At 46.4% G+C, this 72089-nt stretch overlaps 4 protein-coding genes and 1 long non-coding RNA gene across 9 annotated transcripts; 3 read left to right on the forward strand and 2 right to left on the reverse strand.

Moving 5' to 3' along the window:
* Positions 1–5767: 5767 nt before the first annotated feature.
* LOC109753125 (uncharacterized) lies at positions 5768–6927 on the reverse strand. The gene has a single exon (XM_020312051.4). It carries the CDS (start codon positions 6766–6768, stop codon positions 6037–6039), a length of 732 nt encoding a protein of 243 aa, XP_020167640.1. The 5' UTR covers positions 6769–6927; the 3' UTR covers positions 5768–6036.
* A 13452-nt stretch (positions 6928–20379) lies between these two features.
* Positions 20380–21384, forward strand: LOC109753136 (BTB/POZ and MATH domain-containing protein 1-like). The gene has a single exon (XM_020312062.2). The coding sequence runs from the start codon at positions 20380–20382 to the stop codon at positions 21382–21384; it is 1005 nt and encodes a 334-aa protein (XP_020167651.2).
* A 17212-nt stretch (positions 21385–38596) lies between these two features.
* On the reverse strand, positions 38597–41449 carry LOC109753115 (uncharacterized). Of its 5 annotated transcripts, none has more exons than XR_012201872.1 (9): positions 41320–41449; positions 41061–41206; positions 40865–40977; positions 40696–40784; positions 40431–40529; positions 40159–40251; positions 39988–40063; positions 39844–39906; positions 38597–39660 (listed from the first exon to the last, which is right to left on the reverse strand). It is a non-coding gene; the product is annotated as an uncharacterized lncRNA (long non-coding RNA). The 5 variants fall into 5 exon arrangements; XR_012201870.1 differs by having other exon boundaries at positions 41056–41206; XR_012201873.1 differs by lacking the exon at positions 40696–40784.
* Positions 41450–45832: 4383 nt separating this feature from the next.
* LOC109753107 (uncharacterized) lies at positions 45833–47841 on the forward strand. Its single transcript, XM_040399293.1, has 3 exons — positions 45833–45841; positions 46747–46890; positions 47188–47841. Exons 1-3 carry the CDS (start codon positions 45833–45835, stop codon positions 47839–47841), a joined length of 807 nt encoding a protein of 268 aa, XP_040255227.1.
* Positions 47842–59459: 11618 nt separating this feature from the next.
* Positions 59460–61178, forward strand: LOC109753071 (aspartyl protease AED3). The gene has a single exon (XM_020312006.4). The coding sequence runs from the start codon at positions 59533–59535 to the stop codon at positions 60850–60852; it is 1320 nt and encodes a 439-aa protein (XP_020167595.1). The 5' UTR covers positions 59460–59532; the 3' UTR covers positions 60853–61178.
* Positions 61179–72089: the final 10911 nt, after the last annotated feature.

A 72089-nucleotide genomic window follows, 5' to 3' on the forward strand; every position in this document is an offset into this window, starting at 1 on the left:
GGATAACTTTTGGCTGGGCGCTCGAGGCCGTGTTCCTCGGCTGCCAGGACATTAGTCCATCTATCGTTGAGCAGATCTTGGTCAGCTTGAAGTTGCTGCTGCTTCTTTTTCAGGCTCCTTGCAGTGGCTATTAGCCGGCGCTTGAAGTGCTCCTGCTCGAGAGGTTCCTCAGGTACGATAAAATCCTCGTTGCCGAGGCTCACCTCATCCTCGGAGAGTGGAAGTTAATTATTGTCCTCCGAGTCTTCGTTTATGGCCTGTTCATCAGGGCTAACTTGCCCGTCTTCCTGTTCGTCCTGTTCGGTAGTTAGCTCAACGGGGTCTTCATTGTCTTCGGCATCGTCCGGAGTATTGTTTTTTCCTGTGCCGGTATTGCTGTCTTTTCCACAACATAACTTGGAGCGGCGCCGCTGACGTCGGCGCTTTGGCTGTATCTCAGGAGGTTTATCCTCGACCGGGTCTTCCTTGTCGTTGCCGCTATTCTCTTTGGGTGTATCCACCATGTACACGTCATACGAGGAAGTGGCCGTCTAGCGTCCGGTAAACGGCGGGTTTTGGGCCTCCTCTTTCCGGCATCGTTGTCCATACCGTCGATGTCTTCGGAGCCGTAATCGAGCATGTCGGTTAAGTCCTCGATAGTGGCTATGAAGTGGGAGGTGGGTGGGAAGCGAAATTCCCCGTCATCAACCCCTAGTTCGAACCGGATATAATTCGGCTGTGAGTCCCCTACTAAGGAGAGGGTTTTCAATGAGTTCAGCACATCGCCTAAAGGTGAGTGCCGGAAGATGTCCGCGACGCTGAATTCGACGACCGGCGCCTGATCGGGCTCGACGGACGCGGACGCGCGTGGTTCGGAACCTGTGGCCGGAGACGAATTCGAGGTTCCGGTGACATAGGTCATGCTCGAGGTTGGGTCTGTGTGCAGCTCCAGCGCCGCTGAGTCTATGGCTCCCGTGGCGGGGTTGAGCTTCCCGTCCTCGGATGGCGCAATCTGCCCCGGATCTAGGGCCGGAGCACTTACAGGTGCTATCTCCTGGGTATGGTCCGATGACGGATTTAGGTCATGCTCATCGCGGTGGCAGGGAGCATCTGCCGTGGGCTCGAATCCGTCGAAGATCAAGTCTCCGCGGGTATCGGCAACGTAGTTCAAGCTTCCAAACCTGACTTGATGGCCAGGGGCGTAGCTGTCGATCTGCTCTAGATGGCCAAGTGAGTTGGCCCGCAGTGCAAAGCCGCCGAATACGAAGATCTGGCCGGGGAGAAAAACTTCCCCCTGGATAACATTGTTGTAGATGATTGACGGGGCTATCGAACCTCTTGAAGACGATGCAGCGGAACTCTCAATGAAAGCACCATTGTCGGTGTCAAAACCGGCGGATCTCGGGTAGGGGGTCCCGAACTGTGCGTCTAAGGTCAATGGTAACAGGAGACAAGGGACACGATGTTTACCCAGGTTCGGGCCCTCTCTATGGAGGTAATACCCTACTTCCTGCTTGATTGATCTTGATAAATATGAGTATTACAAGAGTTGATCTACCACGAGATCGTGATGGCTAAAACCCTAGAAGTCTAGCCTATATGATTATGATTCCCCCTATGGACTAAACCCTCCGGTTTATATAGATACCGGTGGGGACTAGGATTGTACAAAGTCGGTTACAGAGAAATGAATCTTCATATCCGGACGCCAAGCTTGCCTTCCACGCCAAGGAGAGTCCCATCCGGACACGAGTGAGAGTCTTCGGTCTTGTATCTTCACGGCCCATCAGTCCGGCCCACGTCCAACAGGCCGGACGTCCGAGAACCCCTTAATCCAGGACTCCCTCAGCTACATATACACGGGAGAACAGAACGAGCAGCCATCCTGGCTTGGATCAGAATGAACCAGCGGCGGCTGTAGCGTGTATCTTTCCCCTCTGCACTTCTTCTCCTTCCTCGAGCTCTCCTGTAATCGCCACCATACTCGATTCCTCCATTGATCTATGAAAGAGTAGTGGTGGGTACCTAACACGTGGTATACAGAGCCAGTCCACCACCCTTCCAAAAAAATCATCGCTTCGACGAGACTGTCTTTCTCAGCCCCCATGGATCCAGAGCTCCGGGAGTACCTCGACAAGCTCAGCGAGAGCCTTGCCAAATTGTACGAAGAGACGCGCTCCGCACTCAAGACGCTGATTCAGGGCCAAACCAGGAAGCTTGACGAGCTCTCCGACCCCAAGTCCGGCATCAGCGAGCTCGAGGCCACCCACGACAACATCGCCTATGCACTCACACCGGCGGGGGATACATCCGGCATCATTCTCGAGCTCGCCGCTGCCTTGGCGGTGAGCGCCCAACCTCTCGAAATTGATGCTACGGGCATCGCTGCACCGACGCAGGCAAGCTGTTCGATGGATGGCTTCAACCACAACGTCAGCGGAGACGACCCCATGGTTGCGTGCCAGACCGCTTGGAGTACGCCGACGTCCCTCACTATGTCGCTAGGGGACTCACGAACCCTGTTGACTGAGCCAACTCTCGTGCTCGAGCCCGACGCACTGACGCTTACCAAGTGCTCGACGGTGAACATCAAGCATGGTGACAACACTACCGACAACATAAAGACTACTATGGTGTCCCTACTACCATCCAAGGCAGTCCTAGTGTGTGCTGATAGCAAGTTCTTCGCTGGAGTGTGCATGTTGTGGCCATCAGAATGGCAACCATGGCCTCCACCTTTGCGGGTGTGGATCACACACAAGGGACTCATGTTCAGGCCAAGACCATGGTCGTCGTTCGTGCGCAGTCAGGAAGACCGACAACTCAATGATGACCATTCATTAGAATCTTTGTTTGGATTCTTCATTACTGGAGCTTTGGTGAGCAAAATTTTGGGGCTCGCCCTTGGAGATGATACACCTAATGGTGCGAACAGGGCAGAATTCATGTTTGGCGTTCAACTGAACTGTTGTGACCCGATTAGTGGTTTCCTTCGTGAGAAGCAATGGGATCCTGAAGGTTTCTATCCTAGTGCTTGGCATTTCCAATGGTGTATGGTATTGGTTAAAAGCAAGGGCAGACTAGAGGGGCTGCATTCGGTGGAGCAGTGGTCACCACTCCAAGGTATGCATGGAATGCCATATATTGGGAAGCCACGTGAGATTGCTTACTGCTATCATATCTTCTCTTACGTGAATGCAACTAGCTCTAGTGTTGAGCGTTACTCTCCAGCTTTGCCTGAGGCGTGGTCTTTTTCATGTGAGCTAACTGCGGTTTGGAATCCTGGAAAGTGTTTGATATACATGCAGTTCATCCTTGCCATGGATTTGCTGGCCAGAAGTAGCCAAACTGGACCCTACATCAATGGGGTGTATATGCAGATATGTGGTGCCGATGGACGGCTATTACCTGAACTGAAATTCTTGATTACCAACAGCGACCTCTTCTCAGATGGAACAACTGATTTTCAGCCTTGGCCACTCCCTTCTTGTATGACATCTGTGATTCGGCCTTGCTTAAGTTTCCAACCACTGGGCACGCGTTTTGCATTCGGTCTCTTGTCGACAAATTTGTTGTACCCAATAATCGAGGAGGTATGTACAAGATTAACTGGGAAGATGCAACACTTGGTGGTGTTGGTGAAATTGCAGTCTAGTTTGTCCTGGGAGCTACAATTGTTCGTACTTGTGGCCAGCCGTAAAAAGGCAGTGATCTGGCTAGTTTTTCAGTATGCCCCACGTCACATGATCCTACTTCTGCCCTGGGATCCAGGGGCTCCTTTGCATACCAGGTGTATCACTTTTCAGGCTGAGAAGATGCAAAACTGGAAGTTGTCACCGGCAGAGCTGCAACCTTGGTCTTTTTTGGAGGCATCTCTATTGATTCTTATTCTTATAATGGTGAGAACTATATCAGGCATTGATTGTTTAGGTACATTTTTACATACTCTGCAAGGTATCGATGATCAATTGCGAGAAATTATGTTCGATGAGATTGAGCCACAAGTGGCAGTATATCTGAAGGAATTGTGTGTCCATGGCAAGGCTATGGCTGTATGCAACATCATCCAGCCTGCAATAGTAGCTATTCTTGTTAATCAGCTATATGGTGACAAAATTCTTCTCTTTCATGATCAAGACCTCTATGGTGCACTGAACAAAAATGAAAATTCGAGTTGGTTGCAACCTATTCCAAAGAGATTCAAGCCATCGGTTTGGAAGTTTCAGACGTCACAAGAAAGTGCAAAATCAATGGAATTTCTCTTGGTTTGTCAATATGGGAAACAATCCCTTGGTCCTTGGCGGCGTTCACAAATCTTGCTGCAGAAGCACCCGCCTAAGTGGCACACTACAACAAGAGGGGTGTATGATTGCGGTTCTCTTCATAGCAAATCCCAGCCAACATTCGGAGTGTCCATTTTGGCTCATTACAAGAATCCTTCCCAGATCAGTAAAGCGAGACGTCAGGTTGTGACTACAATATTTATCTTGGTGCCTGTGGTCTTTGTTGATGAAGCTGCTCAATACTGGATGATTCTTTGGGATCCTGGCGGCTACACGTCTGAACTGTGCAGCTCTAACAAATTGTGGAATAGTCCTCTGCTTTGTTCTGAGGGACTTCAGTGGCCACTAATGATCCCAGTATGTGCACCTCAGATTGGGGGTTTGGGGCATGGCCCAGGGATGACATGGAGTCCTCGACTCGCTAGGAACAAGTTTCTTTTCAAGAAGGGAGGAATGCCATGCTTCGAGTTGCCTTTTCTGACCCTGTTCATCTTGGCTACGGCTACTACTTTGATGAAGACTATTATGATCAAGACTGCATCGACCTCTGTGGCTACCATGAAGATTACCGCAATAATGTAAACAAGATCAAGGAACTTCACAATCAATGGGATCCAGGCGAGTCAGCCCTTCGATCTTGTTCAAACATTCAGCTTGGTGGCAAGCAGAGTTTCAAGGAGGGAAGATTGCTAGAATTTGCTCATAGCCAAGAAATGATGATATTTTTTCACGGGCGCTGCTGTGTCTTCGACCACGCCTACTATTACTCTGATCAAGTACATGCCGGCCACCAGTACTACCTTGACATCTTCCTCGAGCAAGTCCCCAACTACTATGACTACTACATACAAGACGTCTTCTCCTTTGATCTCATTCAAGTCGACCTCAGCCATGGTTACTACTGCAACGACTACCATGGTGATTTCGGAACTACGAGTGAGCTTCAAAGCCCTTGGGATCCTGGGAAGCTTTTCATGTCAATGGCTTGGGGACAAGCCGTGTTTCAAGAAGGGAGGGGTGTTAGCGACCCTTTCCATTGTGCGGCCCAGCGACAGATGAAGGCCCAACCCACCATGCTTCACTACATATACACGGGAGAACAGAACGAGCAGACATCCTGGCTTGGATCAGAACGAACCGGCGACGGCTGTAGCGTGTATCTTTCCCCTCTGTACTTCTTCTCCTTCCTCGAGCTCTCCTGTAATCGCCACCATACTCGATTCCTCCATTGATCTATGAAAGAGTAGCAGTGGGTACCTAACAGTTTGGCCCGGGGAGCGGATGAGGACGATTATATATGGGGTCGGGTGGGCCAGCGAGGGCCGGGTCTGACGTGGCGGACGCGCCCGGTCGCCCTTGGGCCTCCCTATGTCCACCCCATATTTGAGCCGGATATGAGGGGTGTCGGTCAGTCAGGACGTTTGAGGCCGGTTTGACGCGCCTGTCCGTGTCGCATTTTTTTGACCTGTGACTGTCTGGCCGTCCGATCGGACATATGAGGGGGGTTTGAGGCGCACAGCGGTAGATGTTTCTTATAGTCATATAAATATTTTGAACTGTACAAAATCCTCAAGGAAATTAAGCAAAATGTACAGATCGGAGGCGTCAGCCAAGGCAAGTGCACTCAGTAGATGGAGCCACATAGCATAGCAGTATATACATCGAAGGTCATTGTTGAGAAATGATATTCACGTGCACGGTCATTGTTGGTCTTGCAGGATGTAGGGGTCTGTAATTTGCATGCATGCATAATGCGTGCGCAAGGCCCGGCGTCCTACCTCGCTAGCTCATTGGATCCTTTGACCAACCCCAGCAGCTTCGCCGGCGACAGCCGCCGGGGGCTGATCACGACGTCCATCCCCCTCCGCGCCTTCCGCTCCTCGATCGTCTCCAGCCGCGGCGACCACGGCCTCCCCCTCGCCGCCCCCACCAGCAGCTCGTAGTGCTTCCTCAGCTCCGGCGTGCTGCAGATCGGCGACCCGTTCTCCTCCTCATCACCACGACCACCAGAGGCGCCAGCGGGCGGCCGCCTCCGTGTGACCGTCTTCACGATGAACTCCTCCGTGACGCTGATCACCGTCCGGCCGTCGCCATCCTTGACGTACTCGAACGGGCTCCTCCCGCCCCCGGCCAACGACGGCGCCGACGACGGGGCGCCGCCAGCGCGGCCGTTGTGGCTGTCGTAGGAGAGCGCCGCGAGCGACGCCGCGGTGACCGCGCCCTGGCCCTGAGCAGGGAGCCGGTCCACGGGGACGACGAGGTACGTGCGGCCGGCCTCGAGCCGGTCCTCGACGGCGAGCACAGGCGCGGGGCGGCCGATGCGGAACCCGTCTGCCCGGCAGACCACACGCCCACCGGCGCCGTGCTCCACCATGACCTCCCCGGCCGCGCTCCCGGGCTCGGCCGCCCGCGTCTCCCCGCCCCACAGCACCAGCCTCGCCGCGTGCCGCCGCCGCCGCGTCCGTCCGGGGACGACGCAGAGCCACCGCAGCACGCCATTTCCCATGGTATGCGCGCCCGCACGTTCGATCGCAGCGATGGAGCTAGCTAGCAAGCAAGCACGACGATCTGCACGTTACATTATGGCTTGTTGACGCGCGCGGCTGCTATATAATAACCACGGCGAGCGAGCCGTGGACACAAGTTGGCAGCGCATGTCTGACATAACCACTCGAGAAAATAAATGTTTGACATGTACGTGCGGGCGCTGTACAGAGTGATGGATGGGTCGTGAGTGGCGGTTGACACGGCGATCGATCGCGTCGGTGGTCAAAGTCCTCGGCGTTTTCGCGATTTCTCGGGGTGACGCTGCCAAGTTGCCGGCGAGCAAGTTGGGAGGGCGGCGAGCAAGCCGGTCGCGGCGTCAAATCGACGGATGCAGGCAGGGAGTGGTACGTGGTACGAGGTGGAAGGGCGGCGCGCGCGCGTGGTTGCATCTGCGTCCGAAGCTGCGTGCATGGCGGGTGGTCGGTACGTCGTCGTTGGTGGTTGCCGTGCCGACGAGGGTTCGCGAGCACATCTCTAGAGTGCTCCTTGGTAGCTTGTGGACGGTGGATGTGCTGCCAAAGTCACGGAAACCGTTGCCGGATAGGTGAGTTAGTGAACGGGATCGATTATCCAGAACGTTCCACGCGTACGGCCGCTTCCTAGCAGTGACTGGATCCGCGTCGATCCAAAAAGACGCTTTTTGGATTCGTAGCTTGCTTGGCGTGCAGGGTCAGATCGACCACCAAAATGGTTCGCTTCTTTGTCTGGGAGCAACTTGAGCAGAGCCGTCATATCGGGAATCGTCATAATGCATATGAAGTGTTTAAAGGCTGCACTACGAGAAATCCAGAGTCGCCATATCTTAGCCTTCACCAGCGGAAATGCCCGTGCGTTGCAACGGAAGAAGAAAAAACATACTTCCTGAACCCAATAGCTCAAGACTCTTCCTCCTCCTCCTCCCACGACTGAAAAAATGTGTTGTGCAAAAACATAACCATGAAAGGAATTCGTAGTACTGTAGGTGTGTGCAATTTAAATCACAGAAATATCTACATGGTCACGAGTATCTCTTCACGTATTTGTTGACGTTGCTTAGTGATCCCCCAAAATATCGCACTATAATAAAAATAGTAAAGTCTTAGTACAACATTCTAGCTTCACTACGGAGGCAACAAAGATTTCCATGAACCAGTGCTGGCTAGGTTTAGGACTGGGTAGCATAGCACTATTTGTGTCCAATGATATTAGAAGCATTTTTTGCGGGGCAATGATATTAGAAGCATTTTTTGCGGGGCAATGATATTAGAAGCATTGTACAAAGATCCTCCATTAGTGGCTAATATATATAACAAAGTAAAGTGCGGAGTTTGTGTTGCACACAACATGGAGTCCGACTGCTTGTGCTTTGGTGACCAAAATTATTTTTATTAGGAGCATTGGAATAGTTTGTGACGGGGGCTAGCGTGTCGAGCAGAAAAATAAGAGCAACGATTTGTTTTGTTTTCAGAAAAATATTGTACATGACCAATATAGAATGAGTCCTGTTTATTGTAATTTAGACATAGTATTTTTTGCGTCCAATGATATTAGAAGCATTTTTTGCGGGGCAATGATATTAGAAGCATTTTTTGCGGGGCAATGATATTATAAGCATTGTACAAAGATCCTCCATCAATGGCTAATATATATAACAAAGTAAAGTGCGGAGTTTGTGTCGCACACAACAGGGAGTCCGACTGCTTGTGCTTTGGTGACCAAAATTATTTTTATTAGGAGCATTGGAATAGTTTGTGACGGGGGCTAGCGTGTCGAGCAGAAAAATAAGAGCAACGATTTGTTTTGTTTTCAGAAAAATATTGTACATGACCAATATAGAATGAGTCCTGTTTATTGTAATTTAGACATAGTATTTTTTGCGTCCAATGATATTAGAAGCATTTTTTGCGGGGCAATGATATTAGAAGCATTTTTTGCGGGGCAATGATATTATAAGCATTGTACAAAGATCCTCCATCAATGGCTAATATATATAACAAAGTAAAGTGCGGAGTTTGTGTCGCACACAACAGGGAGTCCGACTGCTTGTGCTTTGGTGACCAAAATTATTTTTATTAGGAGCATTGGAATAGTTTGTGACGGGGGCTAGCGTGTCGAGCAGAAAAATAAGAGCAAAGATTTGTTTTGTTCTCAGAAAAATATTGTACATGACCAATATAGAATGAGTCCTGTTTATTGTAATTTAGACATAGTATTTTTTTGCGTCCAATGATATTAGAAGCATTTTTTGCGGGGCAATGATATTAGAAGCATTTTTTGCGGGGCAATGATATTAGAAGCATTGTACAAAGATCCTCCATCAATGGCTAATATATATAACAAAGTAAAGTACGGAGTTTGTGTCGCACACAACAGGGAGTCCGACTGCTTGTGCTTTGGTGACCAAAATTGTTTTTATTAGGAGCATTGGAATAGTTTGTGACGGGGGCTAGCGTGTCGAGCAGAAAAATAAGAGCAAAGATTTGTTTTGTTCTTAGAAAAATATTGTACATGACCAATATAGAATGAGTCCTGTTTATTGTAATTTAGACATAGTATTTTTTTGCGTCCAATGATATTAGAAGCATTTTTTGCGGGGCAATGATATTAGAAGCATTTTTTGCGGGGCAATGATATTAGAAGCATTGTACAAAGATCCTCCATCAATGGCTAATATATATAACAAAGTAAAGTACGGAGTTTGTGTCGCACACAACAGGGAGTCCGACTGCTTGTGCTTTGGTGACCAAAATTGTTTTTATTAGGAGCATTGGAATAGTTTGTGACGGGGGCTAGCGTGTCGAGCAGAAAAATAAGAGCAAAGATTTGTTTTGTTCTTAGAAAAATATTGTACATGACCAATATAGAATGAGTCCTGTTTATTGTAATTTAGACATAGTATTTTTTTGTGCGCGTGTTAAACAATTCCAACATAATTTGCTTTTGAGTATAGTTCGAGTAGTATCTACAAATATTACCGAAAACATTGTCAAAATACTTCTACGGGAGGGTTTTATTGAAAGTGTTCGGAAACATCAGGAACGTAACAGATATTTCTTGGTTTCAACTTTGCGACATCAAAAGAGAAAGACTAGAAAAGGAATATATAGAACGAGAACCTTTTTAAAGCGTATCAGCCGACCCGGCTTACGAATTTATACCAACTATCAAGGAATTCCTAAAGTTTTGGGTGGAATGGGAATTGCTATTCTTTCTACTTCTCGAGGAATAATGACAAATCGAGAAGCTCGACTAAACAGAATTGGGGGGAGAAGTCTTATGTTATATATGGTAATCGCCCCACCTATAGTGCTCAAATTCTATCTCGCCCTTCCTATTTTTAAAATAAAAATAGAAAAATAGGAGAAAAAAAATATGACATAATTTGACGTCAACAATTTAGATATAAAAAGTAGTTCAACTTGCCTGATCCCGTTGCTACTATTGGTATTCCAATGCACGGAGACGTTAGTGCCATTATATCCCATTTGGAGACCCTCTCTTTCCTTTTTTAGTTGGCGGGTGATAGGCGCCGGTCGACCGGCCCAAATTGGGTCGGTCAGGCCGCAGCCATCCGATTTAGATGATGCTAACCGTCAGATGCACTCTGTCTTCGTCAGAACGCACTCGCACGAAAGATTCCCCGCATCTCGCCGCCCCTTTCGTCTCGCTGGCCGCACAAGGTCTCCCGTCGCCGCCCTCATCGGCCGTCTCCCTCGCGGATGGTTGCCCTCGCCGGCCGGCCTTATCGTCGGATGCAACATTAAATGGCACGGCAGCGTCGCTCGCAGCCTAAAACGGGAGGTAGCAAAAACCTATGCTGGTTCCAGCAAAAGAAACACGCGGTGGAAGCAAAAAATTGGGACATCGGTTCTAGCAAAAAGCACAACATGTGAGAGCCAAAAAAATGAGACGCCAGTTCCAGCAAAAACACAACACGGTGGAAGCAAAATGAGACGCCAGTTCCAGCAAAACCAAGATGGTGGTAGAAAAAAATTGGGTAGTTCCAGCAAAATACGAAGACGGTAGTAGCAAAAATTAAGGTTGTTTGCAGCAAAAACGGAAACTGGCTCCAGCGTGTGGCCGTCGCGGATACAGCACCTCCGTCGGCCATGGTCAGCACCGCTGGGTCGTGGTCACCACCTCCATGGGATGGCCCCCGCTGGTTGCAGCTTCGCCATTGATGGTTGCAACTAATCGTAGCGAGGTTGCAACATCCCATGGCGCCGCAGTGGCTCAGATGCAAACGGCCGCAGCTCCACTCACCACCGGCTTGCAGCTCCCGCATCGCTAGCGCAGTAGAAGCAAAAAAAAGCACCGGTTCCAACACCGCCATGTGCCGGTTCCAGCTCCACTTCGCCGAAGTATTGTCGTAAAAGTACGAGCGAGCGATGGTTCCAGCACCAGAGGTTGCCGGTTCCAGCATCTCTGCGTGCGGTTCCAGCAATCGCGAGGGCTGGATGCAACAACGCTTGCCACAAGCGTTTAGATCCGGACACATAGGGAAGGGAGAGGACTCGCAGAAGCCGGGCAGCCGCCGTAGCAGAGATCAGCGACAGGACTGCAAGAACGACATGGGAGGAAAGAGAGTTGGGCATGCGGGGTAGCGCGAGGAAGAAAGGTTGTACGCCACGCGATTTCTCTGGAGAAGATAGAGGAGAGAGAGGGGATGACAAAAACGAGTGGTTGGGAGAGGAGATAGGAGACGCAAAGCGGTGGGGTGGGCCCATGCACAAATCGTGGCAACAAACAGGGGCGGTAGATCACGAGGCAAGCGCGACCGGCGAGTCATTCGGCCGGTCGGCCGGAAGCCAACGTTTGCCTTTTTAGTTTTCTGTATTTTCCTTCCTTACCTTCTTATGGGGGACAACTTCCACTTTCCATTTTTTTCCATTTTATTTTTGTCTCTTTTATTCCTTATTATTCTGTCAAGAGACATGAAATCCCTCATCTTTCCTTCTTTATTTTTCTCTCTTTCCTTCCTTATTATGGAAGGACTTATTTCCTTCTTTAATGGTTCCTGAGATAGCTCCTTGGTACCGAGAAAACTCTTAGATGTATATAAATTACAAAGATTGAGTTTAGGGGAACGGTATGGGACTATTTAAAAGGTGGATCAACTGTCTAAATATAACACACCGTGGTTCAGAATTCGATTCAGCCCACCATCGAATACTTTTTTGCAACAGGCTGTGGGCCAGCTTAGCCCCGTTCGGTTGTGTGTCCTTCCTTCGGCAGGGTGGGCCGGAATAATGTGGCCCGGCGGCCCGAAAATCCTCCTGGCATGATAGACTAAGAAGGTAATCCTTGTTCTTAGTTGATATAGGATTGGCTAGCTTAGTTGGTCGGTTGCTCTATGCACTTTTCTGGCAACCTGCGTTCGAATCCTCAAAATATCGACTTTTGCTGTGTGGCTGGTTTTGAAAGAAGCGCCCGTAAAAAAGAAGAGAACAACGGTGAATCAACGCTTTATTATCACCTCGCGTATATATTTTGAATTCAAACTGAAAGCGTAAATTCACGAAAAGAAAAGCGTATTGTGACGGTGAACCCAACAAAGTCAATCGTGCTTTATTATTAGGGAAAGGTAAACTTTTTCGTTTCCTTGTTCAAACATTCCAATTCTCTTCAGATTTCAATGTGTAGCACATGAAGCTAACATGTACATATTTTTTTTAAGAAGTTTCATGAACAAAAGCATTAGTAAATGTGTAGCACACTGCTCCGACGGAGATGTGCCTCCCTAAAAGGAGGGAACTTGGATAACACATCCTCGTCTTCATCGTCTCCACTTGCGATTACTTCTTCCTCCTGGGGGCATCATTTTGGAGCAAGTGTTGGCTGGAGGGGACAAGACAAGGAGCGGTGTGGTATCTGACACGTCGACAACGGCGGGTCTCAGCGGCATGGAGCACCGGAGTCTCGCCGGTGGGCGTGTGATGATGGACGAGCGCAGGATGGTGGCGTTGTCTAGCGTCATCGTGGCGTCGACGGCAGCTAGACCGGACAAGGTACATGCAGCAGTACAACATTAAAGATGGATTGGTGGCAGGTGGCTGCGGCGGCCTCATACCCGACAGGCGTCCAGGTTGAGGAGTGCGCCGACTGGTGGATGCCCCATGCCCGGCAGGCGTCCTGGTTGGGACCTCAGGTCTTAGATGTTAGGTTTGACTGCGAGGTCTGTTTGGTATTAGGCCCAGACTATCAGCATCCCTTCATCAACTGGATAGGAGTAGCGACAGATGTTGCCTAGACGGTGGCTTTAGTCTCACTTTTGTATGACTTTGTAAGGTCTTGTGTGAATAATTAATAAAGTGGCTGCATGCATCGTCCAGATGCAGAGGCCGGGGGTCCTCCTCCATTTCTAAAAAGAAAATCTGTGTGCAAGTTTTATTGTGTTTGTATCTTGTGCTTGCTTGTCTATGCTTGTTGTTGTGCTTGTCATATAGGTTGTTCAACTAGTTGGATATCTAAACAACCTATTTTCTTGTCAAGCCATAACTTGTTAAAGCGAGATAAAAATTGTTAGTCGCCTATTCAAACCCCCCTCCCCCCAAGTCGAACATATCGATCCTTTCAGCCACCATAGCTTCAGCGGCTAATAGGCCGACGATTATCAACCCGCCAAGCTTGGTTTCAGGCGGAGGGGAAGAGTGGTAGCCTTGCTGGGACCCGAGCGGCGGCGACCTACCATGCACTACTATTCCTTGCTGCTGGCGGCACCCGCGGAAGTGCCGACTTCATGGTCATGGCGGCGGGCGCGACCTTGGCGGAGCCGGCGATGTCCTCCTTGTCGTCGCTCTTGCCCCACACCTCGTCCGCCGCCTTGTCAAACTCCTTGTAGTCGGCCTTCAGTTCCGCCTTAGGCTAGCGGTACCTCCAGCAGTCGAGACGGATCTCGCGGACTGAGTGGTAGGACTCGAGCAGTACCGCCTGCTCCGCCATGTCCGCATCCAGCGTGATCACCCTGCCGGTAGCGAGCTTCTCCCCCGTCTGTCGGTGCTCCTCGAGGAGCTGGAGGTCGCGTCGGCCTGCGCCTCCCAGAACTGCTCTTCCCGCACCATGTCCATGTAATGGGCACGGGCGTCGCCGATGGTTATGGTGCAATGCACCGGTGAGTGTGGTGCCGGCTCGTCCTTGGACGTGTCCTCCATTGGGACGTCATCGGCCTCCGGCTGCCTGCCGACCTGCCAGCTGGCAGCAATGGCGGACATCTCCTTCTTCTGCTCCGGCAACAGTCCTTTCCAGAGAGTTTCGGAGCACGAGGAGGCCATTGTGGGAGTGGTGCGGAGAGGAGAAAGGGACCGGAGGAGGATGACTACGGCTATGGCCAGTGCTGCAGTCTATATGGCGGGGCAATTGGCAATGGTGGGCGGCAAACGGTCGGACGGGTGGCGCCGTAGTAGGTTCCTCGGCAACCGCGTATCACTAATATGGGCGGCAGATGGATGGACAGACAGTTGTGGTGTTGTTTGAACGCGGAGCAATCGCGTGCTCTCGTCCGGCGCGCCACTTCAATGCCGCCGCGAGTGAGTTGTGGCGTCCGCTCTTGCTGGGCATAAATGGCACTGACACTCCGGAGTGGCGCTGACCGTTTTAGGCGGGAAGCGCACGGGCAAGGGAGGGAATTTGAGTTGGCCAGGGTGGTCATATGTGGGCGTGACAGTGGTCCAAACGCCAACAAAGCCCCTTCCCTCCCCCTACCAAGATGTCCGGACCGTGCGGTCCGTACATATGCGGACGATTTGAGGGTCCGGGTTAGAGATGCCCTAATGTCGCGTAAATGGTTATCTCCCAACGTCGTAGGGTTGAGGCATTACAATCTATCTTTCTTAAAGATAATACGTACCTCATTCATAAAAATATTATTAAAGATACGAGCCATGTAGATGTCAAGCAAACAAAATTGTAAAGACAACAGAACAATAACAACTCCCAAAGCCTCTAGCCAAGAAAGAAAATCACAATTAAGGCTGAAGATCACCTGAGCTTAATGCGAACACCCGTCATCCGCCTCCAGCACAACTAGAGTGGACCAAAAGGAAAGAGGCAGAACACCTCTTTACCCAACTCAATTGTGGCTCCATCACTGATTCACAGCTTTTGGGCCAAAGTGGCTTGTCAAAGACAAAGTCATTTCCTAGAACATTTCTAGCACATCCCGCAACCGGGCGGCCCGCCAAACTCGTTTAAGGGCACCCGTAAAACTCTTTTATGGTGTTGCGAGAGCTCTCACGAAACAAATCCCATCAACACGCCCCGCATGTGTTTACGGGATCTGTTCCGCCGGAGCGCTCGCGACACCGCAAATTTTGCATAGCATCGAACAAATTACGGATTTCAATAATATGAACCGAATTGAATCACAATATAAATTCAACATAGAATATAAATGGTCCAAAAAGCAATTCACAATACAACAACAGTTTTCATTGCAACAAATGTTCAAATTTGAATAATTATTACAACACCAAATTGTTCAAATCACACACGAATAGAAATGATAAAAATGGGGATGTATCCCCCTTGATAGAGTTGCCACCAATGCTCAATAAGACCATGCTAGAGTTGGTTGTGTGTATCACGCTTCTCGATCTTCTGGTAGGTCTCAAGAAATGCAGTGATCTCATCTGTGTCCCTGGCAGGCTTCATACGGCTTCCAACATTGTCATACTTAAACTCTAAGTCCAAATCCCTCTCATCCTCGACGATCATGTTGTGTAAAATTACACAAGCAGTCATCATGTTTTTGAGGGATTTTTTTTTATCCCAGAAGCAAGCTGGACCTCGAACAGTAGCAAACCGAGCTTGCAACACGCCAAATGCCCTCTCAATATCCTTTCGGCAAGCTTCTTGTGCTTTAGCCAAAAAAACTGTGCTTCTTGATTTTGGGGACAAATGTTGATCATGAAGGATAAATACCGTCGGCAAGATAGTAACCCATGGTATAGTCATGGCCATTGACGGTATAGTTGCAAGCCAGAGCTTTGGCACTAGTTAGCTGAGCAAAAAGACGAGATCGTTGGAAAACATTGATATCATTGAGAGACCCCGGAAAACCAAAGAAGCAATTCCAAATCCATAGATCATGTGAAGCCACGGCTTCAAGCACGATGGTGGGCTTACGTGTGTGGCCGGTGTATTGCCCTTACCAAGCCACCTAGCAGTTCTTCCACCTCCGATGCCTGCAATCAATTCTACCTAGCATGCCCGGCCATCCCCTTGCTTCGTTCATTGCCATGAGTTTCGTTGTGCCTTCTTCATTTGGAGCTCGAAGGTACTCTGGACGAAAAACCCGGATCATTGTCTTTGCAAAGACAAACACATTTGATGGTGGTATATTCTCTGATGCGAAGATATTCATCCGCGTAGTTGGCGCAAACACGATAGGCAATCACTCTCGTCGCCGCCGATTTTTTTCATATGCACTAAAGCCAATCAAACCAGCGGCATTCCTACGCCGAGTGAAAAACGGTAATTTTGCTCGCAAGCCTCAACGATGCGTACGAAAAATGACCTACGCATTCAATATCGCCTACGAAAGAGGTGAGCCAGATATGTCGGTACCTCGGCGAAGTAGTCCTTCATGAGCATCTTGTCGCCGAGAGCTCAGTTGCGGAGAATACATAGCCGGTCGACAGTGGATCCGCGCCACTTTTTCTTCGGCCTCGCCTCAACTTCTTCCACGAGATACAACTGTTGGGGAACGCAGTAATTTCAAAAAAATTCCTATGATCACGCAAAATCTATCTAGGAGATGTATAACAACGAGCGGGGAGTGTGTGTCCACGTACCCTTGTAGACCGAAAGCGGAAGCGTTATATCAACGCGGTTGACGTAGTCGTACGTCTTCATGATCCGACTGATCCTAGCACCAAACCTATGCCACCTTCGTGTTCAGCACACGTTCAGCTCGATGACGTCCCTCGTACTCTTGATCCAGTTGAGGCCGAGGGAGAGTTCCGTCAGCATGATGGCATGGCTATGGTGATGATGAAGCTACCGGCGCAGGGCTTCGCCTAAGCACTACGACGATATGACCGAGGTGTGTAACTGTGGAGGGGGGCACCGCACACGGCTAAGAGATTGTATGTTGTGCTTTGGGGTGCCCCCTTGGCCACGTATATAAAGGAGGGAGGAGGAGGAGGCTGGCCTAGGAGGGGCGCGCCTATAGGGGGAGTCCAACTAGGATTCCCAATCCTAGTTGGAGTCCCCTTCCTTTTCCAAGAGGGGAGAGAGGGAAGGAGTAGGAGAGGGAGAGGGAAAGAGAGGGGGCGCCGCCCCCTTCCTAGTCCAATTCGGACTTGCCATGGGGGGGCATCTCTTGAGGTCCTTCTCTCCTTTCCCGTATGGCCCATTAAGGCCCACTACTTCCCCCGACAAATTCCCATAACTCTCCGGTACTCCGAAAATTGCCCGAATCACTCGGAACCTTTCCGATGTCCGAATATAGCCTTCCAATATATCGATCTTTACCTCTCGACCATTTCGAGACTCCTCGTCATGTCCGTGATCTCATCCCGGACTCCGAACAAACTTCGGTCATCAAATCACATAACTCATAATACAAATCGTCATCGAACGTTAAGCGTGCAGACCCTACGGGTTCGAGAACTATGTAGACATGACCGAGACACATCTCCGGTCAATAACCAATAGCGGAACCCGAATGCTCATATTGGCTCCTACATATTCTACAAAGATCTTTATCGGTCAAACCGCATAACAACATTCGTTGTTCCCTTTGTCATCGGTATGTTACTTGCCCGAGATTCGATCGTCGGTGTCATCATACCTAGTTCAATATCATTACCGGCAAGTCTCCTTACTCGTTCTGTAATGCATCATCCTACAACTAACTCATTAGTCACATTGCTTGCAGGGCTTATAGTGATGTGAATTACCGAGAGGGCCCAGAGATACCTCTCCGACAATCGGAGTGACAAATCCTAATCTCGATCTATGCCAACTCAACAAACACCATCGGAGACACCTGTAGAGCATCTTTATAATCACTCAGTTACGTTGTGACGTTTGATAGCACACTAAGTGTTCCTCCGGTATTCGGGAGTTGCATAATCTCATAGTCATAGGAACATGTATAAGTCATGAAGAAAGCAATAGCAATAAACTAAATGATCATAGTGCTAAGCTAACGGATGGGTCTTGTCAATCACATCACTCTCTAATGATGCGATCCCGTTCATCAAATGATAACTCATGTCTATGGCTAGGAAACTTAACCATCTTTGATTAACGAACTAGTCAAGTAGAGGTATACACACATGTATTCACAACGTAACCATCTGTTTGTCTATGTATTCACACATGTACTATGTTTCCGGTTAATACAATTCTAGCATGAATAATAAACATTTATCATGATATAAGGGAATATAAATAACAACTTTATTATTACCTCTAGGGCATATTTCCTTCAACAACAACACTAGGTTGTCGACATCCTCATCGAGGATCATCTCATCTATGTTCGAATCATCGGACGAAGACAACGAGGACGAACTCCAATCCATCTACAAAATGTACACAAAACACCCATAAATTTCACCCGAACCTACTCCGAGCCAAATTGAGCACAAACTGGCGGGTGTTGGACATACCTCGCTCGAAGCAAAACCGCGTTGCCCCTTTCTTCTCCCCGCCGGCCGAAGCAAAGCCACGCCGCCCCCTTCTTCCGACGCGCGCGGGCAAGACCCACCGATTCCGAGGCTCACCGACGCCGGAACCAACCGGATCCGCATGCTACAAGGCCGCGCGCCAAGGTCCGGAGCAGATCCATGGCGGAGCTTTCGGGCAGCATAAGGCAGCAAGAACGGGTGGGGATGTGCGGCGGCAGCGGGGAATGGAGGCGCGAACGGAAGCCGACGAAAATGCGTCCGCGCCAAAGGAAATGGGAGCCGCCAAAACCTGTCGAAATCTCGTAGATATGGAGGAAATGGTCTCGTGGATTCGGAGGATCTATCGGGCTAGTTTTACGGGCTTCGTCCTGCAAACCGGCGAATGGGCCGGTTTGCGAGATCCGTTAGAAATGCTCGAACAATGTGGCCGGAGCACCCGATCCCCATATCTTTGCACACGCGAACAAGTTGTTAAGACGCGCGCATCCTTTTCCTGGTCTGCCCTATGCATATCGAAAACCCTAGATCTACGAAGAGCTACGTACCGCTTTACGTAAACTTCCTAACAACTATGCATATAGTAGTGCAGGAGTCTTACATCAACGGGGGGATTTAATACGGATTTCACGGTGAATCCACTCCATCACTTGGATCTGTTCCTTGGTGTTTTCCTCTCGTCCCTGGCGGCTGGAACCCTAGCCGCCGCCAGGGGAGGCCGATATTCCAACGCCGCTCTCCGGCGGCTCCCCTCCGCCGGCGAGCTCGATCGTCGGTGGTGAGGGGGGTCGCCGGATCCACGCGTGTGGATCGCTTTTACTTTCTCGTAGTCTAGGTTTTTAGGTTGTTCATCGTTTTTGCTTCGGCGGCGACGATGACAATGCTGAATAAAGATTCTTCGGATCCTTCCCTGACGAGGCCATCGGTCCTATGGTTGGGGATGGATTTGGAAACCAGTCTGTTTAAGCAAGGATGGCGTGGCGGCGGCATCCTCGTGGTGGACCTGTGTCCTCGGGCTCCGCCGTTGCGACGATGTTTGCTCCAGCGTCGGCGCAGAGCTTGGGAGGTAGTCCAGGAGCGGATGCAGATTGTGGTCTGCATCGACGACATCTGGAAGACGGAGCATGTGCTGGGCTCGTGGTTCATGGATGGCAGATATGGTTTCCTCCTTCAGCGTTTTAGTCATGGTGGGGTGCCAGATCTGGAGTTCGATGGCGTGTCCAGGGTGTTGCCCCGGTCTGATTCGTTCAACGGTAAGGGCTTCACTTTTGGTGAGCCACCTTGAAGGTCCGCAAAGCTGCGTATCAGCGATGGAGCCGCATCTAGCTCGGTTGAGGTGGTGATTCGTCATTCTTTTCTTCGGTGGCTGCTGTGATGGTGCCGGAGGTAGGTGACGAGTATTGGTGTCAAGCTCAAAGATGTTCTGCTATCTTTTCAGTTCTGTCATGTCGGTCTTTACGTGACTTGTACTTTATTCTTTATGATATGAATGAGATACGTATTACTATGCAAAAAAAAAAAAACGGATTTCACGGATGAGTTGAGGTGGACCAATAGAATTGCGAATTAGGAGACGAAGGGCCCGCATCCCCTGAAAATCAGGGGGCAGAGAGATTTGTTAGAAGGAGGCCCCGTAAAACACCCGTGATTCTCCGTGGTCTACAAAAATGCTAAACCCAGGCACTGATTTTACAGGTTGATCTTACGGACTAACGAACTCCGCCGTGATTCCCCCGTGATCTCCGGCTAAACCCGACCTCCTCCTGCAAGCCACGATCGGCTCCTCCTTCATCGCGAGACCTGTCCCCGCCGCCACCGGCACCATGTCAATGTCCGCGGTTTTGTCCGCCCTCCGCAGCGCCGGCCGGCGGCAGCTCTCCGCTTCGACGGCCGGCGTGAGGCAGGCGACCGGGTCACACGTGTTCCGGATTGACACGTACGCTCAGGCCAGGAGGACGATGCCCAAGGGCTGGAAGATGAGTTCGAGCACGTTCAGCGTCGGCGGCCACGACTGGCGTGTCGAGTGCTATCCGAACGGCGACTGGCAGGAACATGACGGCTCCATCTCTCTCTACCTCAACCATGCCAGCCACAGCAAGACCGGCGACGCCATAGCGGAGTTCCGGTTTTGTATACTCAACCAGGTGGACTGGGAGGAGCCATCGTGGACTAGATTCTCGGGGGTGCGCCTCTTCTCGGATACCACCGATCGGTCCTGGGGCTGGGCCGACTTCGTAAAACATGAGAATCTGGAGGAGGAGAAGGATCTCTATGTCAAGGACGACTGCCTCGCCGTCCTGTGCGACGTCACCGTCACAGCTGGGATGCCCACCGACGACCACGCCGAGGCTGCCACGCCAAAACCTGAGGCCGTGGCGGCGGCGGCGGCGGCGGCGGCGGCACCACATTTCGACTTACACGCGGAACTCGTCTCGAACAACCAAAAACCGGACGTGCTGATTGAGGTCGGCGGCGAGACGTTGGCAGTCCACCGGCGGGTGCTCGAGGCCCGATCCCCCGTCTTCAAGGCGGATCTCTCGCTCGCCTCGGCCAGCGAGGGCGCTACCACTGTGCTACGCGTCGACGACATGGACGCCGACGTGTGCAAGGCTCTGCTCTGGTTCATCTACAGCGGCACGCCGGATATGAACCAGCTAGAGACGGCGGACACGATGGCTGAGCGGCTGCTCGTTGCGGCGGACAGGTATAAGCTGGAGGAGCTGAAGCAGATATGCGCGGATGCGCTACGCCGGCGAATCCGCATGAGCTCCGTGGGGACAACCCTTGCGCTGGCCGAGCGGCATAGTTGCCCCGAGCTGAGGGAAGCATGCATGCAGTACATATCTTTTCCCGGCAACTTGAAAGCACTCATGGCTACCGATGGTTTTGAGCAGATGAAAACAGATTGCTCCTCTGCTCTGTTGGAGCTCGTCCTGAAGCAGATGGTGCGGCTGGAGCTGTAGTTGGCCGGCGCAATGTACCAACTTCTTTTTCTTTTCTTTTATATATAAACTTTATCAGCTGCTCCACGCACTTGACCTAATCTTTGGCTTGCAAAAAATGTGTAGGAGTCGCATTTTTTTCGGATGTTCCTCCCATGTAATTTGATTTCTTTTCTAAATAATTGTATGTAGTATCATATAGTTTGATTTCTTCCCAAATAGAACACATGTTGTACCTTCCTAATTTTTGAAACCCATTATTGTCCCATTAGTATTTTTGTTGAACGCCAGCCCATAAAGAGCGAGTAGGGCTCAATTGACCGAGCTGAACGAGTCTCAGTTGCAGGACGTTACCTATTTTACATTAAAACCCCTATATGACGCATTTTGCACGCACGTCGGCCATCAAGCAATTAGCTGGGCCAGCCAGTTATGGCTTCCAGCAATCCCGGTTTTGGGAATCTTCTAGAAGGTTTTCAAGCTGGTTTTTACCCTTTTGGGGAACCTTTTATACGGTTCCTGAACCATTTCCCCCTTTTACTGGTTTTTATCCCCTCATTTATTTGTTTTGTTTTCTCTTTTTCATTTTTTTGTTTCTTTTTTTCCTTATTTTCTCCTGTTTTCTTTTTTTTTCATAAATTCAAAAAAAATCCAGAATTTAAAAATTGTTCAGAACTTTAAATATTGATTTTTTTTTCAAAAAGTGTTGTTGTCTTTTAAAAACTGTTGGCATTTTGGAAAAAACAAATTCCTGAATTTTTTTGGAAATTTCAAAAGTGCTCACATTTTTCAAAATTTGTTCCCAGTTTAATTTCTTTTTCATGAATTCAAAAAATGTTGCATTTTCTAAATTGTTCAGGAATTTCAAAAAAATGCTACCATTCTAAAAAATGGTTGAAAAATTCAAAAATTGTATATGTTTTCAAGCTATGTTCAAATTTTAATAAATTGCTCTGTTTTAAAAAAAAATCCTATTTACAATAAATTGTTCACATATTGTTTTCTTCAAAATATGTTTGAGTTTTAAAAAATTTGATTAAAAATCTGGAAAATATTTGCGTATCAAGTATTTGCTTTTTTTTTCCAAAAAAAATGTCTGTGTTTGATATTTTTTGGGTGGCACTGTTATTTTAGTTCGTTAATGTTTTGTTGGCACTAGCGCTCGTCAACTCTAGTTGCCAGCATCCCGTGGTCTCTAATGGAAGGGCCGCGGTTTGAATCCTCGCAAGCGCACTTTCTTTTTTAGGCATGTTCACTGTGTGTTGGTACATCAGCCGCCGATGGGCCGGCCCGACATGACTTAGGCGTGCTCATGCGCACCAACTATATCCTACGGTGTGCCCAAGTGCTATGGCAGCTCCTATTTGACGCTGTAAGCGCCGATTGGAGGTGCTGACGCTCGTAGGGGGCGCGTTGCGGACCGGCCCAGTACCTGCTAAAGAGAGCAAGGGGAAAACACCTGGAGAAAAATTCGTATCATCAAACTCGAACTTCTCTTGAGAACAACAATATGCAGGCACAATAACCACTATACCAAGCTCACCTTGACGACCAATATCAGGAAATAGCACTATTTGAGCCATCTTCTAGTAAAACATTAACATATACTATTATATGTAAAGAAGCGTACAATTTGAAAAGAAATTCAAGATTTTTTTAAAACCACAAATTTTGAAAAATTATAAAAATAAAATAAAAGGATCATACAAATTGAAAGAAGTTCACGAATTTGAGAAAACTTCACGAATTTGAAAAAAGTCCATGAAGTTTCGAAATAAGTTCATAAACTGGAAAAAGTTCATCGAATTTGAAAAACAATTTTCATCAAACCCAAAAAATTTAATCAAATTTGAAAGAAAATTCATCAAATTTGAGAAAGTTCATCAAGATTAAAAACAAAATCATCAGAATTGGAAAAAGTTCATTGAATTTGAAAAAAAGTTTGTCATATTTGAAATAGTCCATTGAATTTGATAAAAATTGAAAATAATTAAAAAAAGTTCATCAAATTTGAAAAAAGTTCATCGAATTTGAAAAAAAATCATTAAAGTTGAAAAAAGTACATCAATTTTGAAAAAAAAATCCATTTCTGAAAAAGTTCATGAATTATAAAAAATGAAAATATAGAAAAAAAGGTTCACAAATTTGAAGAAAGTTCGTGAGATTCAAAAGAAGTCTGTGAATTAGAAAAGTACATGAATCTAAGAAAAGTTTGTGAATTTTTTTAAAAGAAAGAGAAACTGAAAAGACAAAGAAAAAAGCAAAAGAAAAAAAGAGAAGAAAACCGGCCAAAAGCAAACAAAAAAACAAAAAATAGAAAATGTTGTGGTTTTTTAGCGTTAAAGATAAATAAGAAAACAAACTAGTTACAAACAGGTCGCTAGTCCACTTGGTAATAACCTTTGCTACTGAAACTCGAGGTTTGCGGTTTGAATACCATCACTCACTATTTTGTTTTTGCGATTTAAAAACTCAGAAAGAAAGATATGTGGGCCGGCCCCACTCGCTGAAAGGGGTGTGTGCTTTAGGCGCCCGTTAACAAAATGGCCTATAAGGGGCTCCTGAAATGCCAAATCGATATTGCCAAGTGCTACGCGGATTAAATTTGTCGGCATGTGTGGTACCTAGATCAATCTATCCCTAGCCAGCAAAACAATCACGGTTCCTGAAGTGCCAAATAGGTATTGCCAAGTGCTAGGCGGATTAAAGTTGTCGGCATGTATGGTACCTAGATCAATCTATCCCTAGCCAGCAAAACAATCACCACCAAAAATTCCAATGGCAAAGACCCGGTCATCGAGAACCCAGAGTGTGTGATCTGGGCAAGATCAGCAGGTGCTTGGGTACTTGCTCAGCAACCTCTTCAACGAAGTGCTCGTTCAGGTTGCTTCTCATGAAAATCACATCCACTATGGGCGGTTGTTACGAGCATGTTCTCTTCATAGTCCAGCATACCCATCAACAACCTCTGCATCTCCCTCGCCAACACGCAGAAGAGGTCCCAGTCCGCTGCCATCTACTTCACTCACATGAGGTCACTTGCTGATGAGCTTGCTGCGGCCGGAAAACATGCACCCCCATTGACGAACTAATCTCCTTCATCATTATCGGGATGGACATGGACTACCAGCCATCGCTCCACTCTTGACGTCTGCACCGACCCTCTCACCATCGACGACCTGTTCGCCATGGTCGCTAGCTTCTACTAGCGCGAACAACTTTTTCACGGGAGGGGTGATGGCTGTTTCGTCGGCGAACGCTCACGATAGTCCTTCAAAGGGGTACGGAGTCGGTCCAGCAACAAAGTTGGTGGTGATCGCGGAGGCTACAATAACAACAACGGTCAAGGCCACAGAGGTGGCTATCAAGGCCAGGGCTCCGGTGGCTATGAAGGCGACCACGATGATGACTATGGTGGAGGCTACAACAACCAAAACTAGGGCAATTCTAGGAGCCCCTACTACTACAAAAACAATAGTCGTCAAGGTGGCGGGGCTCCTCTTGGCAAGTACTAAATCATAATTGTACTTACATTTATAAGAGAAATGCCCTTTGGTTCTACAAACATCACAAGTGATTGGATATTCTTGGTGTATTAGCGATGACCACTTGTCCAATATTTGGAGCAATTACTGTATCTTCTCATTATTGATAGCCAGCTCAGAGAGAAGATATGCGGGCCGGCCCCACTCATTGAAAGGGGTGTCCGCTTTAGGCGCCCGTTAGCAAAATGGCCTATAAGGGGCGCCTGAAGTTCTAAATAGGTATTGCCAAGTGCTACGCGGATTAAAGTTGCCGGCATGTATGGTACCTAGATCAATCTATCCCTAGCCGGCAAAACAATCACCACCAAAAATTCCAATGGCAAAGACCCGGCCATCGAGAACCCAGAGTGTGTGATCTGGGCAAGATCAACAGGTGCTTGCGTACTTGCTCAACAACCTCTTCAACGAAGTGCTCGTTCAGGTTGCTTCCCATGAAAAATCACATCCACTATGGGCGATGGTGACAAGCATGTTCTCTTTGTAGTCCAGCATACCCGTCAACAACCTCTGCATCTCCCTCGCCAATGTGCAGAAGAGGTCCCAGTCTACTGCCATCTACTTCACTCCATGAGGTCACTCGCTGACGAGCTTGCTACGGCCGGAAAACATGTCCTCCAGTGACGAACTAATCTCCTTCATCATCGTCGGGGTGGACATGGACTACCAGCCATCGCTCCACTCTTGAAGTCTGCACCGACCCTCTCACCATCGATGACCTGTTCACCATGGTCACTAGCTTCTACTAGCACGAACAGCTTTTTCAGAGGATGAGTGATGGCTGCTTCGTCGGTGAACGCTCACGATGGTCCTTCAAAGGGGTAAGGAGTCGGTCCAGCTACAAAGGAGGTGGTGATCGCGGAGGCTACAATAACGACAGCGGTCAAGGCCACAGAGGTGGCTATCAAGGCAAGGGCGACAGTGGCTATGGAGGCGGCCACGACGATTGCTACCTCTTGAGCATGCGTTGGTTTTTCCTTTAAGAGGAAAGGGTGATGCAGCAAAGTAGCGTAAGTATTTCTCTCAGTTTTTGAGGACCAGGGTATCAATCCAGTAGGAGACTACACGCAAATCGCCTAGTATCTGCACAAACAATCAAGAACCTTACAACCAACGCGATAAAGGGGTTGTCAATCCCTTCACGGCCACTTGCAAAAGTGAGATCTGATAAAGATAATAAGATAAATATTTTTGGTATTTTTGTTGGATAGATTGAAAAGTAAAGATTGCAAAATAAACGGCGACAGAAATATCTAGTTGACGGGAAACTAATATGATGTAAAGTAGACTCGGGGGCCATAGGTTTCACTAGTGGCTTCTCTCAATATAGCATGTATTACGGTGGGTGAACAAATTACTGTCGAGCGCCAAAGTTTCTGTTTTTTACAGCAAGATCACAAAGACTTCACCCAAGTCTTCCCAAAGGTTCTACTTGGCACAAACACTAATTAAAACATAAACCACATCTAAACAGTGGCTAGATGAATTATTTATTACTAAACAGGAACAAAAAAACAAGGAACAAAAATAAAATTGGGTTGCCTCCCAACAAGCGCTATCGTTTAACGCCCCTAGCTAGGCATAAAAACAAGAATAGATCTAGGCATTGTCATCTTTGGTATGCAATCCATAAGTGGCTCTCATAATAAATTCATAAGGTAATTTTATTTTATTTCTAGGAAAGTGTTCCATGCCTTTCCTTAATGGAAACTGGAATCTAATATTTCCTTCTTTCATATCAATAATTGCACCAATCGTTCTAAGGAAAGGTCTACCAAGAATAATAGGACATGTATGATTGCAATCTATATCAAGAACAATGAAATATAAGGGCACATAATTCCTATTTGGAACAATAAGAACATCATTAATCCTTCCCATAGGTTCCTTAATGGTGGAATCCGCAAGGTGCAAATTTAAAGAACAATCATCAAATTCACGGAAACCCAACACATCACACAAAGTTTTTGGAATCGTGGAAACACTAGCACCCAAATAACATAAAGCATAGCATTCATGATCTTTAATCTTAATTTTAATAGTAGGTTCCCACTCATCATAAAGTTTTCTAGGGATAGAAACTTCTAATTCAAGCTTTTCTTCATAGGATTGCATTAAGGCATCAACGATATGTTTAGTAAAAGCTTTATTTTGATCATAAGCATGAGGAGAATTTAACACGATTGCAACAAGGAAATACAATCTATCAAATAGCAATTATCATAATTAAATTCCTTGAAATCCAAAATAGTGGGTTCATTGCTATGGAAAGTTTTGACCTCTTCAACATTTTTGCATCTAGATCTAAAAACTCCGAATCATTGGGACGCCTTTTAACTAAAGTTGACTCATCTCCAGTCCCATCTTTATCAAGATTCATATTGGAAAACAAAGATTTAATAGGAGACACATCAATCACTTTTATATCTTCATTATTATTATCATGAAAATTAGAAGAATACGCTTTCACAAAACAATCTTTTTTAGCACGCATCCTAGCGGTTCTTTCTTTGCACTCATCAATGGAAATTATCATGGATTTGAGAGACTCATTGATATCATGCTTAGGTGGAATAGATCTAAGTTTCAAAGAATCAACATCAAGAGAAATTCTATCCACGTTCCTAGCCAACTCATCAATCTTAGGCAATTTTTCTTCAAGCAAAGCATTGAAATTCTTTTGCGAATTCATAAATTATTTAACACTAGTCTCAAAATCAGAGGGCATCTTATTAAAATTTCCATAAGAGTTGTTGTAGGAATTACCATAATTATTAGAGGAATTACTAGGGAACGGCCTAGAATTAAAGTTTCCTCTATACGCGTTATTACCAAAGTTGTTCCTACCAACAAAATTCACATTCATAGATTCATTATTATTCTCAATCAAAGTGGACAAAGGCATATCATTAGGATCAGAAGAAACACTCTTATTAGCAAACAATTTCGTAAGTTCATCCATCTTTCGACTCAAAACATTAATCTCTTCAATCGCATGAACCTTTTTACTAGTGGATCATTCGGTGTGCCATTGAGAATAATTAACCATAATATTATCTAGGAGTTTAGTAGCTTCTCCTAAAGTGATTTCCATAAAAGTGCCTCCCGCGGCCGAATCTAAAAGATTTCTAGAAGCAAAATTCAATCCGGCATAATTTTTTTGTATAATCATCCATAAATTCAAACCATGAGTAGGGCAATTATGTATCATTAATTTCATCCTCTCCCAAGCTTGTGCAACATGCTCATGATCAAGTTGCTTAAAATTCATAATATCGTTTCTAAGAGAGATGATCTTAGCGGTACTTAGAGATAAAAGCATCTTTGCACTTATTCGATGAATCAATACTATTTTTAGGCAAAGAAGAGAACCAAGTTTTAGCACGATCTCTAAGCGACAACGGAAATAGCTTCAATTTAACAATGTCATTGTCCACATCTTTCTTCTTTTGCATATCGCACAAATCAACAAAGTTGTTTAGATGGGTAGCGGCATCTTCACTAGGAAGGCCAGAAAATTGATCTTTCATGACAAGATTCAACAAAGCAGCATTAATTTCACAAGATTCAGCATCGGTAATAGGAGAAATCGGAGTGCTAATAAAATCATCGTTGTTGGTATTGGAAAAATCACACAATTTAGTATTGTCTTGAGCCATCGTGACAAACAATCAATCCAACACACAAGCACAGAAGAAGCAAGCGAAAAGGAGCGAACGAAAGAGGGCGAATAAAACGGCAAAGGTGAAGTGGGGGAGAGGAAAACGAGAGGCAAATGGCAAATACTGTAATGCGGGGGATAAGAGTTTGTGATGGGTACTTGGTATGTCTTGACTTGAGCGTAGATCTCCCCGGCAACAGTGACAGAAATCCTTCTTGCTACCTCTTGAGCATGTGTTGGTTTTCCCTTGAAGAGGAAAGGGTGATGCAGTAAAGTAGCGTAAGTATTTCCCTCGGTTTTTTAGAACCAAGGTATCAATCCAGTAGGAGACTACACGCAAATCGCCTAGTACCTGCACAAACAATCAAGAACCTTGCAACCAACGCGATAAAGGGGTTGGCAATCCTTCATGGCCACTTGCAAAAGTGAGATCTGATAAAGATAATAAGATAAATATTTCTGGTATTTTTGTTGGATAGATTGCAAAATAAACAGCGACAGAAATAGCTAGTTGATGGGAAACTAATATGATGTAAAGTAGACTCGGGGGCCATAGGTTTCACTAGTGGCTTCTCTCAAGATAGCATGTATTATGGTGGGTGAACAAATTACTGCCGAGCAATTGATAGAAAAACGCATAGTTATGAGAATATCTAGGCATGATCATGAACATAGGCATCGCGTGCGTGTCAAGTAGACCGAAACGATTCTGCATCTACTACTATTACTCCACATATCGACCGCTATCCAGCATGCATCTAGAGTATTAAGTTCATAAGAACAGAGTAACGCATTAGGCAAGATGACATGATGTAGAGGGATAAACTCATGCAATATGATATAAACCCCGTATTTTTATCCTCGATGGCAACAATACAATACGTGTCGGTTCCCTTTCTGTCACTGGGATCGAGCACCGTAAGATTGAACCCAAAACTAAGCACTTCTCCCATTGCAAGAAAGATCAATCTAGTAGGCCAAACTAAACCGATAATTCGAAGAGACTTGCAAAGATATTAAATCATGCATATAAGAATTCAAAGAAGAATCAAATATTGTTCATAGATAATCTTGATCATAAACCCACAATTCATCGGATCTTGGCAAACACACCGCAAAAAGTATTACATCGAATAGATCTCCAAGAAAATCGAGGTGAACTTTGTATTGAGAACCAAAGAGAGAGAAGAAGCCATCTAGCTAATAACTATGGACCCGAAGGTCTGTGATAAACTACTCACACATCATCGGAGAGGCTATGGTATTGATGTTGAAGCCCTCCGTGATCGAGTCCCCCTCCGGCAAATCGCCGGAAAAGGCCCCAAGATGGGATCTCACGGGTACAGAAGGTTGCGACGGTGGAAAGGTGGTTTCGTGGCTCCCCTGGATGTTTTCGGGGTATAAGAGTATATATAGGCGAAAGAAGTAGGTCGGTGGAGCTACGAGGGGCCCATGAGGGTGGGGGCGCGCCCTCCTGCCTCGTGGCCGCCTCGTTGCTTCCTTGACTTCCACTCCAAGTCTCCTGGATTGCATTTGTTCCAAGAAAGATCCTCGCGAAGGTTTCGTTCCGTTTGGATTCCGTTTGATATTCCTTTTCTGCAAAACACTGAAAATAGGCAAAAAACAACAATTTGCACTGGGCCTTCGGTTAATAGGTTAGTCCCTAAACATCCAAAACAGATAATATAATAGCATGGAACAATCAAAAATTATAGATACGTTGGAGACGTATCAATGATGACTATGGCGGAGGCTACAACATCCAAAACTAGGGCAATTCTAGGCGCCCCTACTACTACAACACCAATAGTCGTCAAGGTGGTGGCGGCTCCTCTTGACAAGTACTGAATCATAATTGTACTTACATTTATAAGTGAAATGCCCTTCGGTTCTACAAACATCACAAGTGATTGGATATTCTTCGCGTATTAGCAATGACCACTTGTCCAATATTTGGAGCAATTCTTCTATGTTCTCATCATTGATAGCCAATGGTGGGCTTGTGTCTCTTTTGTCCTCCATCGCAGATTTCGTCTATTCATTGAGAGAAATCTCATAAGGCATTATTAGTAATTTTTATTTTGGGGGGTTTAAAGAAAAAACGGTAAGATAATAACAACGAACAAAATAAACTATATGCGAGTAGGTAGGCAATGACCAAGCACTATGTTCCCTAGCAACGGCGCGAGAAAATGCTAGATGTCCTGTAAGTGCATAGGGCTTTGTAGCACTTCCACAGTAAGTAAGGTTTGTCGATCTCACAAGGAGCGAATAAGAAGGCATCACAAACCCCACAACTATGTTGCCACTTACGCAGTTCTGTACATACCCAAACCGGAGTATGAAAATCGTCTACTCTATCGGTTGCTAGGGAAAATGATGACGGTGCTTCAACAGTATAACGTTCTCGAGGGTTCCGAAATCATCACTACTAATATGAACTATTGTTTCTCTCATCCACTCTTCATGTGCATAAGTGGACAGTTCCTGGTACAGAATATGTTCTACTCTAGGTAGACTTCATACCACATATGCCACCAACTGTAGTTTTCCCATGCCGGTCATCACTAGGTTAATTAAGGGTTTCCCTATTAACGCAGTCAGATTGAGTTTCCGAGTTACTCCCCTACCAACTGCAACACGCAAAGAAAGAGGCTTTTACTATCACCTCGAATTACCTCAACATCCTAATGCAGAGCAGCGACAGTAGTATACTTCACAAACAATCATGGAGATAATGCGAGTGAGGCATCCTCTTAACCTTCGCAAAGGCTACTAACTCTAACATGAACAAGAAGATAACATATCACATAAATTAATCATATAGAGTTCATCCATATTCCCGAGAACTAATGCGACTAGTCAAACATGTAAACGAACAACATAAAAGAGAGGGTCAAGGTTACAAGCCGGTGAAGGGAGAAGGCATGGCGATGTTGGCGGCAATGGTGCCGGCAATGGTGGAGAAGGGGGCGACTCCGATGGAGGCGACGCGATGGAGATGGCGCCGGCGGAGCCTCCTCTTCTTTCTCTTGATCTTGTCCCTTCTTCTATGGAGGTGGAGTTGGGTCAACAATGGAGGTGATGAAGATCGATCTTGGATGAATGAATGATGACGATGGCGGCTAGGTTTGGAGATGTATTCGTAAGTGTTTTCCCCAAGCCTCCTTCATAGATGTAGGTTCTCTCCTTTGATCTAAGGGATCAAGATGAGTCAAATCCTCTCCCAAACCCTTCCTTTTCAACCAAGGATCATGAGGGAACAAATTGGGACGAAATCGGTGAAGAATCTCGTTTCAAAGGACAACTTTCAGGCATGTCTGCACCTGGTACGACCACTGGTACGACCAGACATGGTCGTACCGACAACCGTCGAACGTTGAGGCCTCATTCGGTATATTGCTCGTAATTTCTTTAGATGAACTCTGATTTTTGACGTTTTTGGACTCGTTGGAATCGTGTGAAAGACACTAACACCTGTTGGGGAACGCAGTATTTCAAAAAAATTACCTACGATCACGCAAGATATATCTAGGAGATGCATAGCAACGAGCGGGGAGAGTGTGTTCACGTACCCTCGTAGACCGAAAGCGGAAGCGTTTAGTAATGCGGTTTATGTAGTCGAACATCTTCGCGATCCAACCGATCCAAGCACCGAACGTACGACACCTCCGCGTTCAGCACACGTTCAGCTCGATGACGTCCCTCGAACTCTTGATCCAGTTGAGGGCGAGGGAGAGTTCCATCAGCATGAAGGCATGGCGACGGTGATGATGAAGTTACCGGCGTAGGGCTTCGCCTAAGCACTACAATGATATGACCGTGGTGTGTAACTGTGGAGGGGGGCACCGCACACGGCTAAGACAATTGATCTTGTGTGTTCAAGGGTACCCCCTGCCCCCATATATAAAGGAGAGGAGGGGGAGGCCGGCCGGCCCTGTTGGCGCGCCAGGAGAGGGGAGTCCTACTAGGACTCCAAGTCCTAGTAGGATTCCACCTCAGCAAGGGGGAAGAAGGAAGGGAGAGGGAGAAGGGAAGGAAAGGGGGGCGCCGCCCCCTTCCCCTAGTCCAATTCGGACCCAGGGGGTGTTGGGGAACGTAGTAATTTCAAAAAAAATCCTACGCACACGCAAGATCATGGTGATGGATAGCAACGAGAGGGGATGACCGTAAGCGGAAGCTTATGACAACGCGGTTGATGTAGTCGTACGTCTTCACGATCCGACCGATCCTAGTACCGAAAGTACGGCACCTCCGCGGTCTGCACACGTTTGGCTCGATGACGTCCCTCGTAATCTTGATCCAGTTGAGGCCGAGGGAGAGTTTCGTCAGCACGACGGTGTGGCGACGGTGATGATGAAGTTACCGACGCAGGGCTTCGCCTAAGCACTACAACGATATGACCGAGGTGTGTAACTATGGAGGGGGGCACCGCACACGGCTAAGAGATTGTCTGTTCTCCTTTGGGGTGTCCCCTGCCCACGTATATAAAGGAGGGAGGAGGAGGAGGCCGAACCTAGAGGGGGCGCGCCAAGTGTGGGGAGTCCTACTAGGACTCCCAAGTCCTAGTAGGATTCCCCTTTTCCTTTCCGGGGTAGCAGAGAAGAAAGAGGGAAAGAGAGAGCGAGTATGAAAGGGCAAGGGGGGGGGGGGCGCTGCCCCTTTCCCCTAGTCCAATTCGGACCCATGGGGGGGCGCCTCCTTCCCTTTGGCTTACCTCCTCTATTCTCGTATGGCCCAATAAGGCCCAATACTTCTCCGACGAATTCCCGTAACCCTCCGATACTCCGAAAAATACCCGAATCATTCAGAACCTTTCCGATGTCCGAATATAGCCTTCCAATATATCGATCTTTACCTCTCGACCATTTCGAGACTCCTCGTCATGTCCCCGATCTCATCCAGGACTCCGAACAAACTTCGGTCATCAAATCACATAACTCATAATACAAATCGTCATCGAACGTTAAGCGTGCGGACCCTACGGGTTCGAGAACTATGTAGACATGACCGAGACACATCTCCGGTCAATAACCAATAGTGGAACCTGGATGCTCATATTGGCTCCTACAAATTCTACGAAGATCTTTATCGGTCAAACCGCATAACAACACACGCTGTTGCCTTTGTCATCAGTATGTTACTTGCCAGAAATTCGATCGTCGGTATTCTCATACCTAGTTCAATCTCGTTACCGGCAAGTCTCTTTACTCATTCCGTAATGCATCATCTCGCAACTGACTCATTATTCACAATGCTTGCAAGGCTTATAGTGATGTGTATTACCGAGAGGGCCCAGAGATACCTCTCCAATACACGGAGTGACAAATCCTAATCTCGATCTATGCCAACTCAACAAACACCATCGGAGACACCTGTAGAGCATCTTTATAATCACCCAGTTACGTTGTGATGTTTGATAGCACACAAGGTGTTCCTTCGGTATTCGGGAGTTGCATAATCTCATAGTCTGAGGAACATGTATAAGTCATGAAGAAAGCAGTAGCAATGAAACTGTAACGATCATAACGCTAAGCTAATGAATGGGTCTTGTCCATCACATCATTCTCCTAATGATGTGATCCTGTTCCTCAAATGACAACACATGTCTATGGTTAGGAAATATAACCATCTTTGATAAACGAGCTAGTCAAGTAGAGGCATACTAGGGACACTTTGTTTTGTCTATGTACTCACACATGTACTAAGTTTCCGGTTAATACAATTCTAGCATGAATAATAAACATTTATCATGAAATAAGGAAATAAATAATAACTTTATTATTGCCTCTAGGGCATATTTCCTTCAGTCTCCCACTTGCACTAGAGTCAATAATCTAGTTCACATCGCCATGTGTTAACACCAATAGTTCACATCACCATATGATTAACGCCCATAGTTCACATCGCCATGTGACTAACACTCAAAGGGTTTACTAGAGTCAGTAATCTTAGTTCACATCGCCATGTGATTAACACCCAAAGAGTACTAAGGTGTGATCATGTTTTGCTTGTGAGAGAAGTTTAGTCAATGGGTCTGCCATATTCAGATCCGTATGTATTTTGCAAATTTCTATGTCAACAATGCTCTACACGGAGCTACTCTAGCTAATTGCTCCCACTTTCAATATGTATCCAGATTGAGACTTAGAGTCATCTGGATCAGTGTCAAAACTTGCATCGACGTAACCCTTTACGACGAACCTTTTGTCACCTCCATAATCGAGAAACATGTCCTTATTCCACTAAGGATAATTTTGACCGATGTCTAGTGATCCACTCCTGGATCACTATTGTACCCTCTTGCCAAACTCATGGTGAGGTACACAATATGTCTGGTACACAACATAGCATACTTTATAGAACCTATGACTGAGGCGTAGGGAATGACTTTTCATTCTCTTTCTATTTTCTTCCGTCGTCGGATTTTGAGTCTTTACTCAACTTCACACCTTGCAACACAGGCAAGAACTCTTTCTTTGACTGTTCTATTTTGAACTACTTCAAAAAACTTGTCAAGGTATGTACTCATTGAAAAAAATTATCATACGTCTTGATCTATCTCTATAGATCTTGATGCTCAATATGTAAGCAGCTTCACCGAGGTCTTTCTTTGAAAAATTCCTTTCAAACACTCCTTTATGCTTTCCAGAAAATTCTACATCATTTCCGATCAACAATATGTCATTCACATATACTTATCGGAAAGGCTGTAATGCTCCCACTCACTTTCTTGTAAATACAGACTTCACCGCAAGTCCGTATAAGACTATATGCTTTGATCAACTTATCAAAGCCTATATTTCAACTCCGAGATGCTTGCACCAGTCCATAGATGGATCGCTGGAGCTTGCATATTTTTGTTAGCGCCTTTAGGATTGACAAAACCTTCTGGTTGTATCATATACAACTCTTCTTTAAGAAATCCATTAAGGAATGCAGTTTTCACATCCATTTGCTAGATTTCATAAAATGCGGCAATTGCTAACATGATTCGGACAGACTTAAGCATCGCTATGAGTGAGAAAAACTCATCGTAGTCAACACCTTGAACTTGTCAAAAACCTTTCACGACAAGTCGAGCTTTGTAGATAGTAACACCTAACATCAGCATCCGTCTTCCTCTTGAATATCCATTTATTCTCAATGGCTTGCCGATTAACGGGCAATTCCACCAAAGTCCATACTTTGTTTTCATACATGGATCCTATCTTAGATTTCATGGCTTCAAGCCATTTCGCGGAATCTGGGCTCATCATCGCTTCCTCATAGTTTGTAGGTTCGTCATGGTCAAGTAACATGAACTCCAGAATAGGAGTACCGTACTACTCTGGTGCGGAATGTACTCTGGTTGACCTACGAGGTTTGGTAGTAACTTGATCCGAAGCTTCATGATCGTCATCATTAACTTCCTCACTAATTGGTGTAAGCATCACTTGAACTGATTTCAGTGAAGAAATACTTTCCAATTCGGGAGAAGGTACAATTACCTCATCAAGTTCTACTTTCCTCCCACTCACTTCTTTCGAGAGAAACTCCTTCTCTAGAAAGGATCCATTCTTAGCAACGAATATCTTGCCTTTGGATCTGTGATAGAAGGTGTACCCAACAGTTTCCTTTGGGTATCCTATGAAGACGCATTTCTCCGATTTGGGTTCGAGCTTATCAGTTTGAAACTTTTTTTTCACATAAGCATCGCAACCCCAAACTTTAAGAAATGACAGCTTAGGTTTCTTGCCAAACCATAGTTCATACGGTGTCATCTCAACGGATTTAGATGGTGCCCTATTTAACGTGAATGTAGTTGTCTCTAATGCATAACCCCAAAAACGATAGTGGTAAATCGGTAAGAGACATCATAGATTGCACTATATCCAATAAAGTACGGTTATGATGTTCGGACACACCATTACGCTGTGGTGTTCCGGGTGGCGTGAGTTGCGAAACTATTCCGCATTGTTTCAAATGAAGACCAAACTCGTAACTCAAATATTCTCCTCCACGATCAGATTGTAGAAACTTTATTTTCTTATTACAATGATTTTCCACTTCACTCTGAAATTCTTTGAACTTTTCAAATGTTTCAGACTTATGTTTCATCAAGTAGATATACCCATATCTGCTCAAATCATCTGTGAAGGTCAGAAAATAACAATACCCGCCGCGAGCCTCAACAATCATCGGACTGCATACATCAGTATGTATTATTTCCAACAAGTTTGTTGCTCGCTCCATTGTTCCGGAGACCGGAGTCTTAGTCATCTTGCCCATGAGGCATGGTTCGCAAGCATCAACTGATTCATAATCAAGTGATTCCAAAAGCCCATCAGCATGGATTTTCTTCATGCGCTTTACACCAATATGACCTAAACGGCAGTGCCACAAATAAGTTGCACTATCATTATTAACTTCGCATCTTTTGGGTTCAATATTATGAATATGTGTATCACTACGATCGAGATTCAATAAACCATTCACCTTGGGTGTATGACCACAGAAGGTTTTATTCACGTAAACAGAATAACAATTATTCTTTGACTTAAATGAATAACCGTATTGCTATAAACATGATCCAGTCATATTATGCTCAATACAAACACCAAATAACATTTATTTTAGGTTCAACACTAATCCCGAAGGTAAAGGGAGTGTGCGATGGTGATCTTATCAACCTTGGAATCACTTCCAACACACATCATCACCTCGCCCTTAACTAGTCTCTGTTTATTTTGCAACTCCCGTTTCGAGTTACTACTCTTAGCAACTGAACCAGTATCAAATACCGAGGGGTTGCTATAAACACTAGTAAAGTACACATCAATTACATGTATATCCAATATACCTTTATTTACTTTGCCATCCTTCTTATCCGCCAAGTATCTAGGGCAGTTCCACTTCCAGTTACCATTTCCTTTGCAGTAGAAGCACTCAGTTTCAGGCTTGGGTCTAGCTTTGGGCTTCTTCATGGAAGTGACAACTTGCTTGTCATTCTTATCGAAGTTCCCTTTCTATCCCTTTGCCCTTTTCTTGAAACTAGTGGTCTTGGTAACCATCAACACTTGATGCTCTTTCTTGATTTCTACCTTCGCCAATTTCAGCATCGCGAAGAGCTCGGGAATTACTTTCGTCATCCCTTGCATATTATAGTTCATCATGAAGTTCTACTAACTTGGTGATAGTGACTAGAGAACTTTGTCAATTACTATCTTATCTAGAAGATTAACTCCCACTTGATTCAAGCAATTGTAGTACCCAGACAATCTGAGCACATGCTCACTGGTTGAGCTAGTCTCCTCCATCTTGTAGGCAAAGTACTGTCAGAGGTCTCATACCTCTCGACACGGGCATGAGTATGAAATACCAATTTCAACTCTTGGAACATCTCATATGCTCCATGTCGTTCAAAACATTTTTGAAGTCCCGGTTCTATGCCGTAAAGCATGGTGCACTAAACTATCAAGTCATCATACTGAGCATTGTCAAACGTTCATAACATCTGCATCTGCTCCTGCAATAGGTCTGTCACCTACGGTGCATCAAGGACATAATACTTCTGTGCAGCAATGAGGATAATCCTCAGATCACGGAGCTAGTCCGCATCATTGCTACTAACATTTTTCAACTTATTTTTCTCTAGGAACATATCAAAAATAAACGGGAAACTACATCGCGAGCTATTGATCTACAACATAGATATGCAAATACTATCACACTACAACAAGAACCCACCTTTAGCAACGCATCGATGTGTTGTTGAATGTCCATATAAGCGTTGCTGAGGTCTACACCAACGGATGTATATGCGTTGTCGTTGGTGGCGTTGCAACGGCCTACAACAACACATATAATTGCGTTGGTAATCAACGTGAATAAGTGTTGCAATGCGTTGCTGGTTAACCAGAACTAGTTTGGGATGGACATAAACATATTATTGCAAGCGCTAATGCATAGCATGAACAATTACCAATATTTTATATATTACCACAACAATTATTGGATTAATAGTGATGGTGCACAAGAGTAACAAATCAGTAAATAGGAATAGCTCATATATTGAATCTGATTGGTTGCATTACATGGAACAAAATCCAAAGAGTAAACACATGATTTTCCTTACATTGACCCTGAAAATGACATCACATCATTTCTATACAATGACCATGAAAATGGCATTCTAAAAAATAAACGTAAAACTATCTTGGTGGTAGTCCCATTCTCCGCCTTGCTAGAAACCACTTAGCCATGCATCATCTATTTATCTTGGCAATCTACATCAAATAAAAACTGACATGAGTAACGTACCATTACAGAAAGAAAAAAAATCTGGCCAATATACAACACAATTAAAAAAAGAGGGGGAACATACAAAGGCTGAAGGCATTGCAATAACTAATCTAGCTGCATGACAATTACTGTTGACATTTTTGAGTGGCCAGATCAACTGATCATATATTTCTAATGTAGCATTAGAAAGGTTACCAAGCTAGGTTGGTCCCATTACATAGAAGTAGAAGAGCATGTTGTTGGCTTGACATCTAGTCTTGCGAATTGCATATTCAGGTAAGTTTGATTTGCTAAATCAGAATAACTTCACCGATGATTTGTACTACTATCATTTTGGCAATTCATCTGTTTTTATGGTTCTGTACCTGTCACGCTAAATACTATGCACACTCATTGTTATTTAGAGATTTAGATCATTTCTATCATAGTAAGTGCAGAACAGTATAACCTTGCCTTTGTGGAACCACGTACTGGACACTGATTTCTATCATAGTTATTTGAAAACAAAAACATGTGTATAGTCTGTTATAAATTTAAAACTGCACAGTAAGCTTATTACAACATTGATCATTGGTATAGGATGGCAAAAAATAGAAGTTACATATAATCATATTTTTTTTCTTGAACACATGATGCTCATGATTATGCTAGATGGATATATTTAATTTAACTTTCAGTGGCGTCAAGTTCAATTCTTGTTTCACATTCACTAAACCAGGGGAAAACATGTCAATGTAGGGCAAGAGAAGCTTATCTATATGGTGGCGCATCTTTTGTGCAGCTTCAGATCGGGCGACGATTGGTAGACGGCTGGTCAAAAAATGCAAATAAGTACACAGAATTCAGGAAATCAGATGTTCTTGAAGTTAAAATCAAGAGAATTGCATGAAGCAAGTTCAGAGACATGCAATTAGCTGCCATCAGTTACACTAAAAAAGAAGTAAACCATCCACACATAAGAAAACAGAATGCCCATCTTAGTTAATATCCCACCTGTCCTCAAAAGTAGAAAATGACCACCTTAACATCATCTGCAATCCCTAGTTCCTTTCTCATCTGATATATTAAAAGTATTTTAGTTTTGAACGAAAAATATGGGTTAGGTAGGATAACACTCTCGAGCAGAATCCAATAGACCTCAGATCCAGATTTGTGTAATCTTCTCACCACAAAAGGCACGTCAATGACATCAGTACATCGTGGAAAGCATGCACTGTAGAAGATAAAATCAGTCACGTTTTATTCATGAGAAGTGCAAGTCAATATTTAGATCTTTGGAAATATCATCACTTGTAAGCAAGGACATACTAGGGTAGTATCCAGGGAGTCGTCACAAGAATTCACAATGTGAGTTCTCCTTTGCAATTGAACAGATAAAAAAAACCCAGCTTGCATATGTAACTGTGAAAGCACAATATTAAGGTGAAATGAAGATGTCGGGATCAAGATTTACATGCATATTGACTAAATATTTTTTTCTAAAATAAAAGAAATTTGGCTCTGGAAGGAGGATGCCTTTCAGAACTAAGACCAACCAGCTAATAACAATGCAGTTAATAACAAACCACACATATGGGCACCTGCCACACATTTGAGCGATGACGATGTCCAGCTGCTACAGCGTACTCAGCATAAATGAAGTCTCAACTATAAACTGAAGATAACAAATCCGGGTTTTCCTGTATGTTAGGAAACTCAAATAAGATAACGGTGCAAAGAAGCAAAAAAAATTGTATACTGGCAATCAGTCCCAAATAAAAGCTATCAAAATTCTAAGGCACTATTAGTATTACTTAGAGCTGCAGAGTTTTGTGGCGTAAATATAAAAGATAAAAATTTATGTACCAAGCATAGTGAAGAAGTTACAGAATACAATCTCAGAAAAAATACAGAAGTTACAGAATATATCAGAACGTGTGTGCCATGTCATCAAGCTGTTATTAGCAAAAAGCCGTCATAAATTAGCAAAAAAAAGAAGTTACATAATACATTAGGATACATAAGAAGTACTTACATCCTGGTATTTCAGTGCGCACACAATTGCAGTGGAGAACTCAGAACATGGAGCGGCATGGATGCAATAGGTCAGGCGAGTGATCAAGGTAGCATAGATCATTGTCGAGATTGCTGGAAAAGAAACAGCCCTGGCATCATGGCCAAGCCACACCAAACACCAGTGAGGGTAAGAGCAGAGGGGATCAGTGCCTTACTGAACCGTCGGCGTCGGAGTTGAGGTAACCGAGGCAGCGCAGACCGTCGAGCCCGATTGATAGCCGTTCGTGCAGAGACGCGGGGTGGCGGGCCGACAAACTGGAGGCGCCAAAGCTGCGCCAGCGACCCATGGTGACTAGGGTTTCTGCGGGGGCGTGGGCAGGGGTGCGAAGGGCGTCGCGGAGGCGGCGGGTTAGAGGAGAACAGTAAGAGGGATCCTAACCAGGGATCAGCAGTGCAGGGGAGCGCCGGACCTACCTGGAATCAGTGATGGCGGAGAGAGAGAGGAATCGGGGAGAGAGCTGGCGGAGAGGATTTTTCTTCCTTTCATCCTTAGATGCGTATTGGGTGGAGGAGGTGGTGGTGGTGGATAGAGGTCAGAAGCCTTCGTGGCTCGTGGGAAGGTGGGAGGGTTAACCCAAGGATAACACATGCTATAGTTCGTTGCTAGATATGTGTTGGTATATGGGGGTGTTTGTTGTAGTGTCAGGACTAAGTTCATGATAAATTAAAGTTCAATTAATCATATTACTTAAGAACTCCCACTTAGATAGACATCCCTCTAGTCATCTAAATGATCACGTGATCCAAATCAACTAAAACATGTCCGATCATCACGTGAGATGGAGTAGTTTTCAATGGTGAACATCACTATGTTGATCATATCTACTATATGATTCATGCTCGACCTTTCGGTCTCCAGTGTTCCGAGGCCATATCTGCATATGCTAGGCTCGTCAAGTTTAACCCGAGTATTCCGCGTGTGCAAAACTGGCTTGCACCCGTTGTATGTGAACGTAGAGCTTATCAGACCCGATTATCACGTGGTGTCTCGGCACGACGAACTGTCGCAACGGTGCATACTCAGGGAGAACACTTATACCTTGAAATTTAGTGAGAGATCATCTTATAATGCTACTGCCGAACTAAGCAAAATAAGATGCATAAAGGATAAACATCAGATGCAATCAAAATATGTGACATGATATGGCCATGATCATCTTGCGCCTTTGATCTCCATCTCCAAAGTACCGTCATGATCTCTATCATCACCGGCATGACACCATGATCTCCATCATCTTGATCTCTATCAACGTGTCGTCTCGCCAACTATTGCTCTTGCAACTATTGCTATCGCATAGCGATAAAGTAAAGCAATTATTTGGCACTTGCATCTTATGCAATAAAGAGACAACCATAAGGCTTCTGCCAGTTGCGATAACTTCAACAAAACATGATCATATCATACAACAACTTATATCTCATCACGTCTTGACCTTATCACATCACAACAAGCCCGGCAAAAACAAGTTAGACGTCCTCTAATTTGTTGTTGCAAGTTTTACGTGGCTGCTACGGGCTGTGCAAGAACCGTTCTTACCTACGCATCAAAACCACAACGATTTTTCGTCAAGTATGTGCTGTTTTAACCTTCAACAAGGACCGGGCGTAGCCACACTCGATTCAACTAAAGTTGGAGAAACTGATACCCGCCAGCCACCTGTGTGCGAAGCACGTCGGTAGAACCAGTCTCGCGTAAGTGTACGCGCAATGTCGGTCGGGGCCGCTTCATCCAACAATACTGCCGAATCAAATTATGACATGCTGGTAAGCAGTATGACTATTATCGCCCACAACTCACATGTGTTCTACTCGTGCATATAACATCTACGCATAGACCTGGCTCGGATGCCACTGTTGAGGAACGTAGTAATTTCAAAAAAATTCCTACGCACACACAAGATCATGGTGATGCATAGCAACAAGAGGGGAAAGTGTAATCCACGTACCCTCGTAGACCGTAAGCGGAAGTGTTATGACAACGCAGTTGATGTAGTCGTACGTCTTCACGATCCGACCGATCCTAGTACCGAAAGTACGGCACCTCCGCGATCTGCACACGTTCGGCTCGATGACGTCCCTCGTACTCTTGATCCAGTTGAGGCCGAGGGAGAGTTCCATCAGCACGACGGCGTGGCGATGGTGATGATGAAGTTACCGGCGCAGGACTTCGCCTAAGCACTACGGCGATATGACCGAGGTGTGTAACTGTGGAGGGGGGCACCGCACACGGCTAAGAGATTGTTTGTTCTCCTTTGGGGTCTCCCCTGCCCAGGTATATAAAGGAGGGAGGAGGAGGAGGCCGGCCCTAGAGGGGGTGCGCCAAGTGTGGGGAGTCCTACTAGGACTCCCAAGTCCTAGTAGGATTCCCCTTTTCCTTTCCGGAGTAGGAGAGAAGAAAGAGGGAAAGAGAGAGGGAGTAGGAAAGGGCAGGGGGGGGGGGCGCCGCCCACTTTCCCCTAGTCCAATTCGGACCCATGGGGGGCGCCTCCTTCCCTTTGGCCTGCCTCCTCTATTACCGTATGACCCAATAAGGCCCAATACTTCTCCCGGCGAATTCCCGTAACCCTCCGATACTCCGAAAAATACTCGAATCACTCAGAACCCTTCAGATGTCCAAATATAGCCTTCCAATATATCGATATTTACCTCTCGACCATTTCGAGACTCCTCGTCATGTCCTCGATCTCATCCAGGACTCCGAACAAACTTCGGTCATCAAATCACATAACTCATAATACAAATCGTCATCGAACGTTAAGCGTGCGGACCCTATGGGTTCGAGAACTATGTAGACATGACCGAGACACATCTCCGGTCAATAACCAATAGTGGAACCTGGATGCTCATATTGGCTCCTACATATTCTACGAAGATCTTTATCGGTCAAACCGCATAACAACATACGTTGTTCCCTTTGTCATCGGTATGTTACTTGCCCGAGATTCGATCGTCGGTATCCTCATACCTAGTTCAATCTCATTACCGACAAGTCTCTTTACTCATTCCATAATGCATCATCCCGCAACTAACTCATTAGTCACAATGCTTGCAAGGCTTATAGTGATGTGCATTACCGAGAGGGCCCAGAGATACCTCTCCGATACACGGAGTGACAAATCCTAATCTCGATCTATGCCAACTCAACAAACACCAACGGAGACACCTGTAGAGCATATTTATAATCATCCAGTTATGTTGTGACGTTTGATAGCACACAAGGTGTTCCTCCGGTATTCGGGAGTTGCATAATCTCATAGTCTGAGGAACATGTATAAGTCATGAAGAAAGTAGTAGCAATGAAACTGTAACGATCATAATGCTAAGCTAAAGAATGGGTCTTGTCCATCACATCATTCTCCTAATGATGTGATCCTGTTCATCAAATGACAACACATGTCTATGGTTAGGAAACATAACCATCTTTGTTAAACGAGCTAGTCAAGTAGAGGCATACTAGGGACACTTTGTTTTGTCTATGTATTCACACATGTACTAAGTTTCCGGTTAATACAATTCTAGCATGAATAATAAACATTTATCATGAAATAAGGAAATAAATAATAACTTTATTATTGCCTCTAGGGCATATTTCCTTTAGGGGGCGCGCGGCCAGCCCCTTGTGGCCCTTCTCTCTCCCTACTAAGGCCCATCATGGCCCATTAGTTCCCCCGGGGGGTTCGGACAACCCTCCGGCACTCCGATATTTACCCGGTACCTCTCGGAACTCATCCGGTGTCCGAATAACATCGTCCAATATATCAATCTTTATGTCTCGACCATTTCGAGACTCCTCGTCATGTCCGTGATCTTATCTGGGACTCCGAACAAACTTCGGTCATCAAATCACATAACTCATAATACAAATCGTCATCGAACGTTATGCGTGCGGACCCTACGGGTTCGAGAACTATGTATACATGACCGAGACACATCTCCGATCAATAACCAATAGCGGAACCTGGATGCTCATATTGGCTCCTACATATTCTACGAAGATCTTTATCGGTCAAACCGCATAACAACATACGTTGTTCCCTTTGTCATCGGTATGTTACTTGCTCGAGATTCGATCGTCGATATCATCATACATAGTTCAATCTCGTCACCGGCAAGTCTCTTTACTCGTTCCGTAATGGATCATCCCGTAACTAACTCATTAGTCACATTGCTTGCAAGGATCATAGTGATGTGCATTACCGAGAGGGCCCAGAGATACCTGTCCGATACATGGAGTGACAAATCCTAATCTCGATCTATGCCAACTCAACAAACACCATCGGAGACACCTGTAGAGAATCTTTATAATCACCCAGTTACGTTGTGATGCTTGATAGCACACAAGGTGTTCCTACGGTATTCGGGAGTTGCATAATCTCATAGTCTGAGGAACATGTATAAGTCATGAAGAAAGCAAAAGCAATAAAACTAAACAATCATTATGCTAAGCTAACGGATAGGTCTTGTCCATCACATCATTCTCTAGTGATGTGATCCCGTTCATCAAATGACAACACATGTCTATGCCTAGGAAACTTAACCATCTTTGATTAACGAGCTAGTCAAGTAGAGGCATACTAGGGACACTATGTTTGTCTATGTATTCACACATGTACTAAGTTTCCGGTTAATACAATTCTAGCATGAATAATAAACATTTATCATGATATAAGGAAATATAAATAACAACTTTATTATTGCCTCTAGGGCATATTTCCTTCAACACCCCGGTGGTATTAGATATTGATTTGGAGTATTTTTGGAAAATGACATTTTTGTCATCCCAAATTCCAAGTCTTGTGCCCGGAAGTCCTCCATATTGAACTCATCTTTGGCCTTTTCATCGTGCTTGATCCTAGGTTGCTCCAAAACACCTATAGACACAACAAAACAAAGAAAAATAACAAACACTAATTATGCAATGCTCACAATGGAAAGGGTGCAAACCAGAAATCATGCATAATGAACATATATTTGGTTCAACGAGAACTGCTATATGAAGAGAACATGCAAGAAATGACATCTAAAAATGCATAAACAATAGAGTCATCATTCTCTGACAAATCTTTTTGGATCCGGTTGATGTTAGTCTTCGACAAAATCATCTGGATTTGGTCGATGATCATGATTGTTGGTGTGTTTGTAGGTACGGTCCTTCCAATCTAATGTTTTATTCGTTGACGACGGTTGCTGCTTTGATGCGCTGACCCTTTGGGGTCTTAGCATGATGACTTCTTGACTGTAAAATACAACAAGCTTTGTTAGGCTCCGGCGAGGGAGGGGTGATGACCACGACACACCTTTGGCTCGAGTGAATTGCAAGAAACCACCACATTTGGGGCTTCTCTTGCAGAAAACTACCTGGTCCCTAATATTTTGCAAAAGCCACCGCACATTCAGTAATAGTTTTGCAGAGTGCACTGAACCTGTCATTTGGCGCGGTTGAGGGCGTTTCCGACAGGTGGGGCCCAAAATCTCTGACGTGGCCTAACGGACGTGCGGACGGCGCCGTTTGGTTAAGACAGACGCGGTCGGGTCGCGCCGGACAGACCGCCCGCGCCCGACCACATCTCGCTCGCTCTTTCTGCTCTCACGCTCGCTCTCTCTGCTCCCACGCTCGCTCGCTCCCCTCCCATTTGCTCCTCTCCTCTCCGGTCGCCGCCGGCCGCCGTCCGCCATGGTGTCCTAGAGCGACAGTGAGAGCACTGACGGCTCCGGCGCGCAGTACATCTCCTCCGACGACTCCCCTCTCAAGGTCAGAACCTTCTATTGCTCATTTCTATTCTAGGGTTTCTAGGGTTGAACATTTGCTTGATTTGAACAAGTTTTTGTTGGATTTCTCAGATCCCAGCTACAATTGATGAGCCGTCGTTCGAGGGTCTTGCTGACGACTTGAATGTGATTTGTGAGCATGGGAATCCAGGGAGGAAGTATGTTGCATTTGAGGGGATAAGCACTGGTAGGAGGTTCATTGCCTGTGCCACTGAAGTAAGATTTAAGTTGTGTTTGCAGCATTCCAATTCTTGTTCTAGGGTTTGTAGTTACTGTTCATTTTCTAGGGTTCATAGTTACTGTTCATGTTCTAGGGTTCATAGTTACTGCTCATGTTCTAGGGTTCATAGTTACTGAATTTAGTTCTAGGGTTCATAGGTACTGTTCTTAGTTGTAGTTTTCATAATTATTCATCATTAAATGAATCTGATTCTGGTACATAAACTGAATAAACTATTTTAACTGAACATGTAAGTAATGTCTGTAATTTTGAACTAATTTTTTCTTTTGTAGGGTGTTGGAAATTGTGGATTAGTGCATTGGGTAGATGAGCATTGGCCAGAGCATCTGCAGAATGCTATTCATAAGCTGTGGCTTATGTATGAGCATAGCCAGCATGAAAACAAGATGGCATGCCTAGAGCATTCAAGCACTGTACACAATCTCACACAGCAGAAAAAAGAGTTGCAGGAGACATATGAGAAGCTTGTTGAAGATGTGAACAACCTCTTGGATTATAAGGATAGCCAGCCTGAGGTAAACCAGAAGAATGATGCTGAGAACATTTCAGTTAGTGTGGAAAGCAGCATGACAAAGGATGCTGAGATCAAAAAATTAAAGGCTGTTGTTGACCAGTTAAAGCAAATTCATGTAGCTCAAGCCACTGTCATTAGGAATTTGAAGTTCAACCATCTTAAAGAGAAGGAAAAGTTGACCTCTGATAAGAGGACTTTGGAGATTTGCTATGCTGACCTGAAGAAAGAGAAGGATGACCTGAAGAAAGAGAAGGATAAGCTGGATTGTTGCATTGCTGAGCTGATGAAAGTGAAGGAGAAGTTGACCATGGAGAAGAGTACTCTTGCTTCCTGCATTGTTGAGCTCAAGACAGCAGGTGATAGCGACAAGAGGAAGCTTCACCAGATTAAGGCTATTTGTGATGAGGACTAAGTTGTGTTGCTGTCTGACCATGTGTGTCAATGATGTCTTTTGTAGTAGCTATGGAGGAAAGCTTGTAATGTGTTAAGCTTTATTGTGGTGAACTCTATTATTTCTGTAGCAATGAACCTTGGATTGTATGTTGTTTGTGAGAGTACTCTGTTTGTGATGAATTATCAGCTTGTATTAAGTTCAGTTTGTGATGAATTAACAGCTTGGATTATAGCAAGTAGATAGTGAACATAGATAGCAAGTTCATACTGCATAGATAGTCTGACATAGATAGAACTGACATAGATAGAACTGGCATACTAACATAGATAGAACTGGCATACTAACATAGATAGTAGCTGCATAGATAGTCTGACATAGATAAAACTGACATAGATAGAACTGGCAAACTAACATACTGACGAAACTGAACTTTTTCTTCTACTGACGAAACTGAAGACAGCATGTCACTCCTCCTTCAGCATCTTCAGGCGTTGGGAGCGCCGCACGTCATTTTTGTTCACCGTCGCCCTCTTCTTCTTGGCCGGCACTGGCTCCAGCACATCTTCACCGCCGCCCTCCTCTTCTTGCTTCACGACAACAAGCTCTGGGTTGTCGGCGACCTCCGGCAGCTTATCCACATCAATTGGGCTGTTCTTCTGCCCCTCCACGGCGTCGAGGACGGGCGCCAGGAGCTGCACATCAGGCTCGTCATCGGAGGAGTCGGAGGAGAGTACGACGACCTCGTCCACCTCGTCGTCGGAGGAGTAGTCTTCAGTTTCGTCAGAGTTGTAGTCGTCAGAGGACTCGGCGTCAGAGTCCTCGTCTGGCCAGAGGACCCATGGATTGCGCCTCTCCTAGTAGGCGTTGTTGATGGGGGCTGGGAGAGCGAGGACGGCGTCGGTGATGTCATCCGCGGTGGCCGGCGGCGTGGTGGATGAGCGGTACATCCACCAACCGGCGCGCTGCCTGGGGTCGGGGGAGCGCTGCACCTCGCGCATCGCCCATAGGACAATGGTCGCCGGCGGGACGGTGCGGCCGGCAGGGAAGGCACGCTGCCTTTCGGTAGGTGTCATCACCTTCACGAGGCCGCGGGCATGGTTCCTCAGCATCGCCAGACTGGGGAACCAACGCGCGATCTCCCTGTACTGCGCGCGCAGCTCCTGGTTGTTGCCGGCGAGCTCTTCAATGGCCAGCTGCCAGTCCATGGCGACGGCGGTGGGGGTGGCTGTCAGCGGTGGTTTCGACAGGAGAGAGGGGGAAGAGGAGTGGGCGGTGCAGGCGGCGAGTGGGCGGAGAGAGCGGTGGGTGGACAGGTATTAAACGGTGAGAAACCGAAACGACTAGTTATACTGAACGCACGTTCACCACGCTGCGGGCCGCAACACAATCTCAACACAGTGCGTGCCTAACTAAATATAACTAAAATAGCGGATGCTACTCAAACAAGATCACTAGCACTATCCCACTGGTATTGAACGCATGGTTACTACCCACTGGTCCTGGGTTTGAGCCCCAGGCCAAACAATTTTTGTGCAATTTTTTTTGGTTTTATAAAATTAATATGTCGACGCCGAGGCACCCAAAATGCCCAAGTGGACCCATTTTGGGTTTTGTCAACGCCGAGGCACCCAAAATGAAAACTAAGATCATCATCATATCAACACCATGAAAACTAAGATCATCATCATATCAACTATGAAACTATGATCATCATCACAACAACAGAATGAAAACTTCTTGAAAACATCATAACTAATAAGTTCATCATCATAACCAGAGTACCATAGTGCATCACAACCATTAGGTACATTACATAGTCCACCACTTGGACTTGAACTAACTGGTTTCAACATGAAATTCTCAATATTCTTCATCACAAACTAGCCAAAACAGGCTGAATTAAACATGTTTGAACATGACATCACTTCTTGCCGCCTTGAGAACAATTGAACCATTCAGACATCTTGTATGATGGCTTTCTCACTCTTCCAGTACCTGACACTCTTAGTGGTATGAATGTTCTCTTTGCCCTTGACCTAGCAGCAGTAGCAGAAGATGAACTAGGCCTATAAGCAGCAGCAGAAGATGAAGTTGGCCTTGTTGGAGCAGGAGCAGAAGGAGCTGCTCTAGGTGCAGCCCTAGTTGCAACCCTAGTTGCAGCTGGAGCTGATGGAGCTGTCCTTGGTGTTGCACTGATTGCAGCAGGAGCTCTTGCCCTTGCTGCTGGTGCATCAACTCTCCTGTTTTCCTGCAGTGACAACATATAGACAGATTAGAACATAGTATTAAATATACACAAGATTTAACCTGCAGTGACAACATATATACACAAGATTTAACCTGGTGTTGGTTCCTTCTCATTGCTAGGGCTGGCTTCAGATTTTTGTGGCAGCTAGTGTACCTATGACCTGTCAAGTTGCAATTGCTGCAGGTTATTGTTGCCATCCTTGAAGTATCCTTGGGAGCTGGCTTCTCAAACTGATTCCTTCTCCTCTTAGTCTGCTTCTTTCCTGGCTTGTCTCTGAAAACTGGTGGTTCTATGTCAGGGGTCCCAGTATTTGGCCATAGATCAGGCCCAGGCACAGGATACAAAATTGGATTGTAGGCTGCTTGGTACATTGGTTTCTTGAAGAAATCACTAACAAAATCTTCTGGATGAAGTTTTGCCTTGTTAATTGCAGAAACACCATGCTTGCAAGGAACACCAGTCATGTCCCATTTGCTACACCCACATGTGTGCACTTGTAGATTTACTGCATATGTGCTCTCCACTGCTAACCTGGTATAGATCAGGTCCTGCTTTGATGGACTGACAGTATCTAGCATGGTGTTTTGCTTCTTCTAGCTTTTCAGCATATGTTGGGCATATCTGCCACTTGGCTGTCTCAGTCTTGGTCCTGTTTGCATTGAACTTAACTAGCAATTTAGTTCTGATGCCATCAACCATGGTTTTAATTGGTTTCCCTCTCACATCAAGTATCATTTTGTTGAAAACTTCACTAATATTGTTAACAACCAAATCAGTTTTACAATTTTTGTCCATGGCATGTCTAGCCCATGTATGCTTGGGTATCTTTCTAAGCCATTTCCAAGCTGCCTCAGACTCTCTTTTCATGCCTTCCATTGCTTGATCAAAACCATGCTCAGTATATGAATAACTAGCCTGATCCATATACTTCTTTAACTCTTCACCTCTAAAGCCAGCTGTTTGAAAGTTCTGATAAATATGTCTAAGGCAGAATCTTTGAGGGCAATTTGGGAAGACATTGTTTATGGCTTTAAGAAGGCCCTGTTTAAATAACTAGTGTTCAAAATATAGTATAACAACAAACAATTTGACAGTACTAAGCATGGTAAAACTTCAGTAAATATAAGAATGATGATGTGTGAGGTACCTTTTGTCTATAAGATATGATAGTGTAGTTGCCATACTTCCCTGACTTACCACCAAGAGCATACTTGAGCTGGGTTAGAAACCAGGACCAGCTGGCAGTGTCTTCCTTGTCAACAATTGCAAATGCAATGGGAAAGATGTTGTTATTACCATCTCTTCCAGTTGCAGCCAATATTTGTTGCCCTGTTGTCAACTTAACAAAGCAACCATCAACACCTAAAACCAAACATAACACATTAGTCCCAAACATAACCAAATGCAATGGGAAAAATGTTGGGAAAATAATTATCCAAGTACCTATGAAGGGTCTGCAACCATTTAGGAAGCCCTCTTTGCAAGCATTGAGGCACATGAACAAGCCATGAAATCTAGGGTTTATGCTAGGATGAGTCTTTAAATGCTTTGTTGTAACAATGCATCTACTTCCAGGATTGGTATCCAGCACAGCTTGGAGGTAATCCCTTATCCTAGTGTATTGTGCCCTCTGATCTCCTTGGACAACTTCCTTAGCTGCTTTCCTTGCCCTGTAGGCCATGTGAATGGACACTTCAATTCCATGTTTTTTCTTCAAATTGTCCAATATTGCCTGGACTGGTGTGTTTGTGTCAGACCTTAACTGTTGCTCACACTCATGTGCCAACCACCTAGCAGTCACTTTGGTGCTCTCTCCAACAGCAGGACAATTGTGGTACAAGTTCATTTTCTTTATGCAAAATGTCTTCTCATGTGCAATTTTGGATGCAGCAATGAAAAAAGGACAGTCATCTGTACTGCAAACTACAATAACTCTATCTGAGCAGTTCCTATGAAATGAGTAGTTCCTGTTTGGTGAGATGTGAAATGTAAGCAGTGCCCTTCTGAACTGCTGCACGTCTAGGAAACAAAGTTTCTTGACAAATTGTTCTTGTGGGTTTTCCCTCTTCTCATCATACCAAACCCTAACTTTATTCTTTTTGGCCCTGCTCTTCCTACCATTTGGTAGCTTAAATGCTGGAAGATGAGCCCAATCATTCTCTTCCTGACTTAAGTCACCTGGGTTGCTCTCCTCATCAGATGAAGGTGCCCAGTCTTGCTCTATGATTTGATCCAAACTTGCATGGGATCCTGTTGTTGGCCCCTTCCCCCTCCTCTTACTTCCTCCTGTGCTGCTGCTACCTCCTGCACTGCTTCCTCCTACACTGCTTCCTCCTCTCAAGCCCTCATCTAGTGGCTCCTCCTGTCCTTCCTCTTCATCTCTTCCTTCATTCTCCTCCTCCTCCTCATCTGGTCCATATAGCTCTTCTACATCAGTGTCTCCTTCAAAGTGATATAGTGGATCATCCCTATGCCTCTTCATTGCCTCCAACCTAGCCAATATGTCCTCATCTTCTAGATCTTCATCCTCACTTTCACTATCAGTGAACTCCTCAGCAAGCAGCTGTGGGAGTTTTCTTTTTGCTGCCTTGTACTTCTCTCTTTGTATCTTATTACTGCTGTACCTCTGAATTTCTTCATTTCTTTTCTGCTCCATCATCTGCTCAATGTGCTCTTGCTCTTGGTCTGTCTCCATGAAATACTCATGCCTCTCATTACCATTGTCCAAAGCAAACTCAGGTTCACTTGTGCCCTTTTGCTTCAACAAACAAGAGCTCTCCTGTGTGTTCATTACTTGGACTGGCTGTGGTTGGGGTTTCACTGGACTGGGGAAAAGAACTCCTGAATTGTCTACCTCATAGACAACTGGTACACCTATTTCTGACAAAGGAACCTGCTCTTCATAAGCATGACCAATGTTCAAATCAACTGGTCTAGGTGCATCACTTCTCATAACTGTAATGTTAACAACATTCTTTCCTTTACTAGCTATGTGATCCAACATTTCTTCCACCTTGTCATCATCAGTTAATTCTTCCATTCCTGACACCCCAGCTCCTGGATCTCTAACATAATACATAAAATCCCTTGAACTATAGCCTTCTACCTCTATTAGGGCAATGAGATTCCAGAAGGTTATGTCTGATAAACAGATTGTTCTTTCCAAGTTATCTCTGTCTAGGAAATGGAACCTCACTTCCCATTCTTCATCATCCAAGCTACAAATTCAGATAAAATGCATTTAATTTTGCTGTTAAGTAATTCATTTAACAATGTTAAAATTATTGTTAAGAGGTCTCATTGGTGGCAACAAAAATTCAGTTAACAGTGTTAAAATCCAGTTAACAGTGTTAAAAAAATTCAGTTAACAGTGTATAGTGTTCAATAAATTCAGTTAACAGTTAACAGTGTTCACAAAATTCAGTTAACAAAGTTAAAATTGGTGGCAACAGAAATTTCTGATTCAATTTACAATACTAAAGTTGGTGAAAGAGAGTATTTGATCAAACAACAGACACAGAGGATTTGTGTCTAAGTACTCATGTTAAAATTAATTTCTGTGACACCAACAATCAGTTGACAGAGAGGATGTCATATAACACTAACCCTAATGCTAGAACCCTAACCCTAGAACCTTAACCGTACTACACGTACCCAAGAACACTAACCATAGAACCCTAACCCTAGAACCATAACCCTAGAATACCAATCGGGGAAATGACAAAGAAGGAGGAGGATGACTTACTCCACACCGCCGAAGGACGAGGCAAAATGGTGGCTGCCCGTCGGATTGGCCTTCACCGCCTGGGCGAATGCAGTAGCCGCCGCGTATTCCAACGACTTCGGCGGCGAGGGCGGTTGGGGAAGAGGCAGCGCGCTCGAGGGATGGGAGCTCCCGCAGTACTCCGGTGGATCTCCAGCACCGCCGCCCGGAGCATCCCCACCGGCAGCAACTCCGCCGCCGCCGTCCACGCCGCCAGGTTTCGTCGTCGCCATGGATTTGGAGCTGGACGGAGAGGTCTGGTCTGGTCAGGTGCGGGCGGTCGGTCTGTCCGGCGCGACCCGACCGCGTCTGTCTGGACCAAACGGCGCCGTCCGCGCGTCCGTTAGGCCACGTCAGAGATTTTGGGCCCCACCTGTCGGAAACGCCCTCAACCGCGCCAAATGACAGGTTCAGTGCACTCTGCAAAACTATTACTGAATGTGCGGTGGCTTTTGCAAAAGATTAGGGACCAGGTAGTTTTCTGCAAGAGAAGCCCCAAATGTGGTGGTTTCTTGCAATTCACTCCCTTTGGCTTGCTACAGTAAATGTAGTCGTCGCTAAGTGGACCGTGGACCTATTTTTTAGTCGTTCCCTTAGGATCTCAATGCATTACAAAATAAATAAAAGAGTTGTCTGGTTGATTTTCGAAAACCGAATGAAAACCGTCACAGCACACCCGCAAGACAGGGCACCTGGCCGGCCTAGCTACCCACAAAACCCACACACACTGCTTAAAGGAAGAACACCGCTGAAGATGCCTACAAAGTGTCATCGTCATCACTTCTCCCGAGCAAGTGACTCCGACTTCATTCCTGAAGACCATTTTGGAGTCCAGAAAAACCGAACGAAGCATGAGAACCCCGTGGGTGTATGCTAAACAACGGACCAAACGTGTTGAGGACCTGACAGCTCCAACGTTGGTAACGAGACTCATCGAAGAAAGAAGTGTGTCTTGCACCAGTGTAGCTTGGCCTACCCCCATCATATGATATCATTGCCGCCATGTCACGCTGCAACGTTGCACTCTGACTTCATACTCAGGACATGTTGAATGGTTGACAACAAAGGACATGTTGCGACCTGGCTCCTCTAGCCACCAACATCGTTGCCACATGATTTGCAACGCCATCGAAACCTCCAAAACCACCGGTCAAGCAGTTGCCGACCGCGATGTCATGTACGTCGAGCACAAAGGGAGCACAAGCGGGATCGAGCTCTTCAGGACAAAGTCACAGACCTGGTTGTAATCTTTTCTTCTTCTTTTTTTCTTATGTGCATCCGTGTACTGCTATTACATTGTTATTAGATCGGAAGAATTTTTTGCAATTGATAGAGGACAATATGCTCTAGCCCCCAAAGCTTTCCATACCAAGCTACTTCTTCCGTCATTGAAAGAGTACTTTCAACTTTGTTGCAAAGTCAAACTTTCTTATGTTTGACCGTATTTATACAATAATGCATCAATATTTATGTCATCAAGTTAGTAGCATTAGATTCATGATAAAATATATTGCATCACATGCTTATTTGGTTTCACAAACATTGATATATTTTTACACAAATTCGGTCAAATTTTGACATAGTTTGACCCTTCAATAAAGTAGGAAGTGCACTTTATTAAGGATGAAGGGGGTATGTATTAATTAAAAAATAACTACTATTTCATTCGATCCAAATTAATTGATGCAACCTCTATACAATGTTGTACAGAGGTTGCGTCAATTAATTTAGATAGGAGGGAGTATCATTTTTTTCTCTCATTTCATCATCTGTTCTCCGGTCGTTGTAGAAAAGAGCACGGGCCCGTGAGCAAGAGTGGACCACGGGTAAACGTAACCAACTTCTTCCTCCAAATGTAGCATTGCGTGTACCCGCTGGTTAGAATGCACTGTACTCGACTAGTCGACCGTAATAAGCTAGACCAACCAGCCTCTGCCGACCAGCCTCCGCTCGAACACGGTCCTGATAAGAAACGCTACCTTCCGATGCAAGGGAATTATTGTAGGAATTTAGCGCCTAGGAGGCTACCTTGTGTCAGGAATTCCAGTAAAGTAACGTCATGGCGTGGGGCGCGCAGCCATTCATGCCTTTGCCAGCTCTCTCCATTCCCTGGTGGTCACCCGATCGATCGATCCATCGATTCGATCTCGTGGTGGTGCGCACAGTAAGGACCATGGCGTGCATACATTTACACGCTAGGGACACGACGGGCGCCGAGAGCATGTCTGGCGATGCCCGCAACAACCAGAAGCAGACATGGCGCGCCCGAGCCCCGAGCCCAACAACACGATGGAGCTCGCGAGTCACAGCTCAGACATCCGCTCTCGTCACATGCTCTTGCCGTGCACGCGCTGGCGTTAACCGTCAAGTGCCTCGTCGGTGACGCCGGTGAACTCGCGGGTTCCTTGGTGAACTCTCGTGAGTCGTGACAGACTGACAGCAAGAGAATCCACCAGTCCTGTCGCCAACCAAGGTTTCGTCCGGCCGCGTCCGTTTGGGTTAGCGCGGACAAAAGTGACGGCCCAAAGTGCCGACCCAAACAGACGCGCGTTCGTTTGTTGTCCGCGGGCGACCCATTCTAGGCCCAATTTTGAGTCGGATTTGCGTCGGCGCGGACGGACCCGCGCGCGCCTACTCCTCTCCCCGGGCCTGCCGGTCGGTGGCAGCCACCGACATTCCCACCCATTTTTCCTAAAAACGCTCCCGCCCGCGCGCCCCCGCCCCCCAACCAGCCATGGAGGACGCCATCGACCTCGACCTCGACGCCGCTGCCGGCCTCGCCTCCCTCGCCTCGTCCGGCGCCGTCGCCCCCTCCGGAAAAGGCAAGCCTCGTGCCCCGCGCAAGACCGCCGCGGCTACCAAGCCGAAGAAGGCGCTGACGCCCGAACAGCGGGCAAGGGAGTCGGCCAAGAGGAAGGGCCGGAGGTACGCCGCGAACGCGAGGGATGAGGCCGTCGCGCAGGCCGCCGCCGTCGCCGCCGCGCAGCAGGAATTCACCAACGCCCGCGTCGCCGCGGCAACGAGGGAGGCGCTCTACATGCTAGGGGTAAACCCTAGCCAGCACAGCGTTCTCCAAGCCGCCATCGCCGCGGCCAACACCGGCTCGTCGGCGTTTCCTCGGATGGTGCTGCCCGACTCACCAGGCGCGTCGGCTTGCAACCCGGTCCCCGGCTTCCACGTCTACCTGCAGGCCTCCCGCCTCTCCGGGGAGTGCTCACCCGACGTGAGCGTGGTCGCGCCTTCCACGCCCGCGCCCATCGACCTCAACGCCACCCCGGTGGTCGGTGGCTCGTCATCCGGCGGCACGAGGAAACGCGCGTGACAGACGCCGGCCGGCGGGCTCCCGGACGCCTGTAACATGTTCGAGGAAATGCTGTCCACCGTCGACGAGGACTACATGCAAAACCTCATCTTCGAGGATGGTGCGCTGGCTACGATCCCGACGAGACACAAAGCCAGGACGGCCGCGGGGCGTTCACGCCGGCCGCTGGCTATGATCCCGAGCAGGCGGCCTTCATGCATGATCAGGTCGGCATCGACCTGGACGGCTTCCCCTTCGACCACGAGTTCCCGGAGGACTATGGGCTAGAGGAAGAGGACGAGTGCGACATCGAAGTGGAGCCTTTGTTCGAGGACGAGCTCGCCAACCAAACCGCCTGTCCTAAGCCGAAGCGCAGGAGCAAGCGCACGAAGGCGTACATAGCTGCCGAGGACAAGCTTCTTTGCGAGTGTTGCGAGACATTGGACAAGACCCAAAGACGGGCGCCGAGCCAAAGCATTCGACCTTTTGGACTCGTGTGCACCGCGAGTTTCATGAGCGCAAGAAGTTTCCACCTTACCAATTTGTGAGCACGCGCGGGTGGGTCTCCATTTCCAAGCGGTGGAGGGTGATCCAACAAGAGTGCAACAAGTTTTGTGCCACCCTTGAGAGCGTCAAGGCCCGTCCCGTGAGCGGCATCGACGTGCAAGACATGGTATGATAGCAAGCAAGCCGCCCTCTTTTGTGCCATCAAGATCATTCTTTTACGTCTTTATTTGCTATCACTTGCCCATATGCTTGCATGGAAACATTTTGTAGGCATTTCAAGCTTTGGAGGCATTCAAGGTTCAACACAATGGCAAGTGCTTCAACGTCTCCCATTGCTATCGGGTCATCAAGGACGAAGAGAAGTTCAAGACACAATATGCCGCGCTTAAGGCACGTGGGGGAAGGGCGCCGTGGAGGATGTTGGGGAGGGCGAGCCGGCACGGCCGCGGGGGAAGACCAACTCCAAGAAGGAGGACCAGCGAGATGCGACCACCAACACCTTGATCGCAAGCGTGGACGGCATGATGAATAAGAAGGACTCAAGGGAGGCGGAGCGCCGGCGTTTCAAGGCGGAGCAAATGGATGCTTTCATGAAGATCCAAAGGAGGAGGCTTGATCTTGACGCCGAGAAGCAAGCCAAGATGCTAGAGATCGAGGCCGCCAACGCCAAGACAAAGACGAAAGAAGTGGCTCTTGCAAGCATGATGACCGGGGTGGAGATCATGAAGGTGAATCTCAACGCCTTGTCACCAAGGAAGAGGCCGTGGTTCGAGAAGATGTAGGCCGACATGCTCAAGTTCGATGACGAGTGATCTATGGCGTCGAGGGCCATCTTTTTGTATGCCGGTAGGTGTGCCGGCATGACCACGGGAGCCGCGATGGCGTGGTCGAACTCAAGTCCCACTATTTTTTGTGTGCTGGCATGTGTGCCGGCCGGCTGGCGAGTGCGCCAGCATGAACTGTGGTATTTTCTGAAGCCGGCATTGTATGCCGGCGCTGGCATGATGCCTGTATAAGACATGGCCGCTAGCATGATCGACAGCGGGCTTTTTTTATTTAAAAATTGAATGCGGACATGAAATGAATCGGCGCATTGGGCGCATTGCCGATCCAAATACAAAACTGAGCGGACGCCGGACGTGCGGCCGACTCAAACGGACAAAAAAAATACAAATGCGCCGTCCGTTTGAGTCGCCCATTGGAGTTGCTCTTACCGCGCGCGCAATCCCATTCTTATTCGATCGGCATCTCCTGCGTACGGAAGAGGGTATCACGTGTGCCGGTGTGCGTGCGCAGCCTCCAAGGTGCAAACCGTCTCCTTCGTAAGCAAGCGGCACGTACACCGGGTCCAAGAGCTCATGGGCTCATGGCGACGCGCACCGACACCCACTGGCCAGCGCCATCGTCTCCATCGGATATTCGAGGCTCCCGGTCCATGTCCATGGGGCCGTACGTCGCCCCCGTGGGCACCGCCATGCAGAGACAAGCCTCCCCTGCGACGAGCAGGCCAAGACACAGGGCTCGTCGGCAGTGGGCGCGCACGGAATTCAACGCGCCTGGCGTGCGTGGGCCGCGTCCATTGGCCGGGGCCGCAGACTGAGATCACGAGCTGCCGCAGGCGCACGCTGCAGTGCAGTGAGTAGTGGTATCGTGCTGGGTCCGGTCGCGAGTGAGAGCATGGCCACCCGCGAATGCGTCCAGTGCGAATCCTCACGGGCGCGCCATTGGCCACGGCACGGGCGCTGGCCGTGTATGTAGTGTAGCTTCCCGCGCGTCACGGCTCACGTGCCCCGCTGCCCGCTCGCGCTATATATCCACCGTGTCGACGCTGCGCGTTCAGCACCTCACCGCCACGCTTCAAGGCTAGCTAGCTCGATCGGTACGGTGAAAATGGCGGGTGGGTTCCTCCGCGGGGTTGTTTTGTCGGTGTTGGTGACTCTTCTAGCTGCGGAGTCGTCGTGCCCAGCGACGCCGCCGGACGCGGGGGCGACGCTGCAGGTGTCGCACGCGTTCGGACCATGCTCACCGCTGGGAAACGCGGCCGCAGCGCCGTCGTGGGCGGGGTTCCTCGCGGACCAGTCCTCGCGGGACGCGTCGCGGCTGCTGTACCTCGACTCCCTCGCCGTGGCCGGGCGCGCGTACGCGCCGATCGCGTCCGGGCGGCAGCTGCTGCAGACGCCGACGTATGTGGTGCGTGCGCGCCTCGGCACCCCGCCGCAGCAGCTCCTCCTCGCCGTCGACACCAGCAACGACGCCGCGTGGATCCCCTGCTCCGGCTGCGCGGGCTGCCCGACGACCACCCCATTCAACCCAGCCGCGTCTAAGTCGTACCGCGCCGTGCCGTGCGGCTCGCCGGCGTGCTCGCGGGCGCCGAACCCGTCCTGCTCGCTCAACAGCAAGTCCTGCGGGTTCAGCCTCACCTACGCCGACTCCTCGCTGGAGGCCGCGCTGTCCCAGGACTCCCTCGCCGTAGCCAACGACGTCGTGAAGAGCTACACCTTCGGATGTCTCCAGAAGGCCACCGGCACGGCGGCGCCGCCGCAGGGCCTCCTCGGGCTCGGCCGCGGGCCGCTGTCATTCCTGTCGCAGACCAAGGACATGTACGAGGGCACCTTCTCCTACTGCCTCCCGAGCTTCAAGTCCCTCAACTTCTCCGGCACGCTCAGGCTCGGCCGCAAGGGCCAGCCGCTGCGCATCAAGACGACGCCGCTGCTCGTCAACCCGCACCGCTCCTCGCTCTACTACGTGGGCATGACCGGCATCCGCGTCGGCAAGAAGGTGGTGCCGATCCCGCCCTCCGCGCTGGCGTTCGACCCGGCGACGGGCGCAGGCACGGTGCTCGACTCCGGGACGATGTTCACCCGGCTGGTGGCGCCGGCGTACGTGGCGGTGCGCGACGAGGTCCGCCACCGCATCCGCGGCGCCCCGCTCTCCTCCCTCGGCGGGTTCGACACGTGCTACAACACGACGGTGAAGTGGCCGCCGGTCACGTTCATGTTCACCGGCATGCAGGTGACGCTGCCCGCGGACAACCTGGTGATCCACAGCACGTACGGCACCACCAGCTGCCTGGCGATGGCGGCGGCCCCCGACGGCGTGAACACGGTGCTCAACGTCATCGCGAGCATGCAGCAGCAGAACCACCGCGTCCTGTTCGACGTGCCCAACGGACGCGTCGGCTTCGCCCGCGAGCAGTGCACCGCGGCTTGAGGCCGATTGATTATCCCTCTGCCGGTAGCTGGGAACCGAGGCCGGACCAGCCTGCATGCGGCCTGCGCCACTGTTGCCTGTCCGTTGGTGTCGGACCTGCATGCTGGTGATTTAATTATTTTGTAGCCTAGTGAGCGTGTTGTCTCCATCGGTGTGCAAGATGTTTTTCTTTCTTGTTTGTGTAATATCATGTGTGTCTCACGGGTTCGTCGTAATTTCCTGTGGTTTAAGGTTGGGCTTGTTAGGGTTTAAGAGGGGTATTGTGTTTGTATCTACTCTACGCCGTAAGTAATTGGTTGCTCAATAACGCTATGCTTGAGAAAGTATATGCTGCTTCTGGGAGATTATATTTTACCATATTACAACCAGAAATCCTATTACAAGCATGTTTTTTCAGAATTCAAGAACTATATTAATCACGAAAATTAATAACACAAAATGCCGTCCCCACGAGTGCGGTTCAGTTCAGAAGAACTATAGAGACCTAGGCAAAGAGATATCAAACCTAGACTCAGATGAAAACTAAAAACTACCTAAATGATAAGTGCCACATGTGTAACACGAAGCCCTCCGACTATGATGTTTTTTACAACTAAACTTGCCATCCGAAAAGAAAAAATAAATCCCAAAAAAACTGAAACTTGCCATCCGAAAAAATGTTGCCATGCTTGCCATAAAAAGAGTTCGGATTTGTCATGTGTTCGTGTTACACGTGTGACACTTATCTATATCAATATAAAAAGACCCAAAGAGGCAGATCCAATTAATCTCGGCCATCAAATCATGTTAATCCAACGACCTAGACTGCTTCAATGTCGAGCACTCAACACGTTTAGCGTGCAGTTAATTTCATGCCAAAAATAATACTAATCACATAATAACACACAAATAATATCCTACTTAATATCCGCATGCACTTAATATACTTCCAAATTAACGTGCATTGCACGTACACATTGACTAGTGAGGGTCTAAAAAGTGACAACAAAACCAGCGACACAACGCACTACAGAAGCAAGGAACGAGGGACTATTCCAACGACAAAAATATAAATGGGCAACAAGTAAAGACTCAGCACATCACCAGGTAAGGGCTCGTCGCAAACTTGAGATTTGGAGCCCTTACATGCCAATTTTGACTGATCTTTCAGAAAGCTTTCAGAATTGGTCATGTATTTTCGTTTATTGCAATCCGGATGCAAACAAAGTGGTGTACAATTTTGCTAGGTTTACTTATGATCTAAAATCTCCTATGCATTGACCCTCCTAGTCGTATCCTAGTTGATATAACTATTTTCTGATCTAATAAAGTGGGCGAAATGGCATTCTCAAGAGAAAAATACAGAGTATTCAACATCGAAATACATAGGCTTAACTGAGTCAACAAACTAGTTCATCCCTCAAATTCCTTCTAAACCTAATTCTACATCAGCCTTCTTCAAAGACTTTAGCAACCAGAATATTGAAACTAACATTAACATTACACTAGGAAATTTGTCCAAACAATCACAACTGAAAGATACATGAGGAACATTGAAGCTTGTTTCAAACTTGCTGATGGCACTACGAGTTAAGATCATGCACAAATGGCATGGCCTTTTTGGTCTGCTTTCAAAGCTACAATGTGAATGGCGAGAGGTATTCAAATGGGTTTTGATCTGCAATCCCTTATGCATCATGTACATGGTCTGGACTCTCTTACTAGACCTTTTGATAGGGAGTCATATTCTTCTTTTAAAGCTGGGTTTTGAAGAAACCCTTTGATTCAATTCAGCATGATGCAAACCGTGAGATTTTAAAGTTTAAGGGTTCAATGCTAGATGGAGATGTTGGGTTAAGGAACTACTATCTTCTGGTTCTTTTGCAGTTTCTCTCAATGGGGTCCCAGGCAAGCAATTTAGATGCAAAATAGGGATTTAGTAGGGGGGCTCTCCCCCTTTGTCGTTTGTTCTAGCTGATGATGTGCTTCGGTAAGTTGTCAATGATATGCTACATGAGAGAGTTTTCTTGCTTCCTATTCATTCCCATGAGATTTCCCATAGTGTAATATGCCCACGATACACTTTTGCTCATACATGTTCATGGGCAACAAATACTAGCTTTGTTGATTATTTTTTCTCAATCTACAGGCCTTGACATAAACTATCTCAAGTCATCCATGATTCATATCAATGTAGTGACTGAAGAGGATTCAACTCTAGCAAACATGTTTTGTTGTCCATTCAACAAACTACCATTCACTTATTTGGATCTTCTTGTAGTCACAACTAGGCCTAGAATTGTGGATCTCCTCCCCCTAGCGGACTGTATAGAGAGGAGATTGACAGCCAGTTCTTGTTTTCTGGCTCAGGATGGAATGTTGAAATTACTCAATTATGTGAACTCTTTTATGCCTATTTATTTTTTGCGCAACTTGCATATTCCGCTTGAAATTTTGAAGCAGTTTAAAAGATTTCAAAGGCAATGTTTCTCGACAAAATATGGACAGGAATCGGACCCTTCTTTGGTAGCTTGGAATCTGGTTTATGGGCCTAAAAAGAAAAGATGTTTGTGACATCAGATGAGCCAAACCAAATGTTGCTCAAACATGTTAATAAGTCACATAATAAAGTGATGTCCCATAGGTCAAGCTCATTTGGAACGCCTACTACTTTGATAGAGTACATCATGCTACCGCACTATGTGGATCATACTGGTGGAGGGATGTCTCCAAGCTTATGGATAATTACAGGTTGTATTTGTTGTCCAAATGAATCAGGGTGACACAGTGCTTTTTTTGGGAGAATAATTGGAACCTTAATACTCCTATGTTCCTCTCCAACAGAGATTCAAGAGGCATTTTTCCTCTCTCCATTGCGGGAATGGTTCCTGATCGGGAGGTGGTATTGTGTGAGGGCATAACTTCTTTATTTATTTTCCACTATTTGAACAAGATTATATGGAGTTGACCACCTTGGAAAATCTGCTGGGAACAGTAAAACTTGATTATTCAGGGAAGGATTGTTGTTTATGGAGGCATGGCAAAGAGGGGGCTTATGCACTATGTTCACCTGCCAAATGTCTCAAATCCCCTGCTGGGTTGGATTTGGAGGACGGTCGCACCCTCAAAATAAGGTTTTTTTCTTGGTTTCTGATTATGGACAGGCTTAATACTAGTTGATGAGGAGGCACTTGAATTTTGATAATGGCACACAATGTGTACTTTGCCCTAGAATAGTTTTAGAAGACTAAGTTCGTCTCTTTTTCCAGTGCAGTTTCAGTGCCAGGATCTTGAATTATCTTCAGATAACTTGCCCTATGGGCATGATATGATGGATATAGCAGTTCAAGCCATGAAGGGACTTGACAAGCCTTTCTTTGCAAAGGTTCTTTTCCTAGCCTCGTGGAACATCTGGATGGTGAGAAATGCAAAGGTATTTAGGATGGAGTGGGCTTCTTTTGCAAGATGGAGAAGTCGTTTCATCCATGACATATCTCTCCTTGCCCACAGAATTAAACATGGACACAAGGATGCACTATTGCGTTGGATTGATTTTCTTCCACCTTAATGTGTATATTTGTATTTGTTTCTTTTCATTTATCTTTGGTCTCTCTTTGAGACTTGCTGTATATTTAATATATTTTTGTAAATATTTCTTGAAGTAATAAAGTTTACTGTTGGCATTTTCCCCTATAGTTCATAGTAAAAATTTGTCACGTATTGGGGTGTTACTAAGAAATCTAGTACTCCCTCCATTTTTATATACAAGGCCACAAACTCAAATTACAAATACCAAGACAAAAATTAATGTGTGCTTTACAAGCCAATTTATTTTCTCATGTATCGGGTTACTTAATAGGGTGCATGCACATTAGAGGAAACTGAGTGGCCATGGGAGAGGAAGTAGGTGAGTGTGTCATTATCATCCACTACATGCATGCTAGTAATTAAATCATAGGTTAGTAGTACAAGGAAACATCATTAATATTTGTTGGGGAACGTAGCATGCCTTCAAAAAATTTCCTACGATCACGCAAGATCTATCTAGGAGATGCATAGCAACGAGAGGGGGAGAGTGTGTCCACGTACCCTCGTAGACCGAAAGCGGAAGCATTAGGTTAACGCGGTTGGTGTATTCGAACGTCTTCACGATCCAACCGATCCAACCACCGAACGTACGGCACCTCCGTGTTCAGCACACGTTCAACTCGATGACGTCCCTCGAACTCTTGATCCAGCAGAGGGTCGAGGGAGAGTTCCGTCAGCACGACGGCATGGTGACGGTGATGGTTATGTGATCCACGCAGGGCTTCGCCTAAGCACTACGACGCTACGACCGGAGGAGTAAACTGTGGGAGGGGGCGCCGCACACGGATAAGAGAACAATTGATGTGCCTTTGGGGTGCCCCCGCCCCCGTATATAAAGGAGAGGGGGAGGAGGTGGCCGGCCAGGAGGAGGTGCGCCAAGGGGGGGAGCGTCCTACTAGGACTCCACTCCTAGTAGGATTCGACCCCTCCCCTTCCTTCCAATGGAGAGGGGGAAAGGGGAAAGAGGGGAGAGGGAGAAGGAAAGGGGGGCCGCGCCCCCACCCCTTATCCAATTCGTATTGGGCAGGGGGAGGCGCGCTCCACCTCTTATGGCCTTCCTCCCTCTCTCCACTATGGCCCATGAGGCCCATTAACTTTCCCGGGGGGTTCCAATAACCTCTCGGTACTCTGATAAATCCCCGAACCTCTTCAAAACCATTCCGGTGTCCATATATAACCTTCCAATATATTAATCTTTACCTCTCGACCATTTCGAGACTCCTCATCATGTCCGTGATCTCATCCGGGACTCCGAACAAACTTCGGTCACCAAAACACATAACTCATAATACAAATCGTCATCGAACGTTAAGCGTGCGGACACTAAGGGTTCGAGAACTATGTAGACATGACCGAGACACATCTCCAGTGAATAACCAATAGCGGAACCTAGATGCTCATATTGGTTCCTACATATTCTATGAAGATCTTATCGGTCAAACCGCATAACAACATACGTTTTCCCTTTGTCATCGGTATTTTACTTGCCCGAGATTCGATCGTCGGTATCATCATACCTAGTTCAATCTCGTTACCGGCAAGTCTATTTACTCGTACTGTAGTGCATCATCCCGTAACTAACTCATTAGTCACATTGCTTGCAAGGCTTATAGTGATGTGCATTACCGAGAGGGCCCAGAGATACCTCTCCGATACTCGGAGCGACAAATCCTAATCTTGATCTATGCCAACCCAACAAACACCTTCGGAGACACCTGTAGAGCATCTTTATAATCACCCAGTTATGTTGTGACGTTTGATAGCACACAAGGTGTTCCTCCGGTATTCGGGAGTTGCATAATCTCATAGTCAGAGGAATATGTATAAGTCATAAAGAAAGCAATAGCAATAAAACCTAATGATCATTATGCTAAGCTAACGGATGGGTCTTGTCCATCACATCATTCTCCTAATGATGTGATCCCGTTCATCAAATGACAACACATGTCTATGGTCAGGAAACTTAACCATCTTTGATTAACGAGCTAGTCTAGTAGAGGCATACTAGGGACACTTTGTTTTGTCTATGTATTCACACATGTAACAAGTTTCCGGTTAATACAATTCTAGCATGAATAATAAACATTTATCATGAGGCATATTTCCTTGAGTCTCCCACTTGCACTAGAGTCAATAATCTAGATTACATAGTAATGATTTTAACACCCATGGAGTCTTGGTGCTGATCATGTTTTGCTCGTGGAAGAGGCTTAGTCAATGGGTCTGCAACATTCAGATCCGTATGTATCTTGCAAATCTCTATGTCTCCCTCCTTGACTTGATCGCGGATGGAATTGAAGCGTCTCTTGATGTGCTTGGTTCTCTTGTGAAATCTGGATTCATTTGCCAAGGCAATTGCACCAGTATTGTCACAAAAGATTTTCATTGGACCCGATGCACTAGGTATGACACCTAGATCGGATATGAACTCCTTCATCCAGACCCCTTCATTTGCTGCTTCCGAAGCAGCTATCTATTCCGCTTCACATGTAGATCCCGCCATGACGCTCTACTTAGAACTGCTCCAACTGACAGCTCCACCATTCAATATAAATACGTATCCGGTTTGTGACTTAGAGTCATCCAGATCAGTGTCAAAGCTTGCATCGACGTAACCGTTTACGACGAGCTCTTTGTCACCTCCATAAACGAGAAACATATCCTTAGTCCTTTTCAGGTATTTCAGGATGTTCTTGACCTTTGTCCGGTGATCCACTCCTGGATTACTTTGGTACCTACCTGCTAAACTAATAACAAGACACACATCAGGTCTGGTACACAGCATTGCATACATGATAGAACCTATGGCTGAAGCATTGGGAATGACTTTCATTTTCTCTCTATCTTCTGCAGTAGTTGGGCATTGAGTCTTACTCAACTTCACACCTTGTAACACAGGCAAGAACCCTTTCTTTGCATGATCCATTTTGAACTTCTTCAAAACTTTATCAAGGTATGTGCTTTGTGGAAGTCCAATCAAGCGTTTTGATCTATCGCTATAGATCTTGATGCCCAATATGAAGGAAATATGCCCTAGAGGCAATAATAAAGTTGTTATTTATATTTCCTTATATCATGATAATTGTTTATTATTCATGCTATAATTGTATTAACCGGAAACTTAGTACATGTGTGAATACATAGACAAAACAGAGTGTCCCTAGTATGCCTCTACTTGACTAGCTCGTTAATCAAAGATGGTTATGTTTCCTGACCATAGACATGTGTTGTCATTTGATGAACGGGATCACATCATTAGAGAATGATGTGATGGACAAGACCCATCCGTTAGCTTAGCATAATGATCGTTTAATTTTATTGCTATTGCTTTCATCATGACTTATACATGTTCCTCTGACTATGAGATTATGCAACTCCCGAATACCGGAGGAACACTTAGTGTGCTATCAAACGTCACAACGTAACTGGGTGATTATAAAGATGCTCTACAGGTGTCTCCGATGGTGTTTGTGTTGGAAATATGCCCTAGAGGCAATAATAAAGTGGTTATTATTATATTTCCTTGTTCATGATAATTGTGTATTGTTCATGCTATAATTGTATTAACCGAAAACCGTAATACATGTGTGAATACATGATACGTCTCCAACGTATCTATACTTTTTGATTGCTCCATGCTATTATATATTCTGTTTTGGATGTTTAATGGGCTTATTTATACACTTTTATATTATTTTCGGGACTAACCTATTAACCGGAGGCCCATCCCAAATTGCTGTTTTTTTGCCTATTTCAGTGTTTCACAGAAAAGGAATATCAAACAAAGTCCAAACGGAATGAAACCTTCGGGAGAGTTATTTTTGGAACAAACGTGATCCAGAGGACTTGGAGTGGACGTCAAGAAATCACCGAGGAGGCCACGAGGCAGGGGGCGTGCCCTCCACCCTCATGGCCCCCTCGTAGCTCCACCGACCTACTTCTTCCTCCTATATATACCTACGTACCCCCAAACCATCAGAGATGGAGCCAAAACCCTATTTCCACTGCCGCAACCTTCTGTACCCATGAGATCCCATCTTGGGACCTTTTCCGGCGCTCCGCCGGAGGGGGCATTGATCACGGAGGGCTTCTACATCAACACCATAGCCTCTCCGATGATGTGTGAGTAGTTACCTCAGACCTTCGGGTCCATAGTTATTATCTAGATGGCTTCTTCTCTCTCTTTGGATCTCAATACAAAGTTCTCCTCGATTCTCTTGGAGATCTATTTGATGTAACTCTTCTTTTGCGGTGTGTTTGTCGAGATCTGATGAATTGTGGGTTTATGATCAAGATTATCTATGAACAATATTTGAATCTCCTCTGAATTCTTTTATGTATGATTGGTTATCTTTGCAAGTCTCTTCGAATTATCAGTTTGGTTTGGCCTACTAGATTGATCTTTCTTGCAATGGGAGAAGTGCTTAGCTTTGGGTTCAATCTTGCGGTGCTCGATCCCAGTGACAGTAGGGGAAACGACACGTATTGTATTGTCGCCATCGAGGATAAAAAGATGGGGTTTATATCATATTGCATGAGTTTATCCCTCTACATCATGTCATCTTGCTTAAAGCGTTACTCTGTTCTTATGAACTTAATACTCTAGATGCATGCTGGATAGCGGTCGATGTGTGGAGTAATAGTAGTAGATGCAGGCAGGAGTTGGTCTACTTGTCACGGACGTGATGCCTATATACATGATCATAGCTAGATATTCTCATAACTATGCTCAATTCTATCAATTACTCGACAGTAATTTGTTTACCCACCATAATACTTATGCTATCTTGAGAGAAGCCACTAGTGAAACCTATGGCCCCCGGGTCTATTCTCCATCATATTAATATCCCGTCAACAAGTTATTTCTATCTTTGTTTACTTTGCAATCTTTACTTTTAATCTTTATCATAAAAATACCAAAAATATTATCTTATCATCTCTATCAGATCTCACTCTCGTAAGTGACCGTGAAGGGATTGACAACCCCTTTATCGCGTTGGTTGCGAGGTTCTTATTTGTTTGTGTATGTGCGTGGGACTCGCACGTGGTCTCCTACTGGATTGATACCTTGGTTCTCAAAAACTGAGGGAAATACTTACGCTACTTTACTGCATCACCCTTTCCTCTTCAAGGGAAAACCAACGCAGTGCTCAAGAGATAGCAATACATAGACCACAATATGTCCCAAGCAAGCCTCTAGTTGACTAGCTCGTTGATCAATAGATGGTTATGGTTTCCTCACCATGGACATTGGATGTCGTTGATAACGTGATCACATCATTAGGAGAATGATGTGATGGATAAGACCCAATCCTAAGCATAGCACAAGATCGTGTAGTTCGTTTCTAGAGCTTTTCTAATGTCAAGTATCATTTCCTTAGACCATCAGATTGTGCAACTCCCGGATACCGTAGGAATGCTTTGGGTGTACCAAACATCACAACGTAACTGAGTGGCTATAAAGGTTCACTACAGGTATCTCCGAAAGTGTCTGTTGGATTGGCACGAATCAAGACTGGGATTTGTCGCTCCGTGTGACGGAGAGGTATCTCTGGGCCCACTCGGTAATGCATCATCATAATGAGCTCAATGTGACTAAGGAGTTAGCCACGGGATCATGCGTTATGGAACGAGTAAAGAGACTTGTCGGTAACAAGATTGAACGAGGTATGGGGATACCGATGATCGAATCTCAGGCAAGTAACATACCGATGGACAAAGGGAATTGTATACGGGATTGATTGAATCCCCGACATCGTGGTTCATCCGATAAGATCATCATGGAACATGTGGGAGCCAATATGGGTATCCAGATCCCGCTATTGGTTATTGACCGGAGAGGTGTCTCCGTCATGTCTGCATGATTCCCGAACCCGTAGGGTCTACACACTTAAGGTTCGGTGACGCTAGAGTTGTAATGGGAATAGTATGTGGTTACCGAAGGTTGTTCGGAGTCCCAGATGAGATCCCGGACGTGACGAGGAACTCCGGAATGGTCCGGAGGTGAAGATCGATATATTGGACGAAGGGTATTGGTGTCCGAAAGTGTTTCGGGGGTAAGAGGCTATGGCCAGCATGCCCAAAAGGTGTTTCGGGGGCCCTGCCAGGTGTTGCAGGGCCTCACGGGCCACGGAGAGGGGGAAAACCAGCCACTAAGGGGCTGTGCACCCCACACCCTTTCCCACGTTGTTTGGGGAGGTCGGGCGCCTTAACCTGACTTAGGAGGCAAGCCTCCACCTGGCTTGGCTTGGGGGCAAGTCTCCCTAGGGATTCCCTAGGGAGATCCAATCCGCCGCCCCCTAGGGAAACCCTAGGGCGCCTCCCCCTCTCCCCTTCCCCCTATATATAGTGAGGGGTGGGAGGGCAGCGGTGACCCCTTCCCTTGGCGTAGCCCCTCCCTCCTCCAACACCTCCTCCTCCGTAGTGCTTAACGAAGCTCTGCCGGAGAACCACGAGCTCCACCGCCACCACGCCGTCGTGCTGCCAGAGTTCTCCCTCAACTTCTCCTCTCCCCTTGCTGGACCAAGAAGGAGGAGACGTCCCCGGGCTGTACGTGTTTTGAACGCGGAGGCGCCGTCCATTCGGTGCTTGGATCGGATCTTCCGCGATTTGAATCGCCGCGAGTATGACTCCATCAACCGTGTTCTTGTAACGCTTCCGCTTAGCGATCTTCAAGGGTATGAAGATGCACTCCTTCTCTCTCATTTCTAGCATCTCCTAGATTGATCTTGGTGACACGTAGGAAAATTTTGAATTATTAGTACGATCCCCAACGGTGGTATTAGAGCTAGGTCTATGCGTAGATTCTATGCACGAGTAGAACACAAAGTAGTTGTGGGCGATGATTTGTTCAATTTGCTTACCGTTACTAGTCTTATCTTGATTCGGCGACAATGTGGGATGAAGCGGCCCGGACCCACCTTACACGTACGCTTATGTGAGACTAGTTCCACCGACAGACATGCACTTGATGCATAAGGTGGCTAGCAGGTGTCTGTCTCTCCCACTTTAGTCGGATCGGATTCGATGAAGAGGGTCCTTATGAAGGGTAAATAGCAATTGGCATATCATCGTTGTGGCTTTTATGTAGGTAAGAAACGTTCTTGCTAGAAACCCATAGCAGCCACGTAAAACTTGCAACAACAATTAGAGGACGTCTAACTTGTTTTTGCAGGGTATGCTATGTGATGTGATATGGCCAAAAGGATGTGATGAATGATATATGTGATGTATGAGATTGATCATGTTCTTGTAATAGGAATCACGACTTGCATGTCGATGAGGATGACAACTGGCAGGAGCCATAGGAGTTGTCTTAATTTATTGTATGACCTGCGTGTCAATGAAAACGCCATGTAATTACTTTACTTTATTGCTAACCATTAGCCATAGTAGTAGAAGTAATAGTTGGCGAGACAACTTCATGAAGACACGAAGATGGAGATCATGATGATGGAGATCATGGTGTCATGCCGGTGATGAAGGTGATCGTGCCGCGCCTCGAAGATGGAGATCAAAGGCGCAAGATGATATTGGCCATATCATGTCACTTTATGATTTGCATGTGATGTTTGTCATGTTTACATCTTATTTGCTTAGAATGACAGTAGCATAAATAAGATGATCCCTCACTAAAATTTCAAGAAAAGTGTTCCCCCTAACTGTGAACC

The sequence above is a fragment of the Aegilops tauschii genome, chromosome 2 (genome assembly GCF_002575655.3).
Source record: "Aegilops tauschii subsp. strangulata cultivar AL8/78 chromosome 2, Aet v6.0, whole genome shotgun sequence".
NCBI lineage: Eukaryota > Viridiplantae > Streptophyta > Magnoliopsida > Poales > Poaceae > Aegilops > Aegilops tauschii.

Excerpts from the sequence above, each read along its gene's own strand:
- LOC109753107 (XM_040399293.1), top strand. Across the intron at positions 46,891-47,187 it reads TCATTGCCTGTGCCACTGAA|GGTGTTGGAAATTGTGGATT; the intron begins GTAAGATTTAAG and ends TTTCTTTTGTAG.
- LOC109753071 (XM_020312006.4), top strand. The coding sequence starts at position 59,533 with ATGGCGGGTGGGTTCCTCCGCGGGGTTGTTTTGTCGGTGTTGGTGACT.
- LOC109753136 (XM_020312062.2), top strand. The coding sequence starts at position 20,380 with ATGCCCAAGGGCTGGAAGATGAGTTCGAGCACGTTCAGCGTCGGCGGC.
- LOC109753125 (XM_020312051.4), bottom strand. The coding sequence starts at position 6,768 with ATGGGAAATGGCGTGCTGCGGTGGCTCTGCGTCGTCCCCGGACGGACG.